Consider the following 69,722-nt stretch of genomic DNA (forward strand, 5'->3'; position numbering starts at 1 on the left):
GACAGGAAGATCAATAGGGATGGGAGGGAGTTAAAACCCTCCCGGTGCACTTAACTGTGGTTAGGAACCACTGTAATTCATCTTCCTGGGATTTCCAGTTGTAATTGGAACATTGGGATTGCTCCATGTGCTGGATTCTGTGCAGAGCATTAATTCCCTTCCCAATCCCGCTCCTCCCTTGGTCCTGGGGCCCAGGGCGGCCTCGTGGTTCTCCTGCTGCCCTTCTCCGCTGCGTTAGAAATTCAGGATCCCCAAACCAGGGGAAATTTTAAAGGAGCAGGAGGATTCTGGCAGCTGGAACTCCACGAGAAAGAAGGGACAGATAAGTTGAGTGAGGAGAGCTGCTGACACACCAAGATACGGGAGAGGATGCGGGAATGATGAGAGTGGACATCTGGAAAAACCCTGGAGAGGCCAGGAGAGAGGCCTGGGGACCGAGCTGGATTTTCCCGCAGGGAGGTGCCAAGGCTGGGAAGGACAGGGATGCTCTGGGTGATTTTGGGGGTGGCGACCAGGTGACCGCCACGGAGCCGGTCCCCTCCTGGCCACCAGCGTTTCCCTGGGAATTGTGCTCCCCCGGGAGCTCCTCTGGCCGGTGGCGGTGGCGCAGGTGCCGATGGCGCGCGCATTCCCTACGGAAGCTCCCAGCTCCCGGCGCTGCTGTCACCGGGAATCACGGCCCAGCCCTAATCTGTCATTAGCGCGTTCAGCACTAATTGCTGGCAGGGTGCCACACGCCTGTTTTCCCGTTTTAACAAAACATTTATGCATGGAAGATTTAATGCCAGGTATCAAGCATATCATTGTAAATTTACCACCAATTAAACCTAATTAAAATAATTAAATGGCTGCGGAGTCACAATGTGAATGAAAATCACATTTCCTCTCGTGTGCTCGCCCCTCTCCTCGCTGGCCTCGTTCTGGCTTCCCGACACAAATATTTTCCCATTTGGATGCGGGAAGAGGGGATTTCATCCCAACCATAACGCTGGGATTTGGGGGGAAGTTTTTCAATTCCAGGACCTCTGGAAATTTTCCTTTCTGGGGATGAAGGATGGCCAATTTGACAAATCTGTTCCTCGGAGCTTTTGCATATTCATCCCTGCTCAGGTTTTTAATCAAAGCTGCTGCCGGAGCCTCTGCACCACAAATGCCTGGGCCATGAATAATGGATGGAATGGGAGGGAGTGGGATGGGGTGGGATGGGATGGGATGGGATGGGATGGGGTGGGATGGGATGGGATGGGATGGGATGGGATGGGATGGGGTGGGATGGGGTGAGATGGGGTGGGATGGGATGGCATGGGATGGGATGGGGTTGGGATGCAGGGGGGGAGGGAAGGAGGGAATCTGAAAGGGAGAAGGAGGGAAGGAGAACGTCTGGCCAGGAGTAGGAGGGAGAGAAGGAGGGAGGGAAGGAGGAAGGGAGGGAGGGAAGGAGGAGCCCGGCTGCCCGTCCCCATTCCCCGCGGCCGCGGTCCCTGTGTGGTCCCAGCCCGGGCTCACAATGGGCTCAAAGCCCCTTTGTGCTCTGGCTGCGGCCGCGCCGCATTTTAGGCTCAGCTCATTCAAGGCCAGCCTGGCAAAGCTCCGATTAACCTTTGCTTTCCCAGGCACGGCCTCATTCTCCCTCGCGGCGGGGTCCCAGCACCCTCGGCCCGCCGGGAAGGGCCCGGGAAGGGGCTGGGAAGGGCCGGGAAGGGGTTTGGGTCCCGTCGGATTGGCGCTATTGCTGTGCCCTCTAATCCTAAATAAAGTCCCCACAGCTCCTGGTCAGGGCACCGGGATGGGATCCAGGCACGACCTGCTCCAGCAGGACTGGGATTTCCCGGGATACAGCGTGGAAGGAAGCGCCACGTGTTTAACCCTTCTCCCGCCTCGGGCTGCCAAGGAAAAGTGAGGGAGAGGACAGGTGGGACAGGTGGGACAGAGCTGGGGTTTGGGGACAGGCACAGACCTGCGCTCCATGGGCACCCCAAGCGTGGGAATTCTCCCCTGTGCCCTCTGGGATCGCGGGAACACCCAAAGTGTTGCTGCCCCTTCCTCTCCTCCTGCTCCGTGGGTCCCGAGCTGAGGGGACCTTGCTCCTTTTTTATCCCAGGGACGAACATCATCCTCCTGCCATGCCATCATCATCATCCTCCCGCCATGCCATCATCATCATCCTCCCGCCATGCCATCATCATCATCCTCCCGCCATGCCGTCATCATCATCCTCCCGCCGTGATGTCATCATCATCCTCCCGCCATGCCGTCATCATCATCCTCCCGCCGTGATGTCATCATCATCCTCCCGCCATGCCGTCATCATCATCCTCCCGCCGTGATGTCATCATCATCCTCCCGCCATGCCATCATCATCATCCTCCCGCCATGCCATCATCATCATCCTCCCACCATGCCGTCATCATCATCCTCCCACCATGCCATCATCATCATCCTCCCACCATGATGTCATCATCATCCTCCCACCATGATGTCATCATCATCCTCCCACCATGCCATCATCATCATCCTCCCGCCGTGATGTCATCATCATCATCCTCCCACCGTCCCATCTGCATCACCATCATCCTGCTGTGACATCATCCTCCCACCATGACATCATCACCATCATCATCCTTCTGTAACAGCATCATTGTTATCATCACCATCATCATCCCACCGTGACATCATCATCCTGCCATGACATCATCACCCAGCTGTGACATCATCATCGTTATCATCACCATCATCATCATCATCACCATCATCATCATCCTGCCATGACATCATCATTGTTATCATCATCATCGTTATCATCATCGTTATCATCATCATCCTGCCATGACATCATCATCATAATCATCCTCATCCTCCCACCATGGCATCATCATCATCCTGCTGTGACATCATCATTATCATCATCATCCTCATCCTCCACCATGACATCATCATCATCCTGCTGTGACATCATCATTATCATCATCATTCTCATCCTCCACCATGACATCATCATCCTGCTGTGACATCATTCTCACACCATGACATCATCCCCCAATGACATCCTCCTGCCATGACATCATTCTCCACCATTACATCCTCCTGCTGTGACATCATCCTCCCATCATGACATCATCTTCCCATGACATCCTCTTGCTGTGACATCACCCTCCCACTACGACATCATCCTACACCACATCACCCTCCTGCCGTGATGTCATCTCCCCACCATGACATCATCACCCTCCTGCCATGACATCATCTCCCCACCATGACATCATCTCCCTCCTGCCATGACATCATCCTTCATTTCCCATCCCCCAGTTTCTGGGAATCACAACCTTCCCAAGCAACACCACCACAGGAGGCCCTGCCCAAGTGTTCCCAGGTGTTCCCAGCTGTGCCCAGCGGTGCCCCCTGCCCCCTCTTTGTCCCCATGATCCCCTGCAGCTCCAGCTGTTCCCCCTGGATCAAACACTGGCTTTTCCACGGAATACCCCTTTTTTCCGGGAATTGAACCCTTTTGCGTTCCCGAATCCTTGGGCAAACAGAGCCGTTTGTCTCCGTGTTTGCTCATTTCATCCCAAATATTTGCCTGCCAAGCGAACGCCGTCTCCCGGGATGTGCTATTAATGGGATAATTAGGCAGCCGCTAATGAAAAGGATTCCTGGGAATTATGGCAGGATTTGTTTTGGCATTTGGAGGCTGGAGTGCTCCAATCTACCTGAGAGTTAATTAGTTAATTAGTGCTGCTGGAGCACACCTGGAAAAATAGGGCAGCTAATGAACCCTACGGGTTATTTTTCAGGAGCCTGTGGAATGCGTTTTTCCATGGGATATTTGGGAAGAAAACAAAATCCTCCTTCTTTCACTTGCCATAGGCTGGGAGGGGGGTGGGGTGGAATCATCAGGAAAGGCTCCAATCCCGGTGATTTGGGGTGTCCTGATCCTTTTGGGGTTCCTCTGGTGTCACTTCGGGGGTTTGGCGGGGAGCAGTGGGAATGGCCGTGGATTTTCTGGATCTTTCTCGGTTATGTAACCCCTGCCCGGCTCCCGCTGGGCCCCGGGTGCCGCTGCTGGTGACAAACCCGCATGGGGCTGGCCTGCAATGATTAATTAGGAAATTACATTTATATAACCCCTAATCCCCGTTTGGGCCTTGCCGGGGCAGCACACAGCTTGGGAATTACATCCCAGATTAGCTCCGAGCCCGAGAAAACCCCGGGCTGGAATTACTGCCAGGCACACATCGGCAAATTGGACCAATCCGGGGGAAAACGGCCAAAATTCGGCTTTTTGGGGTTTTATTTCCCTTAATTCCCTCCTTGCGCGGGGCCTCCGAGGGGCGAGAGCTCCGCGCAGCCGGAGCTGATTCCGGCTGAACGTGGCCTTCGGTTTTCCCAACAAAATTGCTTTTATCCTTCCCAACATGTGTTCCCAAGGATTACAGGGCTGTAATCCCACATGGCCCAGTCAGGGGGGGCTTTGGGAGAGTGCTGGGAATGGCGGCGCTGGAATTTCCCCCCCCTCCAGCTGGGGCAGGATTGGGAATCCTGGTTATTGAATTAGAAAGAACCTTAAGGGATAAAGGATCGGGAAGGAGGGATTGGAATGCTTGGGGGGATTTGGGGGAGCCAGGCGGTCACAACAAATCATTTTTAGTGTTTTCGTGGATTTGGGGTTTTGTTTTTGGAGGGTTGATTGGAAAATAGGCCGTGGCTCCGGATTGATCCGGATCCTGTCGTTATAAAGGACATGTTTTCCCTGGAATTATGGGGAAAAATTCACAAGGAAGCCTCGAGGCTTTGGGAATGTTCCATTAAGGGACAAAGAGCCCTGCATGGGTTCCCTGCTCCAAGGAAATTTTGGGATAAATCAGTCCTGGAAGGCACAGAGAATGGAGCGTATCCTTCGGAATGTCCATCAGGAGGGGGTGAAATTCCTATAAGATTTGGGATAGCAAGGAAAGGACTCGAATCTTATAAACTCCCTCTGCTCCAGGGAGGTTGGGATGATCCAGCGAGGCTGGAGCTGCACCCTCCTCATCCTTCCCAGTGATGGGATCTGGCAGGAGTGGGATTAATTCCAGATCTGGGATTTGTCGGAGTGGGGAATTGTAGATCCTAAGGATTCCATTGTCTGGGATAACTTCTGCTGTCCTGGGATAACTTCTGCTGCTCTGGAATGATTTCTGCTGTTCCGGGATAATTCCAGCTGTCCCCGGATAATTCCTGCTGCCCTGGGACAACTCCTGCTGCCCTGGGACAATCCCTGCTGCCCTGGGACAATCCCTGCTGTCCCAGGACAATTCCCGCTCTCCTGGGATAATTCCTGCTGTCCCAGGATAATTCCCGCTGTTCCGCTCCCTAAGAGGATGGTGCGGATTAAATGAAATTGTGAGACACGCTCTACAAATTCCAGCCCCAATCTGATTTTCCCCTGGGAATTAGGGTTAAAACACTGGGAACGGGAAACTTTGCCCTTGGCTACTCCAGAGGGTGCATTCCCAAAGGTGCCATGCAGGATTGGCTCTGGATTCCCGGCTGCTTCCTCGGTGTTTTCATTCCCGGTGTTCCAAAATAAACCCCAAATACCCTTTGGCTGCTCTGGATCCTGGAGGCCTTCGTGCCATGTCCTGGATCCTGCTGGTGGGATAATTCTCCTGCAGCGTTATGGATCCAACCTGGAATGTTGTTGTGCAGCTGGAAAATCTCCTCCATTTCCCTGGGATCTGCCGGGGTTGCTTTCCACCTTCTCTTTTGCTCCGTGGGTATTGGGAAGGGATATCCCAACCCATTCAGTGTCCCTGCCCGCCTCCAGAGCCTCAGGATCACCGGGAGCAGCCCCTGGATGTGGGAGCAGGATGGGAGCGACGGATCCAGGAGCAGGATTTGCTCCAGGTGTTTTCCCTCTGCTTTCCTTTGCATTCCAGGAATGGATCAAACTCCAGATAAAACCGGGAAGGTGATGCCAGCTCCCACTTCTGCCTCTGGAAAACAATCCCGGCCTGGGAGCGCAGCTGGGAATCTGGGATGGGGAGAGAGGGATCCCAGCCACTTCCAGGGGGGAATCCTGCACATTCCCTCCATGGAATCCTCCAAAGGGCATCGCAGAGGGATCCAGGGCCAGGGGGGAAAAGCTCCATCCATGGAAGTTTTGGGCTGGAGTTGAATTCCTGGTGCTCAATGGCTGGCCCCGGATCCCTTCCCAAACTCCCAGGCAGCTCCAGGGCCGCTGTTTTTCCGGACAGTTCATGGAGAGGCCGGATTCCCCCCCATTTCCCGGTTTTGGGAAGGGTTTCCACGTCAGCCAAGGAGTTGTGCTTTGATCCCACAACTGCAGAGGCTCCGGGAATGGAAAACAAATGGAAGCAGGCCGGGAATGTTTAAAGGGAAACATTCCAGGCACGAGCCAGCCACGAGCACAGCCAGGCCTATCCCGCGGTGCTCAGAGCAATTTTGGGATATCAGACACCAATGGGATCAGCAAATCCCCCCAGATTCCCTGATCCCACAAACCCCTCACAGGGAGATGGGGTTGGGTTTTGTGGCTGGTTTTGCCCTGCCAGGACCCAAATCCTTTCCAATTGCCCTTAAAACGTGAGTGATTGGAATCTGCCCATGAACGCAGCTCCGCAGGGACACCTCCCACTGTCCCTGGCTGCTCCAGCCTGGCCTTGGACACTTCCAGGGATCCAGGGGTAGCCACAGCTCCTCTGGGAATTCCAGCCTATCCCAGCCCCTCCCCACCCTCCCAGGGAAGGAGTCCTTCCCAAAATCCCAGCTATCCCTGCCCTCCAGGAAGATGGGAATAAACCCCTGGGAGCTTCCCCATACACAGGCCCACCATTCCCTTTGGTCTCCAGGATTTTCCCCTCCATCCCTGGAAAAATGCCTTTTTGTGAGCCCATATTCCACAGCAGTGACGGCGTTTCCGAGCTCTGGTTTCCCCCCCTGCCAAACAGAGTAAGGAGATTATCCCGCTGCAAATCCGATGGAAAAGATTCCCTTCAAAGTCGCTGATAGAGCTCAATAAATAACGAGCTCCAGGGCTGCTTCCCAGAGATACCGGACCATAAAAAACATTTAAATGTTGTTATTTGAAGTTTAAAACCCCAAAACAGCACCTCCAGCAAACCCCGGGGTTTCCCTCGGTTTTGGGGCAGATCCCAAATGATGGGTCCAGGTTTATCCCCCTCCTCTGGAGGGTGGGCAAAAAAAAAATGTGGCTTAGGGAGCCCATGGGGGTGTTTGGGGGGTGCTGGGAGCGCTGGACCTGGAGTCCCACAGGAGGAAGAGGAGGAGGAGGAGGAGAAGGAGAAGTGACAAAGAGGAGGAAGAGGAGGAAGAGGAGGAGGAAGAGAAGGAGGATGAGTGACAAGGGCACAGGGCGCTCAGCAGAATTTGGGATCAGCCCTGGCCAGAGCAGGAATCTCCACTCGGACGCCGGCAGAGGCCACAGGGACACTGCGGGCCCGGGGCCACCCAGCTCGGGGCTGCCTGCCCGGATAATCGATACCCTCCCTCCTTCCGACGTGCAGGAAACGGGGCTTTGGGGCGCCTTTTCCCTTTGTTTTGGCTGTTCCTTTCCCGGGAGGCCGCAGCTCCATTGGAAGCCCAGGGGATTTATGGCCTCTCCAGTTTTATTGTTGATCCAGATCTTTATCTGCCCCAGGCTCATAACTGACATTTAAATTACACTGCAAACAATGAATCAATATTTATGGATTCGCGCGCCAATACGAGTTGTCCCGGGATTCTGGCTCCCGGCAAACGGGACAATGAGGTCAAGGTCAAGGCTTTGTCTAATGAGGGGTCGGCACAGACAGGAGCTGCCAGCCGGGTATTGACTTCCTAATAGGAATGCATTTATGGCCGGCATTTAGCCCATGGATTGAGCTGCTGCCTCGTTCTCCCATTCCTGCCATTTTCCCGCTGATAATTGGGGATAATTTCAAGCCCCGAGTCCAGAGTGGTTCCCCCTGCCTGGAAAAACCGGGGTGAAACACCCAGCTCCTCACAGCCCCCTAGTTTTCCATGAGGAAAGGCCCCGAGCTCCTTGGAGGGGGATCAGCACTTGGGAAATTCATCCTGGACTCTGAGAGTCCAGAGGAGCCAGGATCAATCCTGAACTCCTTAAAAACTTCCTGGGTTAAAGCCAGGATTATCCCTGCACCCCTTAAATCCTTCCTGGCTGGAGTCAGGATCATTCCTGCACCCCTTAAACCCTCTCTGGGTCGGATTTGGGATCATCCCTGCACCCCTTAAACCCTTCCTGAGTTTCAGCTTCCAATGAGATCTTGCTCCCTTTTCCTACCTGGAATCAGGAGTCAAGGTGGCCAAAAAAACCCCATGGATTTTTAAAAATTATTATTATTACTTTTTAAAGGATTTTTAGGCCCTGTTCCTGTCTAATTCCAGCAGTGTGGATGTGGCACTTGGGGACGTGCCGCAGTGGTGGCCCTGACAGTGCTGGGGGAACGGTTGGAATTGAGGATCTCAGAGGGCTCTTCCAGCCCAAATAATTCCCCAATTCCGTGATTTTAACGATTCTTTATAGGATCAGGTCCCTGTTGCTCGCTGCCTGTCCCAATTCCCACCGCAGCCTGTCCCTTGTCCCCTCTCATCCCTGGTGGATGGGGGGGACAAACCTGCGCCCGGAGAGCAATTCCCAGCGATTTGACTCCTGGCAGAGCCACGGGCAATGCTCCCCTGGGATTTTACCCCTCAGTCCCTGCCGAGCTGCACCCCGAGCGGGAAATGGGGGAAAAGGGGGATTTGGGGTTGGGGGGGGGGGGGGGGGTGTTTTGGCGCTGTTTTTGAAGCCGAGTTTATGTCCCTCGTTAAAACCCAGCTGAAAACTTGCAGGGCTGAACGAGTCCCGTCCTCCCGGCCGCGTTTATTTACATTACAATAATCCCGAGCCTGCGAATTGTGTCAATTATTCTTTCCTCGGGGCGAGCCGAGCGTTCTTTGTTCCTCACTGGTTTACAAAAGTGAAATATAGGTGAGGTTTCGGACCTTTTAATCCCCCGATGTAATTACTGCTCCCCGCAGACTCGGCCGCGTTTCGGCGGCGCTGCCGGGCCCAGATTAGACACACAAAGTCCCTGCTCTCCATCAAAGGCTTCCTTATCTGCCCGAGACAGCCAAACAACAAACGAGCCCCAAATCTCGCCGGCCCCGCTGTTTATTTGACCAGGCCCGAAATAAATAAACCGGCCGCAGCCAAACAGGCGCTTTCCCTGAGAACGGGGGCTCGGCAGGCGCCTGGGTGGGAATTTCCAGGAGCGTGAAGAGGGCCCGGGACTACAGTGGGGCTTTTGAAGTGCTTTTTCCACGTTTTAGGAGCCCCAAATGAGGATGAAACTAAAATGACACGAAGAAATAATCCCCCATTCAGCCCTGAAAGGATTATTCTAATTACTTTGATTATTAAAGATCAGACAGATTTTTTTTTTCCCCCTTCTTCTTTTTTTTTTTTTTTTTTTTTTTTTTTCCCCTGCCAGCACAAGTAAACCAAGCCCGAAATCCAAATCCTCGCTGGGAATTGAGGAACGTCTTAAGTAAACAGCGGGAACAAACGGGCTGTGTGAGGACCCGCAGGGTCCGGCAGCCGGCGCGGGGGGGCCCCTTTGTGCCGGCCTCAATGGGGGCCGAACGCCCCCCGCTCCCGGCCCGAGCGAGGGGCCGCGTCTCGCCGCTTTCAGATGCAAATGCGGGGGGCTCGCCTTTATCCGCGCTCCGAGCTGCCGGAGTCAAGCTGCGCCCGCCTGAATGAACCGGGAATTTATGCTTTAGTGGGATCGGGGTGGGTTTTTCCCCGCTGCCTGCGCCGGGAGGGGCCGCGCAGATGGTGCCGCCGACCCCCTCTTTATCAGCCGCGATTCGTTTAAGGAGTCTGTTTGTTTCTGCTGATGAGGGCTGTTAATTTGCACAGCGGTCTCATTAGGCCTAAACCACCAATTAATTTCTTTTGTTCTCATTAAACGGCTGATTCCGAAACATTTCGGCAGCCACAATGGATGGCTCCGAGCCGCAGCCCCGGCATCCTCCCCGCCAGTCCTGGCAGCGCTCCTGGAGCCCCGGCAGCCGGCCCAGCAGCCCCGGCGTCCTCCGCAACACCCTGGCACCGGCCCCAGCAGCCCCGGATCTTCCCTGGCTACCTCAGCATCCACCCCAGATCTTCCTGGGTACCCAAACATCTTCCCCAGCCACCCCAGATCTTCCCTGGGTCCCCAACATCCTCCCCAAAAACCCTGGCACCGGTCCCAGCAGCCCCAAACCTTCCCTGGGCACTCCAACATCCACCCCAGATCTTCCCTGGGTACCTCAGCATCCAGCCCAAGTCTTCCCCGGGTACCTCAGCATCCTCTCCCACCATCACAGCATCTTCCCTGACTACTCTGCATCCTCTTCAGCAGCCCCAGCATCTTCTCCAGGTAGCCCAGCACCCTCCTGACAGCCCTGGCCCCTTCCCCTGGCATCGTTTCCAGCCCTGCCATCCTCCCCCGGAGCCCCAGCACCTTCCCCGGGTACCCCGGCATCCTTCCCAGGGATCCCAGCATCTTCCCCAGCAGCCCCAGCATCCTCCCAACAGCTCTGCCAGCTTCCCCGGCAGCTTCCCCGGCAATCCTGGCATCTTCCCCGGCCACCCCAGCCTCCTCCCCGGCCTCGGTGGGTGCCACTCCCACATCCCGGCTGCCCTCCCTGCTCTCCGGCCTGATCCCTGCCTGAAAATCCGGGCATCACACGCATCCATCCTGCGCACAGCTGCCACACCGAGCTGGAAAAGGAGGATCCCTGGATCCTGGAGCACGGGGATGAGCTTGCCAGGCAAGCCCCGAGCTCTCCCCTTCAAGTCAAAACCAAGATTTGGGGGTTTTTTGCTCTCTGCTCCACTCTTTTCCCCGTTCAGGGGCGTGCCCGGGCCGGCAGGAGCCGGTGCCTCGTGTTTTCCAGCCTGGCCACGCAATTCGCAGCCGCTTTGAAGAGTCCTCGACTGTCCCTGAGCGATTTAATGCCCCAAAGTGTCGCCTTTTGTCCGGGAATGCCGCTGGGGCGAGCACTTAGCCCCGCTTGACATTCCTGCGGCTCCGCCGCGCTTTGGGAATTAAACAGCCGAGGGGAGGCTCCGGACCGGGCTCGTCCTGGACCGAAAAATTCCCCCACCAGTCGGGATAACCTTTTTGCCGTGGCCTCACACCAGAACCCGCTGCAATCCAAGCCCTGGGTTCGCTCCGGGGCTCTCCGGGTGCTGCCGGGATTGGTTTTCCCTGGATTCCAGCACATTCCAGCTCCTTTAAAAGCCGGGTGGGAGCACAGGGAGGCTGTGCCCCCTCCTGTCCCCTCCCAGCAGCGGCCGCGGGGCAGGGGGAGCTGGGCCCCGTTTTTCCACAGGGATTTTTCACTTTCTTTCACCTCCGCCCTTCCCGGTGTCAAGAATTCCTGTCCTCTGCTGCCCGGGCCTTGTTCCTTCCCAGCAGATCCAGGGGCTGGGAAATGAAAGAGGAGGAAAGGTGACACTTCCCTGTCCCCTCCCGAGCCCGGGGTGTCCCCGCTGGCCTCGCCCTGGGCGCAGTCCCTGGGTTTGGGTGTTGGTTTTACAGTCACGGCTGCGTTTGGGGATGTGCAGGAGTGGTGGACAAGGAGAACACGGAGCTGCTCCAAGGGCTGGAATTCCTCTGGAGCCAGGCTGGGAGAGCTGGGAATGCTCACCTGGAGAAGGGAAGGATCCAAGGAGAGCTCAGAGCCCCTTCCAGGGCCTAAAGGGGCTCCAGGAGAGCTGGAGAGGGACTGGGGACAAGGGATGGAGGGACAGGACACAGGGAATGGCTTCCCACTGCCAGAGGGCAGGGATGGATGGGATATTGGGAAGGAATTGCTCCCTGTGAGGGTGAGGAGGGGCTGGGCTGGAATTCCCAGAGCAGCTGTGGCTGCCCCTGGATCCCTGGCAGTGTCCAAGGCCAGCCTGGAGCAGCCAGGGATAGTGGAAGGTGTCCCTGCCCTTGGAACGGGATGAGCTTTAAGGTCCCTCTCAGCCCAAACCATCCCAGGATTCCGTGATAAGCAACAAATCCAAGCCCTGTCCATGGAGCCTGGAATCCTCTGGGAATGCTCCCAAGGACTCCCATCTCCAAAGCCAGTGCAGGCAGCGCAGTGAGCGAGGGGTCCCCAGCGTCCTCCCAGCGCTGCTTGGAAGCAGGAATTGCTGGAACAGATTGGGATAATGTTCATTTGTCTTCATTAGGGCAGGAAAGCCGGGAAGGAGCCACGGTGTGGCCCCACAAGGGGCCCTTTCCAAGGATCACTGGGCCTTTCTGCCAGGAATGGAGACAAATGGGAAGTGCTCCGAGATGGGGATGGCACTGCCCCGGTTCCCTGTCCAAGGAAACCCCACCCTGCCCATGGAAAACCCTCCCCATCCGGGACCTGGGGGACGTGCAGGTGGCAGCGCCCTGCTGGGGCTCCCTGGGCACAGCTCTGTCCCCAGCAGCTCCTTCCCGAGGTGGAGACCCTGGAAATGGGGATTTGGGGGATCCTTGGGAGCAGGCAGGGATCTGGGAAAGGGGGACTTGGGGAGGATGTTTGGGAGCAGGCAGGGATCTGGGAAATGGGGATTTGGGGCGAGTTTGGGAGCAGGCAGGGATCTGAGATATGAGGATTTGGGGGGAGTTTGGGAGCAGGCAGGGATCTGGGAAATGGGGATTTGGGGATGTTTGGGGGCAGGGACAGGCAGGGACTGGCTCATCCCAGCCTGGAGCTGCTCTGCCCCCATGTCCCCGTGGGATCTTGGGGGTGGATGGGCTCCTGGACACACAGGGATATTCCCTGTCCCCCGATGAGGACTGGGAATGCTGCTGCCCCCAGCTCCTGATGCACTGCTGGGGAGATCCTTGGATTCCGAGCCTCGGGCAGGTTCTAGAAGTGTCCCTGGGGATTTGCTGGTGTTTTCTAAATTCCATGAAAAATTTATAGTCAGGACAGAAAGAAAAAAAGGGGGAAGGGAAAAAAAAAACCCACCCGGGCTGTTCTCAGCTGAGCCTCTCCATAAATTACCGGGATTTGCTTCCCAGGGTGGTCCGGGAGTGCGTGCCAGGCCCGCCTGTGTTCCAAGGGGGAGGATCCCGAGGTGAAGTGTTGGGAAAGGGGAGGGGAAAGCTGCTTACTTAAGGAAGGGCTGGAGAAAGCCAGGAGAGGTCCTTGCGCCTGCTGCAGCTCCAGGCAGCTCCAGGCTCGGGAATTCCAGGCTGGGATGTGGTTAATCCCAGTGCCCTCCGCTCGTGTGCAGAGCTGGGGAATGCTCAGAGGAATTTTTGAGCTGCTTTTGGGGATTGTGGGGAGCCAGCCAAGGGGATGGAGCTGGAGAGGGATCCGTGGACAGACCTGTGGAGCAGCACCGGGACCGGACCACTCCGAGCCCTGGCCTGGGACATTCCAGGGATCCAGGGGCAGCCACAGCTGCTCAGGGAATTCCAGCCCAGCCTCTCCCGGGGAACAATTCCTTCCCAATATCCCATCCATCCCCGCCCTCTGGCAGCGGGAAGCCATTCCCTGTGTCCTGTCCCTCCATCCCTTGTCCCCAGTCCCTCTCCAGCTCTCCTGGAGCCCCTTTAGGCCCTCGAAGGGGCTCTGAGCTCTCCCTGGAGTTTATCCCAGGAGGAGCTGGGCTGGGTGGGAGCCCAGCATGAGAACCCTGGGCCTGCCCAGATGTTGCTCCCACAGATGTTTTGGGCTCTCTTTCCAGGAAATTCCCTGTTTTCAGATCCCTTTAGCTCCTGTGGAAGAGTCTAGGGCAGTGGTGGCTTCCTGCCGTGTCCAGCAGTGATCCAGAGGGCACAGCCAGTGCCAGGGGTGCTGTGCCATGGAATCCGGGCTGTGCCATGAGATCCCGGCTGATCCAAGCCATTCCCTGCCCTGCAGGTCAGGCAGGGGCTCCCAAACCTGTGCCTGGAGCAGGAGCACGGGCACAGCTCCATCCTCAAGGACTCATCCCTGCTGCACCTTTTCCCCTTTCCATCCATTCCCAGCACCCAGCCGGGGGAGAAGGGATGTGCTGGGAACCGAGCAGCACCGTGGGAGGCTGTCCCATCCCTCCCATCCCTCTTGTCCAGAGGGGGATTCGAGGGATCCGAGCTGTTTTTCCCAAAAAGAAGGGGCTGAGCACACGAGAGGGACCCGACCCTGGCCACGATCCCACGGGAAGGGCAGTGCCACCAGGAGCAGCTCCCTGTCCCCCCACTGAGGTACCTGAGACGGACCCACCCCCATCCAGGAGCACCCGGAGCACTGCAGGGATGTGTCCCCCACGCTGGGGGTCCAGGGAGGAGCATTCCCGGTCTCTCCCTGCCCTGCAGCATTCCCAGGGGGTGCCGTGTTTATCCCCAGGGAAGGCGTCAGGCCACAAGTGCGGAGCTCCAAATCCTCCCCAGGGAGCATTAATGGATTACCGCAATCCCCGGCATGTTCTGGTTACACAACAAAAATTGGGATAATATCCCGACTCCCGGCGGCAGAGCGGGGTGGAGCGGCTCCGGCACCGCCTCGAGAGCGGCCCAGCTGCCACAGGGCACTTCCAGCTGCCGGGAATGCACTTGGACGCCTGGGGAAGAGCTCCTGGATTCCCAGGGAGGGGAAAGCGTCCCCAAATCCCGGCCCTGCGCTGTCTGTGCGCGATCCCGGTCCCGCCGGGAATGCTGTGCCCGGAGTCCTGCCAGAGGCAAAGCCGCAGGGAAGGCGTTGGGAGAGCCGGAACCATCAGCAGGTCGGGCTTAGCCCGTCTGGGTTTTAAATGAGGCATTAATTAACCCCCCGCAGGTGCTGTGGGACCACCCCAGGATCCCAGTTATCCATCAGCCTGTGTTCTCCTCCTTCGGCATTCCAGGTGTGCCCAGGGCCCATGGAGCAGCTCCTGGGGTGGCACGAGGTGCTGCCCGCGCTGCCACGTGTCCCACAGTGTCGCTGTCCCCATCCCGTCCCAGCTCGTGTCCAGCTTTGATGAGGTTTGTGTGGGATTCCCAACAGCGGGAGAACCCGGAGCTGCTGGAGCAATTCCAGAGGAGGCTCCGGAGCTGCTCTGAGGGCTGGAGCCCCTCTGGAGCCAGGCTGGGAGAGCTGGGAATGTTCCCCTGGAGAAGGGAAGGCTCCAGGGAGAGCTCAGAGCCCCTTCCAGGGCCTAAAGGGGCTCCAGGAGAGCTGGAGAGGGACTGGGATGGAGGGGCTGGATGCTGGGCTGGGATGCTCCGTTCCCTCCCGGCCCTGCCGGCTCCCGAGGGAAGCTCTGCCCTTCCACCCTCCATCCGCTGCATTCCCAGCCTCCCCAAACCGATGGATCCACTGATCCCTTCGGTCCTGGCCCTTTGCTGCCGGTCCGGAATATTCCGTGTCCATCCCTGCACATCCAAGGGGAAGCAGAGGGGACACGGTGCCAGCGCTGTGCCACCGCCTCTGCCACCAGCACCTCGAGTGAGGAGCGCTCTGGGTGCTCTCCCAGCCTGAAATGCGCAGAAAGTTTTATGGAAGCATAAAAATCTCCAAAATCCCATTAAAGCCCAGCTGCCCCTGCAGCACTGTAATGCCATTTGTTATCTTTTCTGATTAACACAAAACTGGGATAAACCCAGCCCTGAGCCCCGGGAGCACCCCACAAACCCGGGCACACTCGGGGCCCAGCCCCACAGGGTGACCCAGGCACACACAGCCCTGGGATTGGATTTTCCAGGCAGGGCCAAGCTCAGCCGGATTCCTGCGGGCTCTGGTGCTCCTCGGCTTTCCCGAGGATAACAAGGCGCCTGTGTGCTCCCAATTTTTGTTTGGGGCTGGAGCTGGCTCCGGAGGGAAGTGTTGTGTGAGGGTGTTGTGGAAAAGCCTTGGCTCCATCTGGGAGCTGTCAGGAAAAGGCTGAGCTCAATCACACGTTGTTATGAATAGCAGCATTTGAGCCTTTAAAACCTTCGCTTTTTTCCTTCTCTTTTTATTTTTTTCCCTCTTTTTTTTCTCCCCTCCTTTTTTCAATTTTTTTCCCCCACTCCTCCAAGGTAAATTCCAGCCGGGATCAACACTCCCCAGGAATTCCCCCGGAGGAAGTTGGCTGTTCACCAACTCATCTTGTAATAAAAAAAAAGTAATAATAAAAAAAGATTCATTATTCCTGTTGAGCCGAGATGAAACAATTCCCTGGAATTAACGAGGCTCATTTTGGCCAGCCAAGGTTTTGCTCCAATGAAAGTTTTTATTGTTACCCAGAAAAGCCAAAAAACCCCAAAGCACCCCCAGGGGAGAGGGGGGGTGATAACGGGGCTGCATTTTGGGGCTCTCTCTGGGCTGTCTGAGGGCTGCCCCCAAACCCATCCCGACCAGTCCAGCATTCCCAAATCCTGGATGGGGAGCGCCACGGGGCTTTTCCCAGGTGGAAATCAGGGATGCTCCAGGCTCAGCAGGGTGAGGGGTGGCTCATCCCACATTGGTGGGGACAGAGTTGGGGATTTAAGGCAAATCCAGCCCCCCCCCCCGAGCAGGCCTGGCCGTGGGACAAGAGCCTGGAATGTCAGGGGCTGGTGGGGACAGCCCTGGGAACAGGAGTAGGACTGACAGGGACGGGAATCCAGGGAAATGGGGGATTTCAGTAGGTGGATCATGGAATCCTGGAATGGTTTGGGTTGGAAGGGACATGAAATGATATCCAGGCCCATGGGCAGGGACACCTCCCACTATCCCAGGCTGCTCCAAGCCCCGGCCAGCCTGGCCTTGGGCACTCCCAGGGATGGGGCAGCCACAGCTTCTCTGGGCACCCTGTGCCAGGGCCTCACCCCCTCGCAGGGAACAATTCCTTCCCAGTATCCCATCCATCCCTGCCCTCTGGCAGTGGGAAGCCATTCCCTGTGTCCTGTCCCACATCCCTTGTCCCAGGCCCCAGTGTCACCGGCCCCTCCTGCCACGGCACCCCGTGCCAGCCCCAGGACGGGTTTTTCCAGCGCAGGGCTCCGCAGGGCTGCGATTTGTGTTGCTGGGCTGTTTTGCTTTCCGCCTTGGCTCCGCTTGTTGCTGGCTTTTTTTTTTTTTTTTTTCCAGCGGGGAATTAAGCCAAATGAGTTTTTATCCGTTGCTGCCGCTTTCCAGCGGGATCCAGGGGAGCACCAGCGCCGGGAAGAGGAGCACGATGAACATCTGAAGGCAGCCGCCGGTTTCTGCGAGCCTTCGGAAGCGATGCCACCCTCGGAGCAGCGAACAAAGCGCGAGCAGGGGCCGCCCTTCAGCACCGGAGCCTCCCCGCGCACAATGGCCCGGCACAATCACTCATTATAACTCAATTACTGTAATTAAAACGGGTGCGAGGCAGAGGCAGAGCCGCCGAAGGGAGCGGTGCCAGCAGAATCCGCACTCGGCGGCAGCAGCCAGCGACAGCAGCAGCTGAGGGTGTCCCCGAGAGCCGCCGCCATCTGTTCCCAGCCCGGGGTGGCACCCTGGCAACCGCACGGCTGCGGTGGGAAGGGCCGGGAAGGGGCTGGGAAGGGCTGGGATGGGGCCGGGAAGGGGCTGGGAAGGACTTCGATGGGGCTGGGAACGCCCCGCGGTGGGTGAGTGCTGCTCTGTGAACCCCGAAGGGTGAAGTCCTCCACGGGATAACAGAGCCGGGGATAACCGGAGGAAGGGGGATCCCGTTATCCCGGATTCCGTGGTGGGCAGGGATATCCCGTTATCCCGGATTCCGTGGTGGGCAGACGCCGTGGGCGTGCCTAGGGCACAGCTGGATGGGCTCTGCTTTGTTCCCGGGGTGGACACGGCTCAGCCTGGCACAGGACGCACAGCAGGGAACGGGACACACAGCAGGACATGGGATGGGATGGCATGGGACACACAGCACGGCACGGGACACACAGCAGGACATGGGACACACAGCAGGACACGGCCCAGCACGGCTCTGCCGCCCCTGCCCCTTTCCCAGTGCTCCCTTCAGGGACAGAGACCCAGCATGGGAAAAGCGGTTCTGATGCTCCAGGATCAAATCCCTGCCTGCTCCGTGGGAGCCCTTCCGTGCAGGAATTCCACGCTCACGGAAGGAAATCATACACAAAAAGTGGGCAATGCCACAGAAGGTGCCACCTTCACATCCTCAGGCTCTTGGGGGAATCAGTTCCCGCTCGGTTTTCCAGCCGTTTCCAGCTCTGCCTTCCTGGCCTGGCAGCGTGGGCCAAGCCTGACCCGACAGCACCTTTAAAAAGCCCTCATGAATTTATCATTTGAAAATCCAGCGTGGGGGCTGGGAATGACTGAATTACAAAATCTGGGAGCTGGCTGACACAAATGGGAATGGGAGAGCCCAACACCCCTCCCCCAGCACTTGGAAAAGCCGGAGTCCAACCCCATGGACTGCCAAGGGCAGCAGTTTCCTGGGAAGGGTTGGAAGCGTGGCCAGAGCCGCTCAGGTGCCGAAGGGGTGGCGCGGGGGGTCCTGGGGGTCCCTTCCCCTTCCCTTCGCTCTCCCAATCTTCCAACAAAGGATTCCTTGCAATTCCTATCTTCTAATGGTCCCCTGCGTCAGCCCCTGGCGGCGTGCAGCCTCCAGCCCCGGGGAAACGCAACCCGAGCGCTGCCCTGCCCATTACCGGGAAGCCGAGCGGGCAGAGCGCCGCTGCCGCCCTTTATCCCTCCCTGGCAGCAGGTCCTGTCGTGTCCAATCCATCACGGGAGCCCCGCAGGACCCTACAGCTGTCCTAGCTCACGGCACGGCTTTGTCTCCAGCAGGGTGCCGGGCCGGCAGCTCGGGAATGCCGGGGCTCGCATCCCGGGGCTCGGGAGCTGCCTGATCCCGGTCCTGAGGCACCCCGCGGGCAGGGTGCCCCAATCCCAGCCCTTTCCCTGCATCCCCAAATCCTGGCAGGAGCAGAACTAAAGCTGCTGGGTGCTGCCTTGGAGCTGGGAAAGGGAGGGAAGTGGTTTGGAATGAGCCCATCCCACGGGATGGGGGAGAGGCCGAGGGATGAGAACTCCTCCCATCCATCCTGGGCTCCATCCCCGCTCCAGCATCACCCCCCAGCTCGGGGATCCCTGTCACGGGTGTCCTGTGCACCCCAACCCTCCCCTGCTCCTGCCTTTCCCCCCACCTCCGTGAAATTCCGTGGATCAGAGGGTTCAGAGACACTTTGCTTGCGGTTGAGCTTCAGTACATTGACTTTTTATTCTTTTTTTTTCGCTTTTTGGCCCTTTTTTACAAAAACCAGTGGTAGTTATTAACAGCTGTACAGATTCTGCTACATACTTTGGTGTGAAGTCGAGAGCCTGGCTCCGGGAGCTCCACCAGCTCCGCAACATGCAATTCCTGCACCTCAGTCCTGCCATTCGGGGAGGAAAACGAAGCAGCCCAGCTGCAGCCCTGGGAGCCTGGGGGACACGAGCTGGGGGTGACCCCAGGGACAGGGCAGAGCCCCCCAGCCCTTCCCAACACAGCCCATCTGTGCAGAGCAGGATGCTCCGAAGGCCACGGAGCCGGGAATGCTGTGCCCAGGGTCAGGGTGCAGAAAGGGGCAGAGCTGCCCCCACAGATCCCAAGACCGACCCCAAAACACCCCTGGGACATCCCTGGACCCCTCCAAGGCTCTGCTGGCCCCAGGGCCAGGGGCAGAGCCATCAATCTGAGCCAAACCACCCCAAAATGCCTTTCCCTAAAAGCAGCTTTAGAGACCTCAGCTTTTCCTTTCTTGGATCATCAATGCCCCAAACTGATCCCATCCTCCCACCGAGCCACCCTGGGCCTGGAACATTCCCTCATTTCAGCTCCGAACCCTCTCGTTTTGACGGGAAAACCAGGAGTTCCCAGGAGATCCCTCCTCCTTCCCAGCCCAGCTCCTCTGTCTGCCCCGGGAGCAGCTGGAGGGATGGGATGGATCCCTGAGGGATGGGATGGAAGCTCCTGGGAGGGCTGCAATTCCAGGTCCCACCTCTCCATCCTCCTCTCCAAACCATTCTCCCCTCAACCCTAAACTTTTTTTTTTCTCCTTTTGGACCAGATCCAACTCGCCAAAAATAATCCATAAAAATGCGGTATAAAAATCCTCTGCCGTGTGCTACAACACAGGTGAGCACTGCTGCTACACAAATACTTTTATTTTCCCGTTAGGTCTTCGTGGGTTTTTTGTCTCTTTTTTTTTTTTCTTTTTTTTTTTTTGTCCTTTTCGGAACCCTTTAGTACAAAAGGCCTGTGGGGGGAGGGAGTTGCTCCATAAAACCAGAAGACACAAGACCATAAAGCCCACAAGGACCACAAGCAGCCCCCCCACCACACACAAACCCTACTTGTTAGTAAACTTTTTTGCTTTTAAAAAAAAACTGTATTTTTTTTTTGTCTTTTTTTTTTTTTTCAAGGTTATCAATTCTAATTCTTTACTTTCATTTGAATACAAAACACATAAGTTTGCTATTATCTTTCGTGGCTCCCTGAGCTGAATTTTCTAAGCTTTCTTTGAAATCACTCCTCATTTGCTTCTGTCCGAAGACCAAGAAGGGCTTGCGTGGGCTTCCCCTTTTCTTCAAACATCCAAGCACGGAAAAAAAATAAGGATAAATCCATAAATCCATCTATAAAAAACAAACCCCAAGGTGATTGTGTCGATGTCCCGTCAGTAGCTGAGGATCCGAGCGATTCCCCACCATCACTAACACACAACGCACGACAGGAGGAACAACTTTTCACCAGTGGACATCTCTGCTCAGCCTGGATGGCAAAGTCCCCACGGACACTTCCAGAGGGGGTGGGAAAAGGGGGAAAAAAAAAAAAAAACAACCAACCAAAAAAAACCCAAAAACCAACCAAAAAACCCCCAGAATAAAATTGCCACCACCAAAACCATCAGTGGAATACAATTACAGCAGACAAAAATACACAGCTAAGTGTACCGGGAGGGTCCCCCCTTCCCACGCTATTTCCTAGTCCAGTATTTACATTTTTCACAAGTCTTATGCGGGATGCACAAAAAAAAAGTCCCAATAAAAAAGGAGTCCTTGATAGTGCCACCAAAGCCAGACGGAAAGAACCGGAAAACCAAAAAAAAAAAACCAAAAAAAAAAAAAAAATCCAAAGAAACCCCAAAACCCTAAAACCAAATAAAAATCCGTTTAGGGCTTCCATGTGTGCCAGAGTTGCTGATCTCCAAATAAATCCGAGTGTGGCGGATGCCGGGCGGAGCGATGCCAGGCGGAGCTGGGCCGGGCCCGGGGCCTCCCCTCGGCATTCCCAGAGCATTCCCGAGTGCTGCCGGGGCCGGGAGCTGCCGGCCCGTCCGGAAATCCCAGGCTCAGTAGATGACCTCGTAGACTGTGGCCTTCTTGTCCCCAGAGCCCGTGACGATGTACTTGTCATCCGCGGAGATGTCACAGCTCAGCACGGACGAGGATTCCTTGGACTGGGAAAAGCAGGAGGGGGAAAAATCCATCAGGCTGGGTTTCCAGGATCTCCCAGCAGCATCCACGCTGGGGGCATCACCACATCCCTCACCCTGATACCGACCCGGCCATCCCAGAGCATCTCCCCTCTCTCCAGGATAACGTGGAATGGGAATCTGGGAGAAGCCCCCATCCCGCGCCCTTCCCGAGGTCTCCTACCTGGAAGATGCTCGCTCCGTAGGGCGTCCTCCAGGCGTTGAGCAGGTTGTCCTTCCCCGTGCTCACAAACCACTTCCCTGTGCCGGGAAATCGGGATCAGCAGCCGAACGCTGCCGGTGCCACCTCCCTGCCCCACAGATCCCAGGGCTGACCTTTCCCTGCCCCACAGGCTGCTTAACCTCAGGGATTTGGGAGAAGTGGGAAAACCTGGAGGTTCCCTGGGGAGTCCTGCCCAGCCCCGCTCTGCTGGGATGATCCAGGTGCTGCTTCCCACCCCCGGCGGTGCCCGGGGCTGTCTGCAGGACAGCCAGGATGGGTTTATGGGGATAAACCCCAAGTGCAGCATCCATGGGCTGGATCCTGCTGGAATTATCCACGCTCAGCCCCCCCACCACTGCACTGAGCACCGTCCCTTCCTGCAGTTCGTGGGCATCCCTGTTTCCGATCCCTGGAAGTGTCCAAGGCCAGGCTGGACAGGGCTTGGAGCAACCTGGGATAGTGGGAGCTGTCCCAAGGGGGTGGAATGGGATGAGCTTTAAGGTTCCTTCCAACCCCAAATATTCCATGATTCCACGATCCCCATCCATGAGCGGGGGGTCTGGGGGGGTCTATTGGGAGCTGTCCCAAGGGGGCAGAATGGGAGAGCTTTGAGGTCTCTCCCAGCCTAAACCATTCCACGATTCCATGATCCCCATCCCTGCCGGAGCTCCAGGTGGGAGCTGCTTACCGCAGTAGGCGAATTTGAGGGAGAGGACGCAGCTCTCGTGCAGGTGCAGCTGGTACTTGTCGGGCTTGGTGTGGTGCAGCACCTCCACGTTGCTGCTCTCCATGCCCACCGCCAGCCACTCGCCCGTCGGGCAGTATCCCAGGGAAAAGATCTGCAGCGGGAAGCGGGATACAGGGACATCAGTGGGAATTCACCGCCTGCTCTGCCCACAGCACTCCGTGGAAGGTTGGGATGAGAGGTCCTCAAGGTGCCTCCCAACCCAACCATTCTGGGATCCAGCCATTGCTGGCCAGTCCCAGATGGACGGAGCAGGCTGGGAGAGGCACATCCATAGGTTTGGATGGCTCCATCCCCATGGATATTGCTGCCCTTGCAGAACGGACTTAAGGTTCCAGCTTGGCCCCTCCGGATCAGGGAGGCCCTGCTGGAGGTGGCAGGATCCTGATCCCTGCTCCCATCCCACCCTCAGGGCACCCCGAGAACCCTGTCACATCCACAGGCATCCCATGGGAAGAGCTACTTCCCTAACGGCAGCCTAATCCTGCAGGAGCTGGAACAAGATCCAGGGAGCCCCACAGTTCCAGCAGTCCCGGGTCACACCGAAACCAGCGGGAACAGCCACACTCGGAGATCACAGAGCCCTTTTCCCCACAGGAAAAGCCCCTTCCTGCAGTGGGCACGAGCCAGCGGCCGAGCGGGACTCCCTGTTTTCCATGGGGATAAATCCTGTGCCAGCCCGTTCCCGGGGCGGTACCTGGGAGGTGAAGTCGTGCTGCTGCAGCTGCCGCCCTTCCCGTAGGTCCCAGGAACGCACCGTGTTGTCCAGGCCCCCCGTCCACAACTTGGTACCATCGTGGGAGATGTCTATGCAGCTGGCCCCGTCCGTGTGGCCTTGGAATTGCCTTGGGAGCAGAAAAAATGATGGAATTCTGCAAGGGGAGTGGCTAGGAAAAGCATGGAGTTGGGTTCAAGGTGCTCAGAGACTATGTTTACGTGGCTCATCCACACCAAAGATTCCTGGAAATCCATCCGGGAGCATCCTGTGCTGAGGAGCACCAGCCTGGCCAAGGGTTGGGCTGGTTTAGGGATGAGCACCAGGAGATGGTGCAGCATCACCAGAGGGAGTTCCTGGCACCAGCCCAGAGGAACTGTGGCTGCCCCATCCCTGGAATGTTCAAGGCTGGGTTGGATGGGGCTTGCAGCCACTGGGGAGACTGGAAGGCGTCCATGCCCAAGGAAAAGAGGAAAGGGATGTCAATGGGGGAAAGAGGAAAGAGAGGGAAATGGGGTGGGGAAAGAGGAAAAGGGACATCAATGGAGGAAGAGGAAAAGGGACCATGATGGGGAAAAGAGGAAAAGTCAGTCCTTTGCTGACAAAAGGAAGAGGAAAAGGGATGTGACAGGGTACAAATGACCTTTAAGGCCCTTCCCACCCCAGCCCACGATCCCCAAGGTCCTCACACCCAACCCCCCAGCAGGACACCGGCTGGGGGCTCACCTGACGAGGGTCTGGTTGTGCAGGTCCCACACGGCGATGTTGCCGTCGCTGCAGCACGAGAAGCACACCTTGGCGTCGGGGCTGATGGCCAGCGCGTAGCACGCGGGCGCCGACGACGTCAGCTCGGCCTTGATGCGCGGCGTGGGCGACGCCAGGTCCCAGATGGTCAAAGTGCTGGCCTCGCCCCCCACGATCAGCGTGCGGCCGTCCGGCAGCAGCTTGCAGGAGCGGATGTAGTTATCCCTGTTCTGGGGACAGAAGGGACGGTGAGGGGCCGTGGGGGACGGGAGGGAGGAGTTGAGGAGTGGGGAGATGGTGATGGATGGGGAAGAGGGTAGAGGGAAGGGGTGTTAAAGCGGGAGAGGAGAAGGGATGTTGAGACGGAAGAGGAAAGGGAGTGCGCAGGGGGAAGAGAGAAAGAGGGCAAAGGATGGGGAAAGAGGAAAAGGGATGTTGACAGTGGGAGGAGGAAGAGGGACATTTAAGGGGGGAAAAGAGAGATAATGGGAAGAGGAAACAGGGAAGAGGAAAAAGACAATAATGGAGGACAAAGAGTTGGTAATGGGGAAAAAGAGAGACAGGATGTTAAGGGGGGAAGAGGAAAGGGAGGGCAATGGGGGAAAGAGGAAACATAGATGGCGATGTGGGGAAGAGATGTTGATGTTAATGGGGAGAAGGTGATGAATGCCATTAGAAGTGGGTGGAGGAGGGGACACAGCACTGGGGACAGCAGCAGCCGCACCCCAGCTCCGGCCACAGCCAGCCCCTCACCAGGCAGTCCAGCTGGGAGATGGGGCTCTTGCTGCCGGGCTGGCTGATGTCCCAGATCTTGACGCAGCCCTTGCCGCCGGTGTAGACGTGGCGGGTGGGGTTGCTGATGGTGACGGCGCACACCACCTCGCCGTGGCTCAGCGTGTTGATCTGCCGCGCGTGCCGCGGGATGCCGGGCCCCGCCAGCGCGTCGTGGGGAAACGGCACCGGCTGCATCTGCCCGTCCGCGCTCACGTGGAACGAGTAGGCCCTACCAGGGTGGGAAAGGGCTCATCTCCAGGGACAGAGCTCGTGGGGACAGCCCGCTGTCACATCGTGTCCCCAGCGCCAGCCCTGGCTGAAGCCCTCCCTCGTCTCCCTCCCGGCCACTCATCCCCTCTGATCCCACAGAAATCCAAGCGGGGCTTACGGTTTCCCTCCGGGGATGGACGCCAGGCTGGAGGGTAGGCCCGGGGCTCGCATGGCGGGGTGTGGGTCAAACCCGACCTGCCAAGAGATGCACGGACACGGGTGAGGCCAGACTGGGGCTGGGAACAGCACACAGCTTCCCATCCATGGCCCCCTGGGGACTTTGGGGTACTTTTCCCTTGCTGCTCAAAGCCAATCGGTATTTCCCCCTGGCAGGAAGGGGAAACAGCCAAAGGTCTTGGGTCTGCAGGAACCAGGCTGGACACACTCCCTCTCCCCATGTTATTCCCAAGCCCCCAGGGATGGGATCAGCCACGTTGGGCGCAGCACCAATGGCAGCGCTTGACTCTTTGTTTTGCCTTAAAACAGGAGTTTAGTGAGAGGAATGAGAAGGGGGCCAAACAATAGGTAAGGGGCTGAGGAAAGGGAAGGAGAAACCCCGATCCAGTGGCACATCCATGTCATCCCTGAGGAAGCATCTCCACCCCCCCTTCAATGGTGGCCATTTCAAACTACAGCTGGCTTTGAGAAGGAGCCTCAACCTCCCAGCCCCCCAAAGCCCCCCAAGCCCTCCCCCCAGCGAGAAAGGAGCTAAAAGTGCTACGTACAGCTCCAAAGCTCACCATTGGTGACCGGCCGTAGGCGGCGGCGGCAGCGGCGGCTGCGCTCATCTGCGGGGGGAGGTTGTGCAGCCCCGCGTAGGCGCCGGGGCTCGTCAGGGACCCGTTCATCTCATGGTGCCCCATCATGGCAAAGGGCGCTGCGTAGGAGCCCGCGATGGAGATGGGCGTCCGCAGGGCCGAGGCTGCGGAGAGACGGACACGGTCAGGGCACGGAGCATGGGCAGGGCCGGGACACGGGCAGGGCCGGGACACGGGCAGGGCACAGAGCATGGGCAGGGCCGGGACACGGGCAGGGCACAGAGCATGGGCAGGGCACAGAGCATGGGCAGGGCTGGGACACGGGCAGGGCACAGAGCATGGGCAGGGCACAGAGCATGGGCAGGGCTGGGACACGGGCAGGGCACAGAGCATGGGCAGGGCACAGAGCATGGGCAGGGCTGGGACACGGGCAGGGCACAGAGCATGGGCAGGGCACAGAGCATGGGCAGGGCTGGGACACGGGCAGGGCACAGAGCATGGGCAGGGCACAGAGCATGGGCAGGGCTGGGACACAGGCAGGGCCGGGACACAGGCAGGGCCGGGACACAGGCAGGGCCGGGACACAGGCAGGGCACAGAGCATGGGCAGGGCACAGAGCATGGGCAGGGCTGGGACACGGGCAGGGCCGGGACACGGGCAGGGCACAGAGCATGGGCAGGGCTGGGACATGGGCAGGGCCGGGACATGGGCAGGGCACAGAGCATGGGCAGGGCTGGGACATGGGCAGGGCACAGAGCATGGGCAGGGCCGGGACACGGGCAGGGCGCGGAGCATGGGCAGGGCGCGGAGCATGGGCAGGGCACACAGCATGGGCAGGGCCGGGACACGGGCAGGGCGCGGAGCATGGGCAGGGCACAGAGCATGGGCAGGGCACACAGCATGGGCAGGGCACAGAGCATGGGCAGGGCACAGAGCATGGGCAGGGCCGGGACACGGGCAGGGCGCGGAGCATGGGCAGGGCGCGGAGCATGGGCAGGGCACACAGCATGGGCAGGGCACACAGCATGGGCAGGGCACACAGCATGGGCAGGGCCGGGACACGGGCAGGGCGCGGAGCATGGGCAGGGCTGGGACACGGGCAGGGCACAGAGCATGGGCAGGGCTGGGACATGGGCAGGGCCGGGACATGGGCAGGGCACGGAGCATGGGCAGGGCCAGAACACGGGCAGGGCCAGAACACGGGCAGGGCCAGGACACGGGCAGGGCCAGGACACAGAAACACCCCACGCCACAAGAGTCCAATCCCTGACCCAGCACCACCTTGTCCCCAGCCCAGAGCACTGAATGCCATGTCCAGGCCTTGCCTGGGCACCTCCAGAGATGGCCTGGGCAGCCCCTCCCAAGGCCTGACCACCCCTTCCATGAACAAATTCCTGCTGATGTCCAAGCTGGACTTCCTCTGGCCCAGCTTGAGGCTGTGTCCCTTCATCCCAGTCCTGCTCACCCTGTGACTGGACCTCCCTCCTCATGCCATCACCTGGATTAGGTCCCCAGAAACCTGATCCCCCCTCCCCATCCCACTGACAGGGACGAGCTGAAGCTGTGCTGGGGACAGTGGTGACACCGCGGTGACACCGGTACCCACCCAGGGGGTCCATGCCGCTGGGTTTGCCGGGCATGGGCCGCAGCCCCGGGGTGCTGCTGGTGCCCGGGGTGGGAGCGTCGTTCCTGGGCGTCGGAGTGTTGGACTTGAGGCCAGGCGTGGAGGATTTGTCGTTCTGGGGAGAGAAGGGATGGAAAATACGGGATGAGCTCAAACTGCCGGGATCCAGAGTCCCCGCCCCGGTGACCCCACAGAAGAGACATACGTGGCCCAGGTCCTTGGTCTTGGAGGAGGGAGTGCTGCTGGAGGAGGCCACCGAGGCCGGGCTGTTGGGAGCATCCCCCTTCTTCAGCCCACGGGCTTTGTCCAGGCCGTTCTCCGGGGGGGAATGGGCTGGGCTCACCCGGGGGGTGGCAGGGTCCTGTGGGATGGGAAAAGCATTGGAACTCCCACAGTGGGAAGGGCTCCCTCCAGCTCCTCCTTCAGGCCGGTGTTGGGAAGCCCCTAAGAAATCGCTTCCCACATCCCAAACCCACACCGCGAGCCACCCAGGGCTCACCTCGTTGGAGACATCGACCACCAGGTCATCGCTCTTGTCACCATCGCTGTCCTGGAACAGAAAATGTGTCACACCCCGCAGAAAGCTCCAAAAACTGGGGGGGATCCACCCCCTGAGGAGCCAAACCACCCCAAGAGCAGCCTAAGGACACTCAGGCTGGAGATCAGGGACAATTGCTTCATGGAAAAAGTGGTCAGGCATTGGAAGGGGCTGCCCAGGGCAGGGATGGAGTCAGTCAGGGGAGCGGACGTGGCACTTGGGGACATGGATTATGGTGGCCTTGGCAGTGCTGGGGGATGGCTGGACTCCATGGTCTCAAAGGGCTTTTCCAGCCTGAATGATTCCATGGTTTCTATGCCCCAGCTCACCCACACCACGTCTGGAAAATATCACCCACATCCCACTTTCTCCCCCCAAATCCTGCCCCAAGGTGTCCCCGTGGCCACTGCAGCCCGTCCCTGTCACTCACATATCGGCTCATGCTGTCCTTCTCCTCCGCTTTCCGCTTCTTGGAGTCAATGCTGTAATCCGTGGAGCTCCGGTGCTTCTCGCTGGCCCGCAGGCTCTCCGAGGGGGACACGGAATTATTCTGTGGAGATGGGAAAAGCTTTGAAGGGGGAACAGAAGGAAACAGGACTCCACGAGCAGCAGGTCCCAAGGGGACACACACACGCAGCCGTGTCCCCGCAGTGGGATGAGACCCCGTAGTCCCTGCCATGCCACAGGATCCAGGGGACAAGATCCAACACCAGCCTCGCTGAGGGCCCTGGGAATGCTCTGAGGATGCCCAGGGACACGTGAGCCCCTTTGCTGCAACAGCAGGAAAATGCAGGAGGGGGTTGTTTATAAAAACATCCAGGAAAACACTCAGTGCTGGGAACGGCAGAGCCCAGCGCCCGTGGCACAGCTCTGCTCGGGGGAATTCTGTCCTTGCTTCAAGCAGCGAAGCCCAGGACATGCTGGCATCCCCAGGAAAGCTCCAGAGCCCAGGGGAGCCGCATGCAGGAGGAGCAAAGGAACGGCTGCATCCTGGCCCTGGAGCCAAAGGACAGCCACAAAATGTCCCGGAAAACCCACGTGACCAGGAATGGCAGAGTCTGTGCCTGTGGCACAGGGGGAATTCTGCCCTTGCTTCAAGCAGCAAAGCCCAGGAGATGCCCGCATTCCCAGGAAATGCTGGAAGCAAACATGGCAGCACAATGAGGAGGATGCCTGGTCCCAGTTCTGCATTGCCCTCAGCACGGCCCCGATCCCGCACCGCCCTCAGCACAGCCCCGATCCTGCACTGCCCTCAGCACAGGGCTGATCCCGCATCACTCTCAGCACAGCCCCGATCCCGCACTGCCCTCAGCACAGGGCTGATCCCGCACCGCCCTCAGCACGGCCCCGATCCCGCACTGCCCTCAGCACAGGGCTGATCCCGCACTGCCCTCAGCACAGCCCCGATCCCGCACCGCCCTCAGCACGGCCCCGATCCCGCACCGCCCTCAGCACAGGGCTGATCCCGCATCACTCTCAGCACAGCCCCGATCCCGCACTGCCCTCAGCACGGCCCCGATCCCGCACTGCCCTCAGCACAGCCCCGATCCCGCACCGCCCTCAGCACAGGGCTGATCCCGCACCGCCCTCAGCACAGCCCCGATCCCGCACTGCCCTCAGCACAGCCCCGATCCCGCACCGCCCTCAGCACAGCCCCGATCCCGCACCGCCCTCAGCACAGGGCTGATCCCGCACCGCCCTCAGCACAGCCCCGATCCCGCACTGCCCTCAGCACAGCCCCGATCCCGCACCGCCCTCAGCACAGCCCCGATCCCGCACCGCCCTCAGCACAGGGCTGATCCCGCATCTCCCTCAGCACGGCCCCGGTCCCGCACTGCCCTCAGCACAGGGCTGATCCCGCATCTCCCTCAGCACGGCCCCGGTCCCACACCCCCGCCCCAGCACAGCCCCTGGGAGCAGCAGTAGGAGCACTCCCCGCTCCCGAGCCTGCCAGCCCCGCTAAGCAGCGCCGTTGCTGAGCTGCGCCCGCCTTTCTTCCCCGGCTGAAAGGGAGAACCAAAGCAGTTCATGTTTCTGCTCGGTCCCCACTAAGCAGCTTTGGATAACACGGAGCTCTTTCTTCCCAGGCAGTCATGCTGAAAACCCTCGCAGCTCCCAGAGAATCATGTCAGGCATTTAGAGGCATCGATCCATTCAGCCCCGCTCCTGGCCCACTGCCAAGGAACTAAATATTTTTTATTGCACAGGCAAAGGCTGGGGAAAATATGAATGACTAACGCTGATTATCGCACACATTAAACCTCCACGGGGAATACCCCGGCTCACAGTTTATGGATTGGGAAGCTGCCCGGCTCCGACGGCCCCCTGCCCGCCGGAGGAGCGGGTTAATGATGCCCAATTCCCCTCTGCCTCCCCCCTCGCAGAGCACTTCCCTTCCCCGCTCTCCAAAGGGCCGTTTGTGGGCTCGGGGCTGGCAGGAAATCGCTGCAGAGCCGCAGCTCAGCCGGGCTTTGTCCTGGCAGCTTTTCACACGGAATGCTGGGCTTGGGAAAGACCTCTGGGATCACCGAGTGTGACCTGGGAGCCAGCCCCACCTTGTCACCAGCGCAGAGCGCTGAGGGACACATCCAGGCCTTCCTTGGACACCTCCACTGCCTCCCTGGGCTGCCCCTTCCGACATTTAACAGCCCTTTCCACAGAGAAATCCCTTCCACGTCCCATCTTCCCTGCACACCGGGGTGGGAGGTTCTGGCTCAGCCCCATTCCACCAGCAGGGCAGCCCACGCCTGGCTCCTGCCACCCCCAATATCCCCTCCATCCCCACTCCCAGAGAATCCATCACCCACGGGCAGCCTCCGGAGTGTCAGAGCCCTCCAAAATCCAGGGATTTCCCTGGTTAGGAACTGCTTGAGCTTCCAAGTCCTGCTTAACACAGAGTAATAACCAAACCCATCCCAGATGAAATGACCCCAGATAATGGGAGAGTGACCAGGAATAAACCAGCTTCCCTGACCACCCAAGGATTCCGGGTCTGACCGCGCTCATTCAGTCAAAATGACGGAATTTCCCAAGGCTCTGCCACCAACACAAGGCTTGAAATCCAATTTCCAAACCACCACGGAGAAGGTGACTCCACTCATCCCAGCACAGCTCTTCCAGGCAGGATGAGGAATTGTATTGCCTGGTTTATTATTTAGTAATGCCTGTGCCAAAGGCAGCCCTGGAGCTCCCAGCCACCAGGTGGGTTTTTCAAGGATAAATAAAACTCAGCCGAGCGGCCACCAGAAAGTGGGAGCAAAAGGAAGGAATGGGACTTACTGCACTTGAGTCTCGCTCTTCAGGAGATGCCGGGGCAGAGGGGAGGGGACAGCCAAAATAAAGAGACAGGAAAATAAAGCAAGTTAGGGTAAGTCTTAAACCAGAAAAATAAACCCAGGACCTCCTCATGCTCTTAACTCAAAGCCCTTAAACTCAAGACCTGTCTGGCTTTAAAATCTCCCTCCATCCATCTCTCCCATCCAATTCCTGTCCCTTCCTTCCTGTCCATGTGAGTTATCCAGCCAAACATTTTACAGCTGGAAATGCCCTGACTCCAAAGGGAATGGCAGCAGCCTCAGGTGCCTGTTCCTGAAGCCACCCACCAGTCCTGAGTGCACAGCTCCACATCCAAGGTATGGCTCAGCCATTCATTTGTCCCCAAACAACCCTGTCTTCCCTGGAATCTCTGGTCATCTGAATCCATGCAGGAAAAGGAATGGAACTGGCTAACTCCTACCAATAGTTTTGTCTCACTGCTTTTTTTTTCCCCACCCCAAATCCCCCAGCAGAGCCCAACAGCCTGGAGAGGCTGTGGGAACCTGCCCTGCCAACGGGAACACAGAGGGGAAATATCCCAAACCCTCCTGTGCTGGTGGACAGGGGGATCTGCCAGGACAATGCTGAACACTGCTGGCTTGCACCTGCAATCACAGATCCTTTGGTCCTCTGAAAAATGGTCGGATCCCTCATAATGGGAAAAACCACCAAGTTCCTGGTGCCCAGAGCTGGATCCCTGAGCACAGGAAGGCTCTGATGGTGACGAGGAAGAGGAGGATGAAGGCTGCTTTCCCATTAAGGCACAGCTGAACAAGGGCACAGGAACTGCAGCCAGGCTCCACCAAAGGCTGAGCATCATTCAGGGAATTCTGCATCCCTAAAAGTGCAATCCCATGGTCTGAATGCAGCTGACCCGAGGGATAGGGTGGTGGGAAATGAGCCATGACTGGACCAGGGTGTTCCCCCAACATCAGAGGGACCTGGAGCTGCTGGAGCAATTCCAGAGGAGGCCCCAGAGCTGCTCTGAGGGCTGGAAACCCTCTGGAGCCAGGCTGGGAGAGCTGGGAATGTTCACCTGGAGAAGGGAAGGCTCCAGGGAGAGCTCAGAGCCCCTTCCAGGGCCTAAAGGGGCTCCAGGAGAGCTGGAAAGGGACTGGGGACAAGGGATGGAGGGACGGGGCACAGGGAATGGCTTCCTGCTGCCAGAGGGCAGGGATGGATTGGCTATAGGGAAGGAATTTCTCCCTGTGAGGGTGTGAGGCCCTGGCACAGGGTGCCCAGAGCAGCTGTGGCTGCCCCTGGATCCCTGGCAGTGCCCAAGGCCAGCCTGGAGCACCCTGGGACAGCGGAAGGTGTCCCTGCCCTGGATAACGTTTCTCTCCCTTCCACCCGAACCACCCCGGGACTGTGCAGCTCCAGCAGCAGCGGCCCCTCTCACCTCTGTGGTCCAGGTCGTGGTGGTTCTTCTCGTCCTTGACTGCCAGGTGGGCCTGGCTGCCCAGGGCACCGAGTGCCAGCAGCCCCGAGCTGGTGCCGGTGACTGGCGGAATTCCAGGCGGCTGGAGCCCCGAGGGATGCGGCGGCAGCTGGACCGGGGGCCCGTGGGCGGCGTGGGAGAGGTGCTGGGCCTGGAGCTGCTGCTGCTGCAATGAAAGCACCAGTGAGCCGGGGAGGGGGCGCGGGAGCGGGGATCGGGGGCGGCGCCGGGAAGGGACATTCCCGGGGGATGCTCCCGGGAGCGGCCCCACTGGATGCCTGCAAGGAGAAGCCCCGTTAGCAGCAGGACAGAGGTGTCCAGGGACAGTCCCCAGGACACAGCACGCACGGCACACCTGCTGGGATAACCCTGCATTCCCGGAACACTCATCCCTGTGGACATGGTTAGTTTGTAGTAAAAGGAAAAAAAACCCATCCAGGAATCCCACTCAGGAAGCAGAGAGACTCCGTGGCTGCAGGGCAGCTGCTAAACCAGTCAGGGAGAGAAAATTCCAGCACCCAGGAGCCTCCCAGACAGCTCAGGACAGGGAAGTCCTGTTCATTTGCTCGGGAGCAGCTTCATGGGGAGAAGGAAATTCCACACAATGTCCTGGTCCCATCCCAGGATCCTTCTGCTCCCAACCCCTTCCGACATTGCCAGGCATGGGCAAGTCCTGCAGGATCCTCCATTCCCACCATGGGGCTGGACATAAATCCCCACATTCCCTGGAGCTGCAGCCCAGCTGGGATGGCAGAAAGCCCCCCAGCTGCTCCCAGGTTTTTCTGGGAGTGAATCCCAGCCCTCCCAGCACTCATCCAGCTATGGAGAGTCACCGCCTGCTCCAGTTCAGCTGGAAAAAGCTGAACTGCGGCAATGGGGAAAGGAAGGGAAAACCGGACACATTCCCTAGTTCAAACACAACCTTGGAAGAAAACCAGCTGCAATCCAAGGAGCCACTTCTGAGAGTCCCCAGGCCACCCCTGCTCCAGCCAGGAGGGTTTGGAGCTGGTGCTCCTGCCTGGGACCCTCCTGCCTGCAGCCATGGCCCCTCCAGCAGCATCCCACAACTCCCAGGGAAGCCACATTTGGGCATCTGATCGCAATGGGAATCACAGGCTAGGGACACCCGGAACGAGGGGACACCCGGAACGAGGGGACACCCGGGCTGCAGCAGAGCCCTCCGGGTCCCCACAAGCAGCTTGGCTCAGGGTTTCTCCGGGGCACTCCGAGGGGCAGGGATGGACAGCAGGAGCTGCTGGCACAAGGCCCAGCCCAATGGACACCCCCAGGCATGGAGGGCTCCATCAGTGTTCCCAACAAGGAAACTCCTGGCACGTCTTCCCAAGAGCTGCAGAAGATGCACCCAGGTGCCCCTGGATCCCTGGAAGTGTCCAAGGCCAGGCTGGACGGGGCTTGGAGCACCTGGGACAGAGGGAGGTGTCCCTGCCCATGGCAGGGGTGGCACTGGATGGGCTTTAAGGTCCTTCCAACACAAACCATTCCAGAATTCCACAATAAGTTTCCCCACACCAAGTCCAAGTTTTGGGGGAACAGCTCCCGCCCATTCCCGATGGAAGGGGCCATTCTGGGCAGCAGCAGGGGCGATGTCCTGTCCCACTCCACGGACACAGCAGGATGGAGCAGGCCCTGGCTGGGTCACCCACCCCTTCCAGAGCTGCTTTCTCATCCTTGTGGGATGGAGAGGGAAATCCCCATCCAGGATGAGATTCCAGGCAGGAGCCGCAGGCACAGGAGATCCATGAAAGCAGCTCCCTCCAGGCAGCTCCGAGATCCCAGACAGAGAAGGCCTTTAGGCCTCTGTTGCAGAAAATCCATAAATCCCTGTGCCCTCAAAAAGCAGGAGCTGGTTCTGCCAGCAGGATGGGAAGCATCCTCAGGATGGCCATTCCAGGAGTGTCCCCAAAGCAGGACGTGGAGCAGAGCTAGGGCTGAGGGGAACAAGGTCAGAGCCTCAGCAGCTCCTGCCACGCAGTGCCAGGACCACTCCTCCGGCACCAAAACAAGCAGAACAGATCCCTGGCTCTTCCCATTCCAGTTTCCCGGGATTTCCACCCATCTGAGGGAGAGGCAGGGCTGGCCATTGTAGCAGAGCATCATCCCAGAGAATGGCCCCTCGTGGTTCTCCAGCACCTCCAACCATTCCCACATTCCTGTCCTGGGAGCTCTCCAGTGGTGCCCATCCCTGGAATACACCAAGATCCAATGTTTTATCCTCAGCAATCTCCAGCTTCCAGAAACAGCTGCACGCTGTAACTCATCCCACGAGTTTTCCACCCAAAAAAGGGATGTGGCCTCGTGCAACGGCAGCACTCCATTCCCGGGATGTCGATGGGAATCCCAGCCCTGGGATAGCCCAGGGGACAGCACAGCCCCACCACGAGCGAGACAGCAGCACCCAGAGGAGAAGAATCAGCACCCGGAGTGGCTCCAGCAGAGCCGAAAACTGGGATTTCTTCCTGGTTTTTAGGCTGCCAACAGATAAATCCATCCATGGGCTCGGTGAGCTGCAGGAACGGCCCCGCACAGGATGTGGGAACCAAGGCCGGGACACAACATCCCTGGGGGCCCAACACAACATCTCAGGGTGGTTTTGGTTTTCTCCCCTCTGGCAGCGGGAAGCAGAAAGCAGAATCCATGTGGGATGTCCTGAAGCCTCGTCCCTGTGTCCCCGGGGGTAGCCAAGATCCCAAAGCAGGGCTGCAGAGCTCCATCCACGTCCCAGCTGGATCATTCCCACGGCAAGGAGAGGAGGATGAGCCAAGGAGCAGATCCTGGGGTGGTGCTGGGCATTCCCAGGCTGCCTTTTCACCATCCTTCCCGTCACTCCGCATGTTGGTGTCACCCCTTGGAGCAGCCGCTGCACATCCCTCGGGAATAACATCCTGGAGACTCCACGAGGGGGACAAACCCCAGCTGGCACTCGGTGGCACAGAGATCCTGTTTGCTCCGAGTGTCCTCTGCTGGAAACGTCCCTTCCCTTCCCTCCCATCCCTATCCCAACCCTGTGTTTGAACACCACTGGCTGAGAGTTTGCTGCAGCATTCCAGGGACGGGGAGGCTCCTTGGGAACCCCAAATCCCCCTGCACAGGGAGCCAGGTCCTGGCGGCCAGGTGACACACACAGCACAAGGATTTGGAGCAGCATTCCAGGATCACGGACCCTCCTGGAGCAACTGAGCCCATCCACACCTCAGATCCCTCAGGATGCTCCTCTGGGGCTCCCATGGAATTCCAGCATCAATAGGGCTCCTCAGGGAGTGATGTCCCCGATATCCCAGGACAACAGGAGGCTGTGGATGACAATCCTGCAAACCCAGCCCGGGGTGACTCCGGCAGCGGCCTCCGAGCCGTCGCTCCTGGGGTCCCTCAGCGGTGCCAGACAGGGATGGGGAGATGGGAAGAGGTTCCAAATTTGGGAGGAAGGCTGGCAAGGAGTGTCTGGTGGCGGAGTGGCTTTAATTGGATTATGTCCATCAAGCTCCATGCCTTTGTTCCCGATTTAATGGTTCAGCACTTCAGTTCAGTGCCGGCGTTAAATTTAGTGACGGAGTTTAATCATTTCCAGGGAAATCATTTCCAGGGCTACAACCAAATCAAGGCTCCATTTCAGCCGAGCCTCGAGCGCGGGAGCTGCGAGACAATGGCCCAGATGCATAAAATTACCGGTTCTTGACCTCAAAAGGGGCAAAAAAAAAGAGCTTTACACCCTTTGGGGAGGGTTGGGTGTTGCAGCTCCTGCACCGGGGTGTTGGGGCAGGCTGGGAACAGCGGAGCCGCCCAGCGATGGCTCCCCAGGGACACCGGGACACGCCCGGCACTGAGCAAACCAAGCCAGGGATGTGCCCACGTGAGCAGCCCTACAGAAACAACCTGCTGAGGGCAGGGCAAAACACCAAATCCTCTGCACTTGGGGGCTCAGGGGCTGCAGCTGCCATCCAAACCAGCTCCATGCTCCAGGATGAGCCTGGAACCGTCTCTACGAGCCATGGGAGGCCATGGAACCACCACCACCTCCTGCCAGCAGCAACCCTGCAGTAACAATCCACAGTGTGCACAGAGGGGAGGAAAAAACCACCAAATCCTCTGGATTTTCTGCTCTGGGAAGCACTGGAGCAGGTGCAGGAGCACAGACCCACCACCTAAACCAGCTCCACACCTCTGGGCTGAGCTCTGCCCTCCTGGACAAGCCACGGAAAGCCATGGGATCACTGATCAGCCGCTGCCACCACCGTGTCCCTCCCTGCCCAGCCACCACGGGAGGAGATGCCCATGATTCCCACTGGAAGTTCGTCAGGGAAGCGATTAAACAGCTGGGCTGGCTGCTTAACGACAGCAGGGCCTCGCTGTGATCCAGGGAAGCAATTACCTCGGGAATGGGGGTCGCGGGCCTCGCTCATCCCCCTTAATTGAATTCCAATATCTGCTCCAGCTGCCCAGGCCCCGGGCTGCCGCTTCCAGCAGCTCCTCCAGCAGCTCCATCCCTGCTCCATCCAAGCCCACATGGTATGGCTGAGGAGCAGCAGGAGGCCGGGCATGGCAGGGTGCAGTGTCACCCCAAAACCCAGCTCCCATTCCTACGGCACTTCCCGAGTGCCACCGGCCCCGCCACGAGAGATCCGGCTGCTTCCTCATTCCCAAAGGCTGCAGGAGCCCGGAGCACGATCCCACACTTGGTGACACCCATAAATACAGGAAAATGGACGGAAAAACAAGTTAAATGCAGAGGATTATAAAGATCCCTGAAGTTTAAGAAGAGCAAATAGTTATTAAAAAATAAAAGTAATTATAAGTGAGTATTTTCTGGGAAACAAAGGCAGAGAAGCTCTGGAGCCACCTGCCCAGGACGTGGATTGGGAATTCCGATGTCCCGGGGTTCGCTGCGGGACTGAGACAGTGACAGCAATTAAAGGAATAATTAAAGCTGTTAATTTTCCATCAGAACCCCTCAGTCTGTGTGGGAAAGGGTCAATGCATGGAACAACAACTCCGCCAAGGGCACAGCACATTCCACACCAACAGCCCGGCAGAGACGAGCCTGGCCTCAGCGGCGGCGGGAGGCTCCCATCCCAAATCTCCCCAGCCCCACGGGGAACATCCAATTGGAATCCCAGAGCTGCCAGGGAGGCAGCAGCTCCCAGCCCTGTCCTGCTGGGTGCCGGATTGGGGCCGTTTCGGGATTTTGGGACAGCCAGGAGCTGTGGGGTTGGGGCAGTTTTGGTGTTTTGGGATGGCTGGGGACTGGGAGCCGCCCTCTTTGCCCTCCTGAGTGCAGGGTTGCCTCTGGATATGGTAAATGATAGGAATAAAAGGGGAATACACACGGTGAGAGGCAGATTGGGAAGTCCACGTACCCCGATGATAGCATTCAACTCCGTCATTGTCACTTGCTTGGCACGTTCAACAGCCTGGGCCACCTGCTGTTGGTGCTGCGGGGACAGAGGGGCCAGGTCAGCCACAGGACCCCCACAGACATGGTCCCCCTTCTTTTGGGCCCTATTTTGCCTATTTTTCCCGATTTTTTTTTGCCCTATTTTGGCTGCAGCAGCCTGGAGGTACCTCCTGGCTCTGTGGGGCAAGGCAGCAGCTCCTCCGGGAAAAGGGGGAGCCCGTCGCAGCCTTTTGGGCTCAGTGCAGCCCCCCAGATGAGCAGAGCCCCTGCAGGGCCCAGCTCCGCCCATCCCAAGGGTTTTCCAGCACACAGGCAGGATTTAAACCCCATTTCTCACACCCCCAGAGACCCCAAAGGGACCCAGTGCTGCGTGCGAGGAGGAACCCTGGGAGAAGCTGCATCCCCTCAAAGAGGGTGTGGAAAAGTCCTTACCTCTTGTGACAGAAAAGGCATGATCTGGGCTAAAATCGTGTTCAGTCTTTTAGCAATTTCTGTCTGGAAAAAGGGAAAAAGAAAAAGCAACGGTCAGCACCCACCAGCCTCCCACGGACGGGATGGCACGAGGCTTCCTGGCAGCAGCGCTGGCCCCTCCTGTCCCATCCCACAGATCCCCTCCTGTGCATCCCCTCTCCCTGTCCCATCCCACAGATCCCCTCCTGTGCTTCCCTGGGACACTTCCATGGCCTTCCCACCACAGGATGAGTGTCCTGGACCAGCCCTGGCAGTGTCACACCAGCCCGGACTTCAAGAAAATGTAGCCAGGCACAGCTCCTCAACCTGGGAGCAGCTGCTGCTCTCCAGAGAGGCCGGATCCCAGGAAATCCAGGGTTTGGTGGCCCTCTCCATCTCCACCAGGGCTGTGGTGGGTGTTTGGTTTCTCCAAAAGAAACCTTGGCAAAGCCAGAGCCACCTGCCCCGTGCAGGGAGCTGAGTCCCCACCAGGGCTGGGGGTCTGCTCCACTCCCTGCCCACGGGTGGCATTCCCTCTGCCACTCTCACATCCCACTCCAGAAACAACCCAGACCCACCAACACCTGCCAGGTGCTCTCTGTGGGAACAATTCCCTGGGGATAACGCTTTCCTGCAGGGATGACCTGGAGGGGTGCCATCCCTGGGACGCTCCCAGCGTGATGGCCGTGTCCCGGCTCCAGGGACGATCCTGGCGGGATGGCCGTGTCCCAGCTCCAGGGACGATCCTGGCGGGATGGCCGTGTCCCGGCTCCCAGGGGTTAATTCCGGCTGCTCCTGGCCGAGGCAGCTGTGAAAACAGCTCCAGCTCCAAGTCAAACACGGCCAAGCAGCCGCGAGGATCCAGCGCCACAACAATGGCCGGAGCCGAGCGCTGGCACGGAATCAAACGCCCCGAAATTCCTTCCGCCAGCCCCAGCAGCTCGTTATCAATAACACAAGTGATTAACCGGGAGAGCTCCGGCCTCCTGCTGGCAAGGAGCCTCCTTCCCGGGACAGCCACAGCCACCCCCTGCTCCCAGAGCCCCCCTGTGCTCCCCAAATCACCCCAAATCCACCCCGAGGCTTCACCCTCCTGATCCCACAGCTCAGCTCCCCAGGACAGGTCCTACAGCACCTCTGGGTTTTAAGTCCAGCCAACCCAGGCTCCACCTGCTCTCAAGGAAAATCCCCAAATATCCCAGTGTGGACGAAAATTCCCAATGGACACTCAGTCCTTGCTGTGAGGAGCTGGGGATGGCTGGGACACACTGCTCTTGCTACAGGAACAACCCAATGAGCACAACCAGCATTCCCAGCATCACCATAAGCAGGGAGACACTGGGAATATCCTGATCTCCCCCAGCCTGGAGTCACCCCCATGCAGGGAACCACCCCACAGACCCCAGAGCTCCGGGTCCTGCTCCAAGGGGTACCCACAGAGCCCCCCAGGGGCTGCAAAGCCCCAGGAATATTCCTGGCCATCCTCTTCTCCAGAAGCACTCCCGGTGATTGGGTTACACCTGATGCTTTTCTTAGCAATTCCAGAGGCAGGGAACGTGCTGGCACACCGTGCCAAGGCAGGAATGGCTGGAAGTGACCACAGCTTGGACTCGGGTACCCCGGCCACAGCCACCAAGTCACCAGGATCGTCACGGCCCTGAGCGTGAAGATGTGTGGATCCAGCAGGCAGCTGGGGGATCATGGAATCCTGGAGTGGTTCAGTTGGAAGGGACTTCACAGCTCATCCAGTTCCACTCCCTGCACCTTTCAGGAGCCCAGGTTGCTCCAACCTGGCTTTGGACACTTCCAGGAATGGGGCAGTCATAGCAACCAATGTCCCACCACCCTCCCAGGGAAGGATTCCTTCCCACTATCCCGCCTATCCCTGCCCTCTGGCAGCGGGAAGCCATTCCCTGTGTCCTATCGCTGCAGTGACACTTCACTATCGTGACCTCTGTCCCCAGGGCCAGGCTCTGGCCAGCACAAGGCTTTCAGCACCCAACACTCACAGACCACCCAACAGCTCCTCTGCTCCCACAGAACCGGGCCGGGAGCTCCAAGTGCCGAATCCAAGCTCAGCCCCGGTGCCGTGGCCGGAGCAGCTGGGCTGGCACCACATGTGCCACCGGCCACCCATGGTGCCACTGCCGTGCCCAGCCACAGGAAAAGCTCCTTCCAGGCTTTTTGGCACTGGCGCTTCGATCAGATTATATTTAGCTCCAGCTCCATTAAAGATTTATTCCTCCAGCTCCAGCCATTGGATTCGGGATGCAGCAAGCGTGGCTGCGGCTCCGGGAGCGCTGCCCGGCCAGCTCCCGGGTTCTAGAACAAATCTGATCAGTGTTTGAGGGGAAAACAGCAGTGCCAGCACCAGCTTCCCTCGGCTGCACCCTGAGAAAAACACAGCATCCAGCCCGGCTGATTCCATGGAGCAGGAGGGGAAGAAGCTGGGTTTTCCCCGGACGGCCCTGACCAACCACACAAGTGATGCTTCCACCTTTAAATCCAAAACTTCCAAGCAAGATGTGAAGCCAAACTCCCCGTTCCACACAGAAAGAGACTTCCCACGTGGGATCCGGCAAGCACAGAGATATTGGATGTCCAAAATATTATGTTTACAACCATGAGGTTTCCTGTGAACACGAGATTCAATCGTCTTTAAATATTTGCTCACTTTCCCTTTTCCCATTCCCCGGCACATTAAACTCCAGTTGTCCCCATTAAAACTTCAACTGGGAGGGAAAGGGATCCTCTGGAACGCCAGGAACAGGGGAGGGCTCCATGCCCGAAACCTTCCCCTTCACGGGGCTCATTCATCACCTCGCCCAGAGCCACGGAGCCCCCGAGCTGCTCCTGCCAAGGAAAGCCTCCTTTCCCACCGCGGGTTGCCATGGCAATGCCGAGCTCCGCATCCCCTTCCGCTGCCCTGCGTCTTCCCTGGACCAGGGCGGGTAAAACGCCCGGAGGGGGGCACGGGGAGAGGCTCCCACCCACCCCAACACCCACGGGAGCCAATCCTGGGATACTCCCCCCAGCACAGGGGTGCTGATGGTTGTTAAAAAGGGCAAGGAGTCGGGAGAACCTGAAATCCCAACTAATCCCCCCTCACTCCATGCCCCTGCCAAGAATCTGCCCTGCTCCCTGCCCAGAACCTCCCGGGTGGGGTTTCAGCGGTGGGGAGGGCGAAACCAGAGAAAATATCTGCACGGGTGATAAATCAACACTGGGACCGCTTGGCCCCAGCTGAGGCTCCTGTCACCTGCTCTTAAAATGGCCAGAGCCACCAGCAGCATCCAAAGCACTTGGGGACACAGGGAGCTGCTCCTGGCACCCGTCGGGAGCCGGGATGGGCTCGGAGCGGCAGCGGCTCGGTGTTAAATAGCTGGGGCTGGCAGTGCCCAACAGCTCCAGCTCCCTGCACTCCCATCTCTACACCTGGATGGGCCAGAGGGAATTTAAAAATAACCCCCCAGATGTCAGTCATGGGAGAGGCAGAGCAGCCTTAAAATGACCCAAAATCTGGGAGTGCAGAGCTCCAGGCTGGATCCAGGGGGTGGGGTGACACCCCCAGACAGGGCTCTGGGCAGTTCCAAATTGTTTCAGCTTTGGATGTCCATGAGGCAAATGGGGACTGCAGGGATGTCCCAGCCCCAGAGTGACCCCCCAGGCTGATCCCAGCACCCCGGCACGGCCCAGGACTGGACACAGACCCCTCCTGGGCTCCCTGTTCCTGGGAAGATGGAGCTGCCTGCAGGAACCAGCCCCACAGGCATCGCTCTGCAGGGAGCATCCCAAAAAACCTTGCACAGGCACCCCAAAACACCTTGCAAAGGGCATGCCCAAGACCCTGCCCACAGCACCCCAAATGCCCTGCAGAGAACACCCCAAACACCCTGCACGTGTCACACACCCCTCAATCCGTCCCCCAAATGGAACAGATTCTCAGTGGGGAAGGGAATCCCACCAGGCCATGGCAGGTGGAGCCTCAGAACAGATTTTGGGCCCCACCAGCCCCAAGTCCAGCCTGCCCTCGCTCCTGGATTTACGCAGCGGGATGAAGGATGGAGAGAAGGTGCTGAACACAGAGCACTGCCCTTCTTCCTCCAGGAAAACACCCCAAAACATCCATATTTCTATCATTAACTCCAGCAATCTCCAGAGGTGGAAGGGAACACCAGAATTATCAAAGGTCCTGCAGACACCCCACCAATCCCACCCTGTGCTCAGAGCGTTGTCCAAACGTTCCTGGAACTCTGGCAGCCTTAGGAACGTGACCATTCCGTGGGGAAGCACAAATACATCTCTACACACGCACACTGCATCCCTACACGCCCGGAAATGGCGTTGGTGGGGCTGCCAAAGGTGATGGGAGCCCCATCCATGGGATGCAGGAACACAGCACCAGCACTATCCCACAGCTCCCACTCGCAAGGCCCCAACTCCCTCCTCCTCTCCCAAGCACAGCTCCCTCTGCACACACCCCGCAGCGATTTTCATAAGGGTCTGCACCCCAGAGCCCCCTCCGGGCGCTCCAGATCCCCCCCAAACCCTCCTCCCTGGCGGAGGAGGAGGAGTAAATCACACGAGGCGTGAAGCACCAGCAGCATTTGTTGAAACCAGGATATTGTCTCTTTAAGCACATGAAAATCAGGCCCTTGAGCAGTGTGGTTCTCACTCGGGCGCACAATTATGGGTACTTTCAGCTGTCTACCACTATTTCAAGTGCTCTCTCCAAGCGGGCTGTCAATGGCATGTTGAAAGCTATTTGTGGCTGCTATCGTTATTAGCAAAGTGGAGAGCCTGGCTGATGAGAATTAAATTCAGGGCGGGGGTGCGGAGGGGCAGGACACAACCCCTCATTAGGGAATTACCACCAGCAATGGGGTACAGCTCGCTGAGACCCCCAAAACACAGCCAGGACCCCCCCTGAGTCCAGAATTCCCTTCTGCCTTGGGAGGCCTGAGAGCACAGCTCACAAATTACTCGGCTTGTGAAGTATTTAGCAAATTATTACCTGGCACTCCTTGCTAACGAGCACGACAGAAAGGATATTGTGTTCCTAGAATATTCTAGAAACACACAGGAAAAAAAAAGCTGCCTCTCTTCCCTGGAAGTGTTGGGGGCTTTAGGTTTGTTCCAAGCATTAGGCAGGAAAACAAGAAGTGCTTCAGTAGAGAGTTCTCAGCCATAACAAGAAATCAAAGGCCAGCACAAAGGTTCTGTCCTCCGAGGTGTCCCGTTTCCCCACGCAAAATGAGTTTTCCTTTTGGAATGGTTATTGCTCTCGGCAATTATCCACGGAGATCTGCACAGAAACAATGTGCAGCCGACAGGGGAAGCAAAGTTTCTTTTGGAAAAATCAATTAACCCGAACAAAAAAAAAAAAAAAAAAAAAAAAAGAAAAAGAAAAAAGAAAAAAAAGTTTTGCCGAGGTTTCAAAAGAAAACTCCTGACTGGAGTCGGGTTTAGGAAAGCTGAGCCCGGGGAAGGAGTTGAGTTCAGCAGGAAGACTGATGTAAGGAGCGATTCACTGCAACCGACTGGGGAGTCACTTCCTAAATATTTCCTTGCATATGGAGTTGTTTATGAAACTCCATTTTTTTTCCTAACGAGAAACAAAACGAGAAGAAAGGAGGGGGGGAAGGCAAAAAAACCCCCAGCCCCACACGCAGCCACATATGCACACACTTAATATTCAGCGTGGAAGAGATAATCTGTTATATAAGCCCACAGACAGACAATCCCCTTTTGCTTAAAGATGAAGTATCCATCAATGTTTGTCTGGAGCAGATGTAATCACAAGCAGTCAAGTCTGGAGGGCAGGACACTGCATGAATAATTCAAGCACTTCAGTCTACTTGATTGTGTGCAGATAAACACAAGTCAACCGCTAAACAGGTCAGCTGATAAACTTGTTTGTTCAGGACCAGCCACCCTCAGCCAGATGCCGGCACGACCACGCCGCAATTAGCGGGATGCCTTGCGGGATGCCTGGCGGGGGGATGCTGCGCCAGGGATGCCTTTCAGGGGATGCTGCGGCCCCAAAGAGGGGGAAAGCCCTCCCCGGGCCCCCGCTGCGGTCCGGCACTCCCCGCCCGCCGCTCCCGCTCGCCCCATTTTCGCCTGGAAGCGCAGCCAGGGCTGCTTTGTTTGCTCCACGTTGCTGTCAATTACAGAACGAGACAGCTCCAGCTTCCCCAAGTTCCCGGCAGCGGGCACGCAGCAGATGTCACCGCGAAGGGCCCGGCCAGGCGCGGGATGCCGCTGGAATCACCCGCACAGCACCGAGCACAGGGACCGCGCTGGGCCTCCTGGGCTGCCAGCACCGGGGAAGACCAGGACGGCGAGGGACCGAACCAACCCGGGAATTCTGAGGCTCCTCAGTCACCCCCGAGACCCCCACGGCACACGGAGGACGGGGCTGCTCCATCCACACCTCCCAGCGCTCACCCCGCGCTGCCAAAGCCCGCCGATCCCTCGGGATGCGCCCATAGGCCGGTGGAAAAACGCTCAGCACGTCTTGGGAACGGCAGCCTCCAGCAGGGGAACAAGCCCAACATCCCGGGGCGTTATTCCAGCATCTCCCAGCACCGAGCGACCAGGTAGGAAGAGGGTGGGGAGAGGAGAGCCTCTGCCCCAAGGTCAGGTCACTCCAGAGCCCCCAGGCATTGCTGAGGCAGCTGCAGGCTCCGTGTCCCTCTGGACACCCCAAAGCCGTCCCCTCCTCGGCGGAGGACACCCCGGGCCTACCCCACAATCCTGAATTTTGGGCTGTTCCCGAGCACGCCAGGACAAACCCGCCCAAGGTTCCCCCAGCTCGGGGGTCCGGGCAGCCCCCGCACAAAGACACCTGGGCCAGGCAGCGGCCCCGGAGCGGGAAGTCGGGATTATCTGCGTGGAAGGAGATATTTATAAAAAACTGAAGACTAAGCAGGAATTATTTTCGTTGCCCCGTGACTACAGCGCAGAAAGGCAAAGGGAAGAAGAGAGGCGCATTCAGAGACGCTGCTTTGCATCTCATCAGCGCCCAACGAGCCTCCTCAGAGGAGGGCGATGCCGCTATTAAGCCAAACCACTTTGGAGTTGAATGGGGCTGATTTGCGAGCGGCAAAGTTGATGTCAACTTCTATCTGCCTTAAGTTCTTAATTAGAACTCCTTCTAAAACCAGTAAGCAGCAGCAGCACAAATAATCAGGTCTAATCTCAATAATAACTTTATTCCTTTAAGTTTTACCATCATGTGCGCAGCCTTTAGGCTCTTTACCGATAATCTTATCAAGGTAGCACACCACATTCTGCTGGGGCCTTCTCTATTTTTTCCTTCAGGCAAGTTACATATTAGAGGAGACTGGAAGGGAACAAAAAAAAAAAACAACAACCCAACCAGCCCCAAACATTGCTTCATTTCCCCAGATGCATAGACAACTCCGTGACATTGAGCAACACACGGTGAGCTCTGGGAGCCCTGGAGATAATTCCCTGCTCTGTCTCACGCTCCGGCAGGGCCAGGAGCAGGGGATGACCTTACAAACAGCCCTGTTGTACCCACAACACGACCAGAGGCGAACGCAGCACATATCAGTGTTTTCCAAGCCTTGGGAACTCGCTATTCCAGGTATTGACCTCCCAGCACGGGAGGAGAGACTGTTCTCACCTCTCTGCACAAACACTCAGCCTAAAACCGAAATTCCTCATGAATATCGACAAAATAACCCCACCAAGTGCCATCAACCTGCGGCTGCCAATTTAACAGCCAGGCCACGGGATCCCACCTGGAGTCACATCCCTGCCTCCAGCACTTATTCCCTAGTTAGTGCAATCAGGGCCGATTTTACCTCAGGTGGAGGAAAAGGGCAACAGGAGATCAATTCAATCACAACTTCCCCCCTCGAATTACTCACCTGTTTGTGCATTTCAATATTCAAACCGTACGACATTTCATAGTACTGAGGAAGGAACAAAAAAATAGAAATAAATTCAATTAAACATGAGAGCCAAGGAGAATTTGAATTCAATTCACAGAAGGTATTTGCATAAGGTCATTACCAAAAAGCATCCTGGGCAAAACTGGGCTTAAAGCACGGGTAGCCAAGGAAATTACACCTTATAATAAGCAGATGTTTATGGGTTTAACTGGCAGGCACTTAACGAGGGGACACTCCTTTTGACTCCTGTTTTCTCCTCCTAAGCTACTTAGAAAAACAAAGAGGCGCAGAGCTGGGTGACAGGCGTCTGCTCAGCCCTGGCAGAACAGGTACAGCCCGGAGTCTGGCCAAAAATCCAGCTTCTCACCGAGGGGGGGGCGGGATTTGTTCCCCCCCCGGGATCGGGGAGCTGCTGGGAGCCCAGGGAGCCGCCGGGAAAGGGGGTGCTGGATCCTGCTCAACCCATCAGAAACCCAAACGAGCCCACCCGGGGGGCCCGTGATGCAAATTTAGCTAAAAAAAAAGAGCGTTTTGAGGCAACAAAAGTGCCCATTTCCCTCGGGAAGGATGAGTGTGGGGGGGGGGCTAGGGGAGGGGGAGCTGGGATGGCTCCCGGGTGGCCTCGGGGGCAGCAAGGGGGGGACCCCCACCGGCACCAGGGAGCTCCCCCCGAGCCCGGGGTCGCCGCTCCAGTCCCCCCCCCCCGACCCCCCCACGGCTGCAGGAGCGCTCCAAAGGGGTTAACAGGAAACTTGGGATTGCGCTTCCAGCCATCTGGGGCCCGGAGCGCCTGGCACCGCCGCCCCCCCGCCCCGGGGGTCCCCGGGCAGGCACTGCCCGTACCGGGGGGGGGGGTCCCCCGGTCTCCCCCGTCCGCAGGCTCGCAGCTAATGACATTTGCAGGCTGATCCGAAATCTGATTAAAGTCTCTCACCATAACGTAATGGCGCTGCATTTCGGTCTTCTCGTTCGCCAGCTTGTCATACTCCACTTTGAGGCTGGGGGGGGGGGGGGGAGAGCGCACGGTGAGACCCCGGAGAAACGGGGGGCTCGGGGCGGGGGGGGCGGCCGGGGGTCCCCCCGGGCTCACCTGTGGTACTGGGCCTGCAGGAACTGGAACTCGTCCTTGATCCGGTCGCAGGACTCGGCCACCGTGAATTTGAAGCCCGGCTGGCCCGGCTGGTGCGGAGCCTGCGGGAAGCGGCCGCGGGGGGTTACCGGGGGGCGAGGGGGGGGCGGGAGGGGGGGGGGGGCACCGGGGGAGACGGAGGGAGGAGAGCGGGGGGGGTGCGGGATGGGAGTGGGGAGGGGGTACCGGGACTCACCGGGTGCCGGCCCTGGGGGTACATGGCCGGGCTGGGGCGCGGTCACTGGAAGGAGCCGCGCCGAGCCTCGCTACGGCGATCGCGACGTGCGGAGCTGCCGCTGCTGCCCGCCGGCCTCGGAGTGCTCCCGGAGAGGCCGAGAACTGAACAAAGGGACGAGAGGAAAGTCCGTGCTGGGGGCGGAGGAGGGAGGGCGGAGGGGGTGGGGGGGAGCGGGCCCGGCCGGTTCCCCCCCGCACATTCCCCCCCCCGGCCCCGCACCGCCGGGGAGGCGCCCGCGGAGCCGAGCCCAGCCCCGCAGCGCCGGGGCCAGGTGCCGACCCCCCCGGCCGCCGCGCTCCGCGGGCCTCCGCTTCCTCACCCCCCCTCCTTCCGGCACTCGCTGGCGGAAAAAAAAATAAAGAAAAATCAACCCCACCCCCCCCAGGAAAAAAGAAAAAAAAAATAGATCAAAAAGCCACAGCGACAACAACAACAACGCGGCGGCGGGAGGAGGGTCCCGCGGTATTCCTGCGGCCGGGAGAAGGGGAAGCAAAGCCAGGAACTAACGCCGGAGCACGACGGCCATGGAGGAGAGGAGGAGGGGGAGGAAGGCCGTACACATCCGACTTCCCGGGCGCCGCGGACATGCGAGGTGCGAGCGGGTCCCCCGCCCGGGGGCGGCCGTTCAGCTGCGTCCAGCCGGGATCGCCGTAACTCCGGGAGCCATCGCGGAGCGGGCGCGGAGCGGGGCAGCAGCGCCCGAGCACGCGGTGCCGCCACAGCGCCCGGGCGGAGCGGGGCGGCGGGCGGGGGACAAAACCCGGGCAGCCTCTCCGCCGCCGGCCAATGGCGGAGCGCCGCGCCCACGTGGGGCCGGCGGCGGCGAGCGCTGATTCGGCGATGCCGGCGTGACGTCACAATGGCAGCTTGTGTCTGACGGAGGGGTGGCCGCGAGCCGCGCCCACCCCGGGCCCCGCCCCGCGCAGGCCCCGCCCCGCCCCGCGCCCCCCGGCCCGGCCGTGACTCGGGCCCGGCGCTGCCGTAACCCCGCTCCAGCGGCCCGGTTTGGGCTGTAAAACAAACACAAGCGCTTTGTCACCGTAACGCCTCCGCTCCGCGGGCCGCCGCACCGAGAAAACGCTCGGTACGAGCCCCCCGCACCGGCGGGCGGCGGCAAGGCCGCGCTGCCTCCCCCGGCGGCCGCGCGGCCCCTTTGATGTGTCGTGAGGGCCGCGCTGCTCCCCCTCCGCGCCTCCCCTCACGCCTGAGGGGGTTTAACGAGGAACACGGGTAATGGCGTTAACGTCAGGCGTTCCCGCCGCGCCCGGGGGACACCCGGCTGCATCCCCGGGGGGGACCCCGCGCCCGCCGCAGCGGAGCAGGACCAACCCCGGTCCCGGCGGGCCGGAGGGAGCGGGGCCGGGGCAGCCGCGGCCCCACGGGCGGGCCGAGCCCGGCCCAGCGCACAAAATGGCCGCTCGCCCGCGCGTCAGACGGAGCCTCCGCCCCACGTGGGGCCGCGCGCCGCTCACCGCCCATCCGCCAATCACATCGCGGAGCGGGCCGCCGCGCCAACGCTATTGGCGGGGAGGAGCGGTGCTGTCAATCAAAGCCACGAGGGGCCGCCGGCGCGCAGCCCCCGCCTGCCGCCCGCCCGCCATGGCGGCGTAATTAGCCCGGGCCGGCGCTTCCTCCAGCTCAAACAATCTGTCACCGCCGTGCCGGGCGGGCCGCGGCACCGCCGCGATCTCTGCGGCAACGCCGCGGCTCGGGGCTTTCTCGACGAGAATGAAGCGCCGCAGCTCAAATAATAAACAAGGGGCAAAACGCCTCGAAATCCCGCCCCGCTCCTCGTTCCCCGGCGTGGGGGGTGCGAGCGCCCCGTTGACCCCCGGGGTGCGGGATGGGGGTGCCCCGGCCCCCCCGCCCGCCGCTAATTGGGCGCGTTCCGGTTGTTGACGTGACGAGCGCTGTCAGCGCTCGGCGCTGCCTATTGGCTGCCGCCTCCTGGCCCCGCCCCCGCCCCACGTGGGGGCCCCCGGCGCGGCCGGCGCGCCGCAAAACGCGGTGCGGATCAAGCGCGGAGCGGAGTCACCGCGGGGCCGCTGCCCCCGCGCCCTTCCCGCCTCTTCCGCCATTCCCAGCTCTTCCTAATTCCCTGATTCTGCCTCATTTCGGCTTTTTTTTTTTTTTTTTTTTTGGCTTTTTCTCTGGCGAGGCGGCAGCTCTTTGCAAAACCCCTGCACTCTATGGGGAACATCAGGGTGAAGTTGGGGGATCCATTGGGGCATCCACAGGGGCACCCATTGGGATGGACATTGGGTGCCCATAGAGGTGCCCTCATTGGGATGGACATTGGGTGTCCATAGAGGTGCCCACCGGGGTATCCATCCCTTGGGGTATCCACTGGAGCACCTATCGGGATGTCCACTGGAGTCCCCCTGGGGTGCCCATCGAGTGACCCATTGGGACCCCCATCGTGGTGCCCATCAGGGTGCAAAGCCCCCCCGGCAGGCAGATCCTGGGAGAGGGTGTGGGATAACGTGGGAGCACGGCCCTCCGAAGCACACGGAGCAGGAGCAGCTCCTGGAACCGCCAATGCCGGAGAAACGTGAAAATTAACGTGAAGGAGCAACGCTGGAACTCTTTGTGATGGAACTGGTCCTTATTTCTCCTGCACAATGCTCCCTCCAGCAGCTCCTGCTGCCGAGGGCAGCCAAGGTGACGGAGATTTAGTGGGGGAACGTGTCCGGAGCTCCGGGTGTCACACACTCCCATCGGTCCCAGGAGATCCCAAAGCAAAGGCAACAGCACCTGGAAGTCCTCCCCCTGGGGAGGGACTTGGGAGTGGGACACGCTGCCCTTCCTCAGCACTCTGCCCTTCTTCCCACCTCATCCTGGGCTCATTCCCAGCAGGAAAGAGGGGATTGTCCCCTCTCCCCTCAGGTGAGGCCCCACCTGCAGAGGTGCTCCGAGGGCTGGAGCCCCTCTGGAGCCAGCCTGGGAGAGCTGGGAATGTTCCCTTGGAGAAGGGAAGGATCCAGGGAGAGCTCAGAGCCCCTTCCAGGGCCTAAAGGGGCTCCAGGAGAGCTGGAGAGGGACTGGGGACAAGGGATGGAGGGACAGGACACAGGGAATGGGTTCATAGTGGAAAAGTGGAGATTTAGATGGGATACTGGGAATGAATTGTTCCCTGAGAGGGTGTGAGGCCCTGGCACAGGTTCCTAAAACAGCTGTGGCTGCCCCTGAATCCCTGGAAGTGTCCAAGGCCAGGCTGGAGCAGCCTGGGATAGTGAAGGTGTCCCTGCCCATGGCAGGGCTGGCACCGGATGAGCTTTAAGGTCCCTTCCAAACAATTCCAGGATTACATGATTCTGTACAATCCTCACTCTGTACCCACCGACCTGGAAAAGCGGGAAAAGGGGGCAATTCCCGTGGTGGGGCTGAGCCAGACTCTCTGTCCCAGGGACTTTCCAGGGCCAGACTCAGGGGATGTGAGGCCATGGGGAGAGGAACAGAAAGCGGCGATTTTGCACAGAAAATTCACTTTATTGCTCAAAATAGAAGCCATTAGCTGGGCTGTGCCCCTCCCCCTGTGGTACTTATGGACAAATTCTGATTTTTACTTAATGGTTTCCCTGAAAAGGTTGTAATTTTCTTCCCATTCCCATCGAGCCGCAGCTCCAGCGCTGTTGTGGTGAACTCCAACGGCCAAGGATGGCTCCTGTTAATTGATATTCCTCATGCTGGGACCGCACTGAAAGAGGAGATGTTTTATTTAGCTTATTAAAACTCACCTGGTTTGGGGGAAAAAAAAGGAATCAAAAGAACAATTAGGGGTGAAAGGAAACGTTCTGGCTCATATTGATTTAATATCTGCTTAAATTGATATTTGCACATCCCAGTTAGAAACCCGTGATCTTTTCCCAGAACTTATTTTTCTCTTTCTGAGTTGGGTTTTCTCTTTCTGAAGGATCTCAGGAAAAGCCTCAGTGGGAGCAGCCGCTGGCTCCTCTCCCAGCTGGCCACGAGGTGCCTTTGTCACCGTGAGTGGGGACACCGTGTCCTGCCTCTCCATGAGGGTGGAAACACCACCCGGGGAGGATGGGCATGAGGCCTTTGGGGACACTCAGTGGCACCCAGTGCCACCATTACGGTGCCTTGCAAAGGGCAGCTTCCCATGGGATCGTGTCCCCATGGAGAGCGGGAGGCATTGGGGGTTTCCGGGACAATGTGGCAATCCCTCCCTTAGGATGTCACGGCTCCAAGGGTGGCTCTGCCCGGACGTGCCCCGTTCCTGGTGCCCTGTGAGGTGGCACAGCCGGGAAAGGAAGCTGGAGATGTTCCTTCCCCTCCCCACGTCCGGGGAGAAACCTCGGGCTCAGCTTGTGGGCACGGGGTGTTGTGACACTTTGTGACACTGTCCTGTCCCCAGCAGCCTTTCGGGGAAACCGTCGGAGCTGCCCTTCCCCTTCCCTTCCCCTTCCCCTTGGCCTTCCCCTTGGCCTTCCCCTTGCCAAAGCTCCTCTGCGGGAGCAGCCGCTGTCCCCATCCTCCCGCGGCCCCTCCCTGGCGCTGCCACCCCCAGCCCCGGTGACCCTCGGGGGCATCCACAGCCCCCCCAGCCCCCATGATGGAGCTGTGGGACACAAGGGAGGGAGAATCCCTCAGGATGAGGGCAGGCACAGCCCCAGCCACCCCCGGCCTCCTGCGGGACACAAAACACCCCTGACTGGACCCATCTTTTCCCAAAATCTCCATCTGCCGTGCCCCCGTGACTCTGGGAAGGGGCTGCGGGGACGGAGGCGATTCCCGGCCGCACACACGTGTGCACACAGACGCCACACACACCCGCACCCACGTGTGTCCCTTGTGTCCCCTCCTCCCTCCCCGGCGCAGCCGAGCTCGCCCGGCGTGACGGGAGCCGCCCCAGAGGTGACTTTATCGCTGACAAGCCGGTCCCAGCCCCGGTCAATGGTGTGTGTTTACACTGCAGGTGACATTATCTGCCCTCCGCGCAGGGCAGGACCCTGCCTGCCAAATTCCCTTCAGCTTTCAAGTTTATCTAAACAAGGATTTCGGAGTGGGAAGGCAGCGAAGCGCTCGGGAACGAGCAGCCCCGGCGAGCCCGGATATTTGGCTTTGTGGGGAGCTGGGCTTTGTCTGCTCTTGGCGGCGAGGTTTTCCAGCCCCCCCGGCAAGAGAGGATGAGAGGATTCAACCCTGCACCCCTCTGGCACCGGGGCTCTGCGGTGGTGGCCACAAGGATCAGCAGCCAGCAGCACCGGGAAGCACCGGGATGCACTGGGTAGGGGCTGGAGCAGCACGGCCTGGTGGGAGATGTCCCTGCTCGTGGTACGGGGCTGGATGAGACCTTTGGGGTCCCTTCCCCGCCCAGACCATTCCAAGAGCCGGTGACGTCTGCAGGCGGCTCCGGGAAGAGCGGCGGGTGCCGGTGTTGCCACAACAGGCCCCGATTGCCGCGGCCTTTCACAAGCGGAGCTCCCCTGACCTCACCCTCAGCCGCGGATCTGCTTGAGCAACGCCAGTGCCCGGCCCAGCCCGGCGCCTCCGGCTGCTGCCGCACGGCCGGGGGGGCCCTGGGGGCAGCACCCCGGCTCGGGACCCCACAAAACCCCGCCGAGCCCTCGGCAGGCTCCCAGCACCAAAACCAACACTTTCCTCCCGTGTGTCCCTGGATTTGGGACAGGGGGATGAGGAGCACCCATGGGTGCACTTGGTGCTGGGGGGAGGGAGAGGGCCAGGACCTCCCTGGTAGCAGAGGCAGTTCCAAAGAGCTGGAATTACAAAGTTCTGGCCAGGATGTTGGGACAGCGGGAGGAGGGATCGTGCCCGGGACGCACCCTCGGGACCAAACCCAGCAGCTCCAGTTTGGGTTGGGAGGGACCTTAAAGCCCATCCAGTGCCACCCCTGCCATGGCAGGGACACCTCCCACTGTCCCAGGCTGCTCCAAGCCCCGTCCAGCCTGGCCTTGGACAGTTCCAGGGATGGGAATGTCCAAGCACGTTAAATCCTCCGCAGGGAGGTGGGAGAGGAGGCCCGGTTTGGCTGTGCCCTTGACATCCCCCTCATGCCCCGCGGCTGGAGCCAGGTCACTCTGGGATCCTCACGGACACTCCTGGGAGCTCCTGGACGCTCCTGGGTGCTGTCCCGTGCCTGCCGCCCCCGGATCGCGGCCCGTGATCCCGCAGGCTCACCTGCCCTCCCTTCCCGGGGCAAACAGCTCAGCCCCGGGTTTTGCTGAGCACTGTCTAATTATAGATATTATATTGCAAATGGCTTTTGGGCCTGCTAATGGTATTACTGGTGTTATTCTTCTACTTGTTAATTATAACCAATTTGTTTGGGATGCCTTCCCAGTTTTCGGCTGTAATTGCTCTCCCCATTCCCTGACGGCTGTGACTCAGCAGAAACTCCGCAGTTTCGCTCAGGGATGAGGTTTCTCTTTGTCTCTCCTGCCAAGCGTGGCTGCAGACGCTGCCTGAGCGGCGTGGCTACTGCTCCCACCGCGCCGGTGGCCGCGGGAGGGGCCGGCAGGGATGCGGGATGCCGGGGCCGGTACCCACGCGGGGTTGGAAGTGGGACCACGGCAGCTCCGCGTTGCCCTGAGCGACCGGGCTCAGGCTCGGGATGCTCTGGAGGAGCCGGCTCAGGGCTGTGACCCGTGAACCGTCCCAGGATCCCGCCTGTGAAATCCCAGCGAGCTCCGTGTGGCCAAAGGCTTAGCCCGGGGAAGGGGGGAATATGAAAGGGATTGTTGTCTTTTTCTTATTGCTAAATTCTTAAGAAGTTTGCTCTTCTCCTCTAGCCGGCATCAACTGCAGATAAGTTATTTGGAAAGCGAGTATTTCAGCAGAACAGCCGCTCAAGTAGCCTAATACACACATTAGAGTCTATTTGCACTTAAAAGAAGTGGGAGGTATTAAATCAGCCCCTGGCCAGATAGGCATTGTATAAACAAGAGCTGTTAACTCCTACTTGATAGCGATGATAGCGAGGGAAAGCAAAACAGCCCTGCAGTGTCACCACCGGCCTGACACAACTTGTTGTAGGTCTGGGCAGAAAAAGAAAACAAACCCCTGCGAGTTCATGGCTGCGGGAGGGCAGCCGGCGGGGGGATGATCCCAAACCCTCTCCCGGCCCGGGAGCGGCTCCCGCACCCGCGGGGAGTTGCCAGCGGCCGGACAAGCGGTGGACGCGCTCATGGAGCTCGGGACAGGGCGGTGACCCCGGCCGAGCCCTCGGCATGGGGAGTTTCCATCCGGGATGCCGCTGCAGCGGCGCTGGGCCGCGCGCGGGGCCGGGGAGATGCTGCTGCCGCTGCCGAGGTATTAATGAAATTTATGAGTCAGAGCGAGCGAAAGAAACTGTTTTCAGCTGACTTCACTCACCACTTCCTCTCCTCGCCTTCGCCTCTCCCGGCAGCCCACTTATCTTTGCCTGGAGCGGTGCCCACCGCCCCTGCCCGGTGCCGCTCCCGGGAAAGGCCAGAGCGCTCAGCACCGCTCCCGCCGCGGAGTTCGCTCCCTCCCTCCCTCCCTCAGTCACTCAAGCGCTCTCAAGTTGTTCTCTGTGGCTAATCAAATGTCAAAACAAGCTGCCCCTGTGATTTGGAGAGCTTTTAAACAGGAAGACATTCACCGCTGAGACACCAGAGCGCCGGGCTCTGCCGGCAGCGGGAGCTGCCCGAGCTCAGCGCCGCTCCCGGGAGCTGCTGGGCTCTTTGGGGTCTCCCTTTTGGGGGATTGTCACTGCGGAGCTGGTAGCACTGATCCCACGGCTCGCCCAAAACCAATGCTGCTGTCTCCCATGGGATTGGGGCTCCTTCCATCCATCCATCCATCCATCCATCCATCCATCCATCCATCCATCCATCCATCCGTCCATCCCCTGGTGGGCAGCAGCGACACCCCCATCCCTGTGTCCCACTCTTGATCCTTACCCATGGTTTATAGCCTGACCCTAAACCAGGTTCTCTGGGGCTAAAGCAGTGTCCTCAGCTCTGTGCCGGCTCTGCAGCACTGGAGGATGGAGGGGACCAAACCTCAGGCGACAGCCTCAGCCTCGCTTCCCACCCCAAACCCTTCCTAAGCTCTGCGTTTGCTGCTCTGCAGAGCTCTTGCTCAAACCTCCCCACCCAGCGCCCCCGGGGGCCGTGCCACCCCAGCACCCCCCGTGCCCTCTGTGGGGCCGGGAGGCGGCTGTGCCCGCTGCCACCGCGGGAAGGACGCCGGGAGCAGACAGGCAGCGGCTTTGTCCCAGCGCGAGGCGGGGACAGCGCCGCGGGTTTGTTTTTAGACAAATGAATGGATTTCAGTGTTTGACCAACACCGCGGGGAATGCCAGGCCCAGGGATTTGGCAGCTCTGGTTCCTGCGGGAGGGAGCAGCCCACTGTCCCGGCTCTCCCGGCTCTCCCCTCTCTCCCTTCTCTCCCCTCTCTCTCCCTGCACTGTTATTTTATTAAATCATTAAAAGACGCTTCTTTAATAGCTCCAGAAATAGCATTTTTCATGTGGCTGGGGCTGCTCCCACCTGGAACCGGTGCAAATCCTCCGCTCTCTCCCCGCTCTCCCCTCTCTCCCCGCTCTCCCCTCTCTCCCCGCTCTCCCCTCTCTCCCGGCGCTCCTGAGGGCAGCAACGTGCGCGGGGCCGTTCTGGGAAAAACGCGTGGCAAGGGAAGATCCAGCAAATCCTCGGGACCGCCGCATCCCGGAGGGCTTTGCCTGCCAGCTGGGAACTTTGCGAAGGGCTTCGCGCTCTCTGGAGCCAGGCAGGGCAGTGCCTGGAGCGGCGCGGCTTTGGGAGGGATGCAGGAATGGCTGCGCCATCCCTCCCGAGCCCGGCCTCGGCGCGGCCTCGGAGCGGCCCGGGAGCAGCCGTGCCAGCCCCACGGGAATGCCAGGAGTTTTCCGTGGAGGGCTCTGGCACAGGCACTTCCCTGCTCCGGTGCTCGGCGTGGGGCACAGCTCAGCCCAGCCTGGAGTGGGAATTCCCAGGGGAAAAGCCGTGGGAATGACAGCCCTGCGCCCCAAACAGCCCCAGCCTCGGAGAGGGCAGGGCCGGGAGCTGCCGTGACCGGGGCCCCGGGTGATGCTGCCGAGCCCGGCCTGCGAAACGGCCCCGACCAAGAGCCCAGCCCAGCTCCCGCTGAATCATCGGGGATAGAGGCAATCACCCGCCTCTGGAAGGGCAGCAGCTGCTTTTCCCTGTGGTATCTGGGAGCAGGTAGGAGTCAGAGCTTTCCAGTCAGTGTAAAATCACAGGATCATGGAATTCTGGATGGTTTGGGTGGAAAAGGACATTAAAGCTAGTCCCATTCCACCCCTGCCATGGGCAGGAACATCTTCCACTGTCCCAGGCTGTTCCAAGCCCTGTCCAGCCTGGCCTTGGGCACTTCCAGGGATCCAGGGGCAGCCACAGCTTCTCTGGGCATCCTCTGCTAGGGCCTCACACCCTCACAGGGAACAATTCCTTCCCAATATCCCACCTCATGTGCCTGGGCTGTCCTCCCACAGCCCGGTGCTCTAGGCCTGGAATGTGGGTTTGGGAGGCACCACCCAGCACCCAAGTGGTGTTTGCTGCTCCGCTTGGCACCGTGGGCAGCCCCTGCTCTGGAGCTGCCCCAGTCTGGGACAGATAAGGGAGTTACGGACCAGCTCTGGGGGGTGACGGAGCTGTTTGCAGGCAGCTCCTGGCTCTGCCCAGCTGGGATTCCAGGGCAGCCACAGATACCCCAGAACATTCCGGGTGCTCTGCCCGTCTGAGACTCCAGGGCAGCCACAGATACCCCGGAACATTCCGGGTGCGCTGCCCTTGGAGCCTGCCCAGCTCCCAGCCCAGCCAGGTGAGACGTTCCAGCTCTGCTCCGGTTGTGTAACAAGCCCGGGGCTGAGCCAGGAGCCAAACCCACACTCCTGACCCGGCCACAGCTCGCCCACAGCGGGCACAGGCTGGGACACGCTCCACTCCGAGCTTCCAGGTGCTGCCCTGCACAGGGAACACGGGAATGCATCCACGGGGCTCCCTCTCCTTTGGACACCTTTGATCCCGGCCTTGTGGCTGCCCGCCTTCGTGCTGTGGGTGCATGGAGTGGGACAAGGATCCAGCTCTGTTTCATGGAATGCCAGGATGGTTTGGGATGGAAGAAACCTTAAAGCTGATCCCGTCCCACCCCCCTGCCATGGGCAGGGACGCCTTCCACTATCCCAGGTTGCTCCAAGCCCATCCAGCCTGGCCTGGAACATTTCCAGGGATGAGGCGGTCACAGCCTGGGCTGGCAGAAGGGGTCCCTGGGTGGACAGGATGGCCTTTGAAGGTCCCTTCCAACCCAAACCATCCTGGGATTCCAAGGGAAGAGCTGCTCCTCCCTGGTGCCGAGGTGGCCACTCCGAGGGCTCTGTGGGTCACATCACCTCCTGTTCTGGCACCCTGCTCACTGAGGGGGCTTGGAACCCAACTTCCACGGCCCCCAAACCCAAGGGAAAGAACAAAGCATCAAATGATGCTCCTGGCGCAGGAGGAATTCCTGCTTGGATGGTGAATGTTCCTATTTCTTGCTTTAAGAGAGAGCAATGAAAGCTGCCCAAGCCAGCGTTTATCAGGGGTGCCTGCAAAGGGGCACCAGACAGCCCCAAATAAAGCCCCAAATAAATGGGATTATGGCCCTGCTGTTCCACCTTCGGATGCTCCCTCACCCCGTCCCTGTGGGTGAGCTCCGAGTGACCGTCAGAGCCGTGAGGAGCCTTCCTGGGTCCCTGTCAGCTCCATCATTATGGACATCCCAGGCTGCCTTGGAAAACCCTTCCTGGATGATGCGCTGGAGGAATCCGGTTCGGACATCAGACCGGCCTCGTTCCTGCGCTGTTATTTTATTAAATCATTAAAAGGCACTTCTTTAATAGCTCCAGAAATATCATTTTTTCATGTGGCTGGGGCTGCTCCCACCTGGAACCGGCACAAATCCTCTCGCAGGTTCAAAGCCGTCTGGCTTCTCCTGCTCCGCCGGGAATTAGGGATAATTGGAACGAGCGCGTTCAAAGGAGCGAGAGGTCGGCGGAGCTGACACCGCGCGGTCCCTCCCGCCGAGCCCGAGCCCCCGGCACCGGCACCGGCCCGGCCCGCGCTGCCGCAATCCCGCGGGATGATTTATGGCCAAAGCCCTGGCGAGGGACGGCAGCCGGGCCGAGGACGGCCCCAGAGCCCGCAGCCTGTCCCGACACGCCGCTGCTGGGGCGCGGAGATTAAAGGCTCCTGCTCGGCAGCGGGAAAATGCAAATGCTCCTGGAACGAGCTGTTAATTGTCAAACCGCAGCATTTCGGGGTAATCATCCCTTGTGCGGCTCAGAGCAGGCCCGGAGCTCCCCGGGAATGGGCTCCGGGACAGGAGGATGTGTCTTGTTTATGGCTGCGGCGGATGCAAAGGAGTGGGGAGAGAAGTGGGAATGGGGGGGAAAGGGAAATTGGAGAAGTGAGAAAGGAGAGCGTCCGGGGGGACAGCGCTGGTGGCCGTGGCCAAATCCCATGGGGATCCCATGGAGAGGGAGACCTTCTGATGGAGACGGAGGTGGGGCGGGGGCGGAGAGGCTCAGCCTGCTCCTGGGAAAGGCTGATCCCATTGGGAATGGCCCCGGGGATGGCACGGAGGCTGTGGAGGCTCCAGGACCTCTCCCCGAGGCCAGGGCTGTTCTCAGCCCGTTGTCACCACGTCCAGCCGCGGCTGTCGCTGCCCCGGAGCTTTGAGGCCCCATCAGGAGCTGTTCTGTCCCTACCCTGCCCTCCTGGGCTAAGCCCCGGTGTTTCCTACCGGGAAGAGGAGGGAGAGGTGGCCCAACCCAGCAAGAAGAGACCCCAAAGCCCCCCTGGGACAGAAACCTGCAAACTCCCCCAAAGGGCGGCCGTGGCCCCGGCACCGCAGCCCCCGCCGGCACCTGGCGGGTCCCTGTGTGAGGAACACCTTCCAGAGCATCGGGATGGTTTTCTTCCCTGGCTTTGGGAAGACAGAGACCCCCCCGGGCAGAGAGCGGCTCCTTCAGAGCCGGGTTTCAACAACCAGGAACTCGTGTGTGTCTTGGACTGGAATCCAGTGCGGCTGGGGCCATGTGCAAGATGTAATTTAAGCTCCAGCTCCGGGCCCAAATGTTCTCCAAGTGCGGAGGTTTTGGCACCGAGGGTTTGGTTTGGTCCCAGCTTTCATGGCAAATTGAATAATCACAGGAGGGGGAGGAACGGGGAGAGAGCAAGAGAAAAAAAACCCCAACAACTCTCGACAGTTCTTCCAAAAGTGGAAAGAACCAAAACACATTTTGGCTTCCTCAGCCCTGAGCCGGAGTTATTTCCCTCTAGATCTGGAACAGCCTTTCCAACAACCTTTTTTCAATTTAGCTTTTTATTAAAATCAAGCCGTGCCCTGGCAAATCCGTGCGGAGCTGCCTCCTGCCACGGCCGTGCCCGGCTCTGCAGCTCCTGCTCGTGCTGCTGGCACCCCAACAAACATTCCCGGCCCTGCTCCCGAGGCCTGGGGGGGAGCGGCTGCCCGGCAAGCACGGCCAGAGACCCCCGGGCACGCATTTCAATCGCCTACTGTTGTGCTGACTTTCTGGCCTTGTCTGTCTTTTAATTATTCCCATGTTTACAGTTTGCTGCGGCTTACAGGATTTTTCCCCTCAAAAGCCTGTTTTCCTGACAATTAGCCCTGCTGGCTGGAAAAGCACGGATGAAGAGCTGGAGGTGGAGCTCAGCACCAAAATCCAAACCTCCCTCGTCGCTCCGGCCAGCCCCAGTTCAGCACTGGGAGCAGCCTCGGTTCAAGAGCGGGCTCAGGATCAGCCCAGGCTCAGGTTGGACGGGGCTTGGAGCAGCCTGGGGCAGTGGGAGGTGTCCCTGCCATGGCAGGGGTGGCGTTGGATGACTTTAAGGTCCCTTCCCACCCCGACCATCCCAGGATTCCACGATCCCCCCCCCAGCACTCACCTGCAGCCAGAGACACCCCAGGTTCAAAGCCCAGCTGTAAAGCCGCCCCTGCTCCCAGCAGGGAGAGTTTTGGGGTGCCAGGGGGTGTCGGGCACCAGCAGAGCCCCTCGTTAGGCAGCGCTTTCCCCGGAATGAGGCGGGGGGTTGCTGTTAATCAGCTACAAACGATTTAAGTCGTTGGCCCAACCGCTTCGCTGCTGCTTTCGCGAGGAATTAGGCCTCCATAAAATCAAGCAGCATGAATCTCCGAGATTTACACGCTGCTTTCTTAACAGTTTTCAGTATATTTCAATAGTTAATAAAACTAAATGCTGCTTTGTGTAAAAGGTAATAGATTACAGTCGGGGGGGTTTTACTGGCACTCAGTGTGTTCAGCCAACACCTCATACGTTCACCTTGGAATCCACGGAAAGCACTTTGTGCAGATTAAAAGCAGATTTATCACAGATGTGCCTCAACATTATGCTTGGCTTGAACCATTAGACTCCTGGAGTTTAAAGGTTAGACTTTAATGACTTCAAGGAAGTCGGGTGCTTTTTAAAGCTTTAAATAAGCAGCTCGGATACTCCTGGCATTCCCAAACAGGGCAGACTGGTTACAGGCTGCTCCAAGGATGCAGAATTCCCACTCCGGAGTCTGCTGGGCACAGCCCTTTGAAGCAGGCACAGCTCAGGAGTTTAACCCTCATGCAAATTCCTGATAAATTATTTACCAGATGAAAGCGCTGCCCTGAAAACTTTGGTGGCAGAGCAGCTTCTCATCCCCACGGACGGGATGGGAGAGGTCGGCTGTGGGCTGCGCTGCCTGAGTAAAGACCCTGGAACGGGGCATTCAATGTTACCCCACTCCACGGAAAGGGACACCTCCCACTGTCCCAGCCTGCTCCAGCCTGGCCTTGGACACTTCCAGGGATCCAGGGGCAGCCACGGCTTCTCTGGGCACCCTGTGCCAGGGCCTCACCCTCCTTACAGGCAGCAATTCCTTCTCCATATCCATCTGTCCCTGTTTCTGTCAGTTTAAAGCCATTCCCTGTGTCCTACCCCTCCATCCCTTGTCCCCAGTCCCTCTCCAGCTCTTCTGGAGCCCCTTTAGGCCCTGGAAGGGGCTCTCAGGTCTGGGATGTGTGTCTCTCCCAGCACCCACAGGAAGATGCTCCAACAACAAAACGCCCCCAAACGAAGAAGGACAAAGTTTTTGCGGGGTTTTTTTCCCCTCCCAGCCATAAACAGTGTGAAAATCCAGCAGAGCTTCCCCCTCGGAGCTCTTGTCCTGTTCTCCGCAGTTTGTTCGCTGCCCTCACACACGGCAGACGCTGACAGCATCCCGAGCTTCGGAAGTCGATTGCTCGGTGGAGCTGAAATTGCCTCCGCAGCTATCCGGCTGATGGGCGCTCCTCGGGAGGATGCGGCTGGAATGCCGAGGGAGGCGCGGCTGGACCCGGCCGCGGGGCAGCGGGAGTGGGACGTGCTCGGCGGTGATCAAAGGCTACGGCTGGGGATGACCACGGGGGCCGAGCGCTCGTTCTCCGGGGTGATAAAGGAGGAACCATTTATATTTGAAAGCCCTGTAAACCTTTGGCTCCCGGAGGAATGATTTGGGATGAAGATGGATCGGAGAACCACAGGGTGGCTTGGGTGGGAAGGGACCTTAGAGATTATCCCGTTCCATTCCCTGCCATGGGCAGGGACACCTCCCGCTATCCCAGGGTGCTCCAAGCCCCGGCCAAGCTGGCCTTGGACATTCCAGGGATGGAACAGCCACCACCTCTCTGGACAGCTTCTTCCACCAGCAAAGTCTGAGTGTTTCCCACAGTGGGAGAAGGCAGGAGCAGTGGCAGAGATGGAAGTGATGCCAGGGAAAGGATTCCACTTCCCTGGGAACAGTGATGGACCCCTGGCCCTGCCCTGGTACTGGCTCTGCACTGGGAGCCCAGAGTCCAGAGCGCCCAGAGCGTCCAGAGTGCCCAGAGGTGTTGTGGTGCTCAGGGGAGACACCTGGATGAGCTCCCGAGGGGCTGCAGCCACGGCTCTCAAAGGAGTTTGCTCCGATGCTCCAGGAGCTCCCCGTGCTCCTCCGTGAGGGGTTTGTGTTCCCCCATCCCCGTCCTGCACCTCCCCCGTGCTGGGAGCAGAGCCCGGAGCTCTGCCCGGGCCCCGCCGAGCTCTGCCTGCGGCCGGAGCATCCCGGAGCTGGTGGTGGAGGGGGAAGATTCCGGCAGAGCAGCCGTGCGTGTTTGATGTGGTTTAAATTAACCTCGATTGCTGTCTAATATTTTAAAAAGACACTTTTTCTAACATGCGGGAATAATGTAGGAGAACTAATGTTCCCTCCTGAAATGCCTTTCAGGATCATGATAAAAGTGCACTTTAATCTGCTGTGAGAAGGCTCCGGGAGGGAGAGACATCACCTGGACAGGTGGAATCGTGGAATAAATACAATCATTAATGAGGAGGAAGAATTTGCATCTCCCAACTTCTCCAGAACACCTGCTACGTTGGTTTTTTTTGGTTTTTTTTCCAAGCAGCTTTGTTTCCTGAGGGTCTGGAGAACGCAGGGATTCAGGATTGTGGCCGTTATTAAGTGACACTTGCAAAGGCTGTAAAATGCCAGGGAAGCAGCGCCTGGGAACGGAGTGCTCCATTAAGTTTTCCCTATGAAATTAAGCACCTTTATTGCCTTAAATGAGAGTTACAGCCTAATGACGGCCCCATGCAAATCCGCAGCAGCATTCCCGAGCCAAGGGCTGCTTCCCACCGCGGCGGGCAGGGAGGTGCTGCCGGAACAGGGAACGGCCCCAGCCTGGGCCTTCCCTGCCCAGCGCCACATTCCAGCGGGAAGGAGCCTGGAACTGTGGGAAGAGAGTATACGGGGTGCCAGGCATGGGGCAGGAGGGGGGTGCTGGCTGTCCCCAGCCCCACACAGCAGGAGGATTCCCAGAACAGGGGACAAATCCTGGTCCTGGGTCCCCATCCCAGCTTCCCACAGAGGCTTCACCAACTGGGATGGTTCCCAGCTCACCCCATGGACAGCGGCTGCTACGGACACTGCCAGCAAGCTGTGGCCATCCCCGGTGTCACCCCCAAATATCAGCATCACCCCAAATATCAACATCATCCTCAAACATCGGCATCATCCCCAAACATTGGCATCATCCCCAAATATCAGCATCATCCCCAAACATCGGCATCATCCCCAAATATCAGCATCATCCCCAAACATCGGCATCATCCCCAAATATCAGCATCATCCCTGAACGTTGCCACGATCTCTAAATATCAGCATCATCCCCAAATATCAGCATCATCCCTGAACACTGCCACGATCTCTAAATATCAGCATCATCCCTAAACATCAGCATCATCCCCAAATATCAACATCATCCCCAAACATCGGCATCATCCCTGAACATCAGCATCATTCCCCTGCTGGACAGGAACTCCAGGTCTCAGGCAGGTTCTGAACAGTGTTCCCTGTCAGGGGTCCCAGCTCCTGGGCTGTGATCCCACGTCCCAGGCAGGAGCTCCATGTCTCTGTTTGGGGTGCCAGGTCCCAGGCAGGAGCTCCATGTCTCAGTTTGGGGTCCCAGGCAGGAGCTCCATGTCTCAGTTTGGGGTCCCAGGCAGGAGCTCCATGTCTCAGTTTGGGGTCCCAGTGTGGCTTTCCCAGTGCCCAGGAGCCCACAGGCGGCACAAAACCCACACGGAGTGAAGACCAGCACGGCCCCAGCGGCGCCGGCCGGGGCTTCTTCGACGCTTCCTTAACTCATGGGGCGATAAAAATTTAGGAGGAGAAGTGAACAATAAAAACGGGGAGCTTTCCTCGGCGATGCCGCCGGGAAGTGCTGACAAAGCTGCTGCTGCCGGAGCGCAGCGGGAGCGGGAAGCGCTCTTTGCTCTGCCTGTCTCCCGCTGAACGAGGCTCGGCTCTAATGGGCTCGATACCTACAACGCGCAGCTGACAACAAAGATGTTCCACTAAACCTAACACGAGAGGGAAACAGCTCCAGCACACAGTGAGTAATTAGAATCTAATTAATTTGCATTTCACAAGAGAGGCAGAGATGTCAGAGGGAGAAAAAAAAAAAAACCACCACCTCCCCGAGATTAAAGGGCTGGCGGAGGAGAGCGAGGGGTGACCTGGAACACTCCCCCCGCCGGGGCCGCCGGAGCCGGGCGGGATGAGCAGGATTAAACGGGAGCAGGTGGGAAGATGACAGGTCTGGGAGCTGCGGCCAACAAAGGTGGCTGCGGGTCAGCAGAATCGCGCTGAAAATACCCAAACAGCAACTTTTCCCGGGGAACAGCATCCCCGGCCTCGCAGGCTCCTTCCTCCCGCTGCTCCGCGCCTCTGCCACAGGAACCGGAGGGGGAAAAAGACAAAAGGTGACGGTGTGGGGCCAGGATCCAGCCGGGAGCTTGGGAAGGAGCAGCCCCCGGCCCCGGCAGCGCCTTCCCAAAATGAGTGCTTGCAATATGTTAATCCCGATGTTCCCACCCCATTTCCTAATGCTGGCTGCTCCCGAGAGGCGAAGCGTCCCGGAGCTGCAGAACATCAAGGGAAGATTTACAGCTTGTTTCCATAATGCTGGCACCAGGCGGGAGATTTCGCTGTCGGAGCTGCTGGCGCAGCCACGGGAGCCCTGGGGAAGAAAAACAACCCTCACTCCCCGGGAGCGCTCCGTGATTGTCATCCCTGCTCTTCCCTGCACCCCTGCCTCATTCCTACATCCCTGCCTCATCCCTGCCTGCATCCCTTCCTCATCCCTGCCTGCATCCCTGCCTGCATCCCTGCCTCATCCTGGCCTCCACATCCCAGCTCCCTGCCCAGGGAATTGGACCAGGGTTGGGATTTCATAGAGTCATGGAATGGTTTGGGTTGGAAGGGACCTTAGAGCCCATCCCATCCCACTCCCTGCCATGGGCAGGGACACCTTCCACTGTTCCAGGGTGCTCCAAGCCCCAGTGTCCAACCTGGCCTTGGACACTTCCAGGGATCCAGGGGCAGCCACAGCTTCTCTGGAGAACCTGTTCCTCACAGGGAACAATTCTTCCCAATATCCCATCTATCCCTGTCCTCTGGCAGTGGGAAGCAGTTCCCTCTGGTCACTCCATCCCTGGTCCCAAATACCTCTCCAGCTCTCCTGGAGCCCTTTTAGGTCCTGGAAGGGGCTCTGAGCTCTCCCTGGAGCCTTCTTTTCTCCAGGTGAACATTCCCAGCTCTCTAAAAGTTTGGGGATTTTGGGGAGGGGGAAGTGGGTGCTGTTCCTGGAATTCCCTGGTCTGGGCCAGGAGCATCCATCCCAGCCAGGGAGGAGTGAGCCGCAGCCAATCTTTCTCCCCGCTCCCCACCGGAGCTCCCTGAACCTTTTCCCTGGGCTCTGCACATCCCTGCCCTTTGCTGTCACTGTCGCAGCCCCGTGCCACGTCGGGGACGAACACGTGGGAGGGGCGGCGACACGGGGCCGTCCCCGGAACCAGGGACGAGGCAGCGCCGGATGCAAACAAAACCCCAATGCAGCCGAAGCCAGATGCAAACCCATGCAAATGGGGAGCCTTGTGCAGGCAGCGGGGCTGGGGGCCCGGGGGACACGGGAGGATGGGGGGCACAGGGATCCCCAGCGAGCCCCAGAGGAGCCGGCTGCAGGATGGAGATGGGGAAATCCCCCTGGGAAAAGGGGTCACGGTGCAGGGAACCCCCCGGAAGGGCAGGGAGAGCGGCTGGGAGCAGCTCTCCAACCCCAGCTCGAACTTCCTTCCTGCAGCGCCGGGATCGGCTCCCAGGGCCCCTCCTGCCCCATGGCAGGGCTATTCCAGCACCAAGAGCTGCTCCAAGGTTGTCTTCCCTTTTTTCTTGCCGATGCCTTGCCCTCCAATCGTGGTGTGTTTGCAGCACCAAATCAGCTCTGTAAACATGCCGAGGGGGGATTTATTTTTCTTGAAAGCAAAATAACTAAACAGCACATCAGAGGGAAGGCATTTAACTCAGTCGGCTCCTTTCTTTTGTTGGGAATCAAAGTGATGATGATTTGAGCAGGTTTCTCCCAGGCATCCCACCCTGGTGCTGGGAAAATGCAGCAAACGCAGCTCGAGCTCCATCGGCTCCGAGATTTGGGGTGCTTGGGGACAGGAGATAAGGCTCCCGCCATTCCTGCTGTTCCCACATCCTGGAGGGACCACAGGCAGCACAGCTGGCTGGGCGCAGTGTGGCTGCACATCCCGGCACAGGGGAGGGATGGGAGGGATGCTGGGACTGGGAACATCCCGATGGGAGCAGCCCCAGCAGCGTTTTTAGGACTCCATCCTTTCTTTCCTCCCCAGGCAAAACAAACCAACCCCAACCCAACCCCCTGGCACCAAAGCCGGAGCTTTTCAGCACACACCGCTCTCCCTCTGCCCCATCCCAATCCCCAGGCACAGAGCCACCGGGATCCAGCTGGAATTTGCAGCGTGAGCGCTGCAGTGGCACTGCCGCAGTGGGATGAGGTTGTGAGTCACGGAACCACTGAAACCAAGGGCCTGTGCAGCTCCCAGGCTGGGAAAGGAACACCCAGGAACTCTTTTCCTCATGGAAAGCCAGCGGCTGATGGGATCCAGCTCAGCAAAACCAGCTGGAGCCTCCTGCCCCGAGGTGCTCCCTGCCCCGCGGCATCCCGGGGGCTGCAGAGGGGCAATTCCGCCTTGCCAGCCCCTGAAAGCCACCAGCACATCCCATCCCTGGGAAAAAGGGGAACGTGGATCTCTTGGAAGCACCACATTCCAAAAAATGTGCGGATGTGGCACTTGGGGACATGGTTTAGGGGTGACCATGGCGGTGCTGGGCTCAGTGACCTCAGACGGCTTTTCCAGCCTTAGCTATTCCACGATTCCATGATTTGGCAAGGGACAGGCGTGGCTCGCTGTTGCCTTTGCAGCGCTGCAGTGCCGGTGGCTCATGCCCGAGGAAGGTGACGTGGGGACAGGGCCGAGCCGCGCCAGCCCCGGGGACAGGAGAGGGTCAGGCATCACTTCCAGGATGTGACACGCTCCAAAGCAGCTCCCCAGAAAGTTGTCAGAGGCGGCAGCTGGAAAAGACACCGGAAAAATCCCAGTGCCAGTCCTGGCCCAGCTCCAGCGCCGTCCTTCAGGGCCATTTGCAAACAAACCGGGGAAGATGAAAGATTGATGCCCGTCTCTCCCGGCAGCAGATCCAGCCCCTCCCCTGGGATTCGTGGCTCGGATAATTCATTGTTCCCACCTCACTTGTCACCGTCGCGCTCCGGAGCAATCAGGGGTGAGAATTCCGGGAGGTTCCCAGCTCGCCGCTGTGATTCGCCTGCAGATTTGTCACTTCACTAAAGACCCAAATTACACCCGTTTAGGAGCCGGCTCCGCTGCTCGAACCTGCGCGAGCTCCTGCCGGGATTAGGGATTCGCGGCGGTAATTATGGAAATGGGGATGTGCAGACGGAGAACTGGCAGCAGGAGTGGTGCTGAAACGTCTATTTATAGTTCGGGGGGAAGAAAATAAACCTCGCCTTCTCCAGGCAAACAGATGGGCTCGGCGGCAGACGGGTTCAGGGGGAGGAACGGGAACGAGGGGAAGGAACGGGAGTCGGGCACGGCCTGGGAGCCGGTCCCGTGGGAGTGGGTGCTGGCAGGGAGGGTGGGTTTGGGGCTGGGCACCTCGGGGGCACCCCGTGCCCTCAGTGTCACCCCCTCCAGCCCCGAGGGACGGGCTGGGAACCTCGCCCCGAGCTCAGGCTGCCAACCAGCCTTGTTCTGCCCCAAATCCAGCCCCTGGGATGCGGGAAGACAGCCGGGATAAGGAGCTCCTGGGGAGCTTGTGGGGAGATATCCCCGAGCTCCGGGGCACCCTGAGCCCAGGGGCACCTCAGCCACCCCCTGCTCGAGGAGAGTTGGCAGCCTCAGGGGGGTCACCAGCTCTTGGGCTGCCCCTGAGCTCCCAGGGAGGATATCGGGGTGTCCTGGAGATCTGGAACACCCTGAATCCACGGCACCTCCATCACCCCCTGCCCGGGGGGAGCTGGCAGCCCAAGGGTAAGGGTCCCCAGCCCTCGGGCTGTCCCACGGCCACGAACCCCAGGCTGAGCATTCCCAGCTCCTCCGAACACCCCTCGTGCCGAGCAATGCCTCCATCCCGTGGGGAAAAGCAGAGGAGCCGCCCGGGGGTCAGCAGAGCCCCCCCAAACCCATCCCTGGCACGGCCCCCCCGCACTCAGCTCCCAGCTGGATCAAGATTTAGCCGTGGATCCGCGTGCTGAATTCCAGGGGCCGTCAGGCGGCTCCGGGAGGCGTTTGGAGCAGACAGATTTATCCAAACCCTCCCGGCTCCGCAGCCCCACGCGGCGTCTCTGACACCCGGCGAGGAGGGAATAAATCAGCGCTCCCTCCCTCCCTTCCCACCACGCGGAGGTTTCTCCCAGCCATGCTCCGGGCGGGAGCACGGAGACTTTTATTTACCGCCGAGTGCAAACAAGAGCCCCGGAGCCCCAGGGGACGGTGCCTGGCTGCGAGTGACGGTGGCGGCCACCCCGGCTGGCTCCTCCAGGAGCGGGGAATCACCGGCAGCATCCGGCCCAGCCCCTGGAATCATGGAATGGCTGGGTTGGAAGGGAGCTTAATCCCATCCCATCCCACCCCTGCCGTGGCAGGGACACCTCCCACTGTCCCAGGGTGCTGCGAGCCCCGTCCTTGGACGCTGCAGCCAATTCTATGGAAAAACTGGGCCAGGGCCTCCCCACATCCCCAGGGAGGAATTCCTTCCCTATTTCTCACCATATTGATCCCTTCTTCCCGCGCGGGCCCTGTTAGGATGGAAAATTGCTGAGCTCCCGGCGCGGCTCCGCTGCCAATGAGGATTTGTGGTGTTCAATAAATATTATTAGAAAAGTGCAAGATAATAATTATGTCAATTAGAGGATGGGTAATTGGGCCTGCAGAAGAAAAGTGCTTTTCTCCCTAATTGCTGGGGCCATGTGCCTGTGATTGCATGTGTGGCTTCCAAAAATAAAAGGGCAGCCGGCAAGTGGGAAAAGCACTTTTGTTTTCCCAATGAGCTCCGTGGCGGGAATTGCGGGGCTGGATTGCAGGGAGGGAGGAG

At 59.1% G+C, this 69,722-nt stretch overlaps 1 protein-coding gene across 12 annotated transcripts; it reads right to left on the reverse strand.

Annotated features, from left to right (window-relative positions):
- Nucleotides 1-19,210: 19,210 nt before the first annotated feature.
- Nucleotides 19,211-48,389, reverse strand: TLE3 (TLE family member 3, transcriptional corepressor). 12 transcript variants are annotated; one of them, XM_082290844.1, is made up of 21 exons: nucleotides 48,250-48,377; nucleotides 47,650-47,792; nucleotides 47,415-47,515; nucleotides 47,259-47,322; nucleotides 46,301-46,345; nucleotides 38,382-38,444; nucleotides 37,912-37,986; nucleotides 32,501-32,702; nucleotides 31,066-31,082; nucleotides 28,217-28,336; nucleotides 27,748-27,798; nucleotides 27,454-27,609; nucleotides 27,231-27,363; nucleotides 25,607-25,788; nucleotides 24,985-25,061; nucleotides 24,576-24,825; nucleotides 23,805-24,052; nucleotides 23,061-23,208; nucleotides 22,307-22,457; nucleotides 21,580-21,656; nucleotides 19,211-21,380 (listed from the first exon to the last, which is right to left on the reverse strand). In XM_082290844.1, the coding sequence occupies exons 2-21, from the start codon at nucleotides 47,671-47,673 to the stop codon at nucleotides 21,273-21,275; spliced, it is 2,292 nt and encodes a 763-aa protein (XP_082146970.1). In that variant the 5' UTR covers nucleotides 47,674-47,792; nucleotides 48,250-48,377; the 3' UTR covers nucleotides 19,211-21,272. The 12 variants fall into 12 exon arrangements, with proteins under 12 accessions (XP_082146970.1, XP_082146977.1, XP_082146976.1 ...); XM_082290851.1 differs by having other exon boundaries at nucleotides 32,501-32,705; XM_082290850.1 differs by having other exon boundaries at nucleotides 25,592-25,788; nucleotides 32,501-32,705.
- Nucleotides 48,390-69,722: the final 21,333 nt, after the last annotated feature.

Source organism: Coloeus monedula, assembly GCF_965178545.1.
Source record: "Coloeus monedula genome assembly, chromosome: 14".
Taxonomy (NCBI): Eukaryota; Metazoa; Chordata; class Aves; order Passeriformes; family Corvidae; genus Coloeus; species Coloeus monedula.

Coding starts and splice junctions, on each gene's coding strand:
- TLE3 (XM_082290845.1), bottom strand. CDS start 47,673: ATGTACCCCCAGGGCCGGCACCCG. Junction 32,706..37,881: donor TTCCCAATCTGCCTCTCACC/GTGTGTATTCCC, acceptor CTTTCATTGCAG/CAGCAGCAGCTCCAGGCCCA. Junction 25,062..25,606: donor CCTACGGCCGGTCACCAATG/GTGAGCTTTGGA, acceptor ATCTCTTGGCAG/GTCGGGTTTGACCCACACCC.